Source organism: Schistocerca cancellata, chromosome 7 (assembly GCF_023864275.1).
Source record: "Schistocerca cancellata isolate TAMUIC-IGC-003103 chromosome 7, iqSchCanc2.1, whole genome shotgun sequence".
NCBI classification, from domain to species: Eukaryota; Metazoa; Arthropoda; class Insecta; order Orthoptera; family Acrididae; genus Schistocerca; species Schistocerca cancellata.
This window is the reverse complement of record NC_064632.1, coordinates 359,965,198-360,037,286: the sequence shown is the minus strand read 5'-3', so window position 1 is coordinate 360,037,286 and position 72,089 is coordinate 359,965,198. Positions and strand designations below refer to the sequence as shown.

Genomic DNA, 72,089 nt, shown 5'->3' with positions numbered 1-72,089 from the left:
TCAGCAGAATGGTGCTCCACCCCATTTCCGTCGTGAAGTTCGTGGGTACCTGAACACGGAGCTGCCGCATCGATGGATCGGCCGTGCTGCAGAAGGGGACAGCTGTTTCATGAAATGGCCTCCCCGAACACCAGATCTCACTCCGTGTGACTTTTTCTGTGGGGACACAGTAAAGATCTGGTATGTGTACCACCTCTACCACGTGATGTAGCAGAGCTCCGGGAGAGAATACGAGAAGCGACTGCCACAGTCGACGAATCCATGCTGGGACGGGTATGGCAAGAATTCGATTACGGTATTGACGTCTGCCGAGTTACTCGTGGTTCACACAACGAATATTTGAAAAAAAAAGAGAGAAAAAAACTTTCAGAATTTTTCTTAAAAATGCAATATGTATGACATCTGTACAATGTTTAGTTCTTGTGTAATAAATAATTGAAAGTGTTCCCAGACTTTATGTACAACCTGTATTTGAAAAGTACATGTATCATGCAACTGATTTAAAAGCTGTAATAACAACAAACTCGAACAATTTTGAGAACTTCATACTTTGTTTTGTGAGAACCACGACCGGTTTCGACTTTAAGATTAAAGCACTTTTCTAGTGGAAACTGAAACTCATGTTGTAAATGCAACCAAAAATTGTACACAACGAAGCTCCTACATTCCTGTCAAGTAAATAATGTAAATATTCGTTGTATCACTACGTACAACATTTACAGTGCCAGTTTCAGACACGGGCGCCGACTCCATGGGGCCTGAGGGGGCCCGAGCCCCCTCAAAAATTCGTTTGGGGGGGGGGGAGGAGCAGAGACCCCCCCCAATAATTTAAGAAAATTATTAGTTATATTATGCATTGTAAAATCACAAAATTATGTTGAAATTTTTTATTTAACTTGTTTGGCGATAGTTACCTTTTAAAATACATTCAGTAATAAGTTAAAACAAATAATTATTATGTTAGTAAGCAGGTTAACTGAAAACGAGTGGTGTGAATCACAAGTGTTGCGGTGCTGTAGGCACACTTAGAATTTGTCCCGGTGCGCGAACCTTCAGGTAAAGTCTGGCGCCGGCAGGCCAGCGCTTCGGCCGCGGCGACATCAAAAGGACTGGAGCAGAAGCGCCTGCCACCCTCCGCCTTGAATTGCCTTGACGCTTCGAGACATTACGACGCCGCGGCTGTATAAAAGCCCACCCTGCTGCTGCAGTCATTCAGTGTGGATAGTTTCATTCAGCGCAAGCTGCAGACGTATTTGGTGTTCCCACTTTAATGTCTAGTGCACTATTTTATGTGACTAAATTTTATTTGTTTACTTTAGTCTCAGTGTATTGTGAATTAAGTTTGCAAAGGATAAATTTATGTCCAAAAAGGTGCGCTTGGAAGTTGATGATTGCAAGTCAACCTCTAACAATTATTGTGTCGTCAATTGCTTCGTCGTCTTCAGGCGATAACCATGCACAGCCGAAACTTGGACAATCCGTTAAGGGAAGATCATTTCAGAAGTATTGGTTGATCAAACATACATGGCTATAATGTGAAGCATCTACCGAAAAAGTTTTTTGCAAAACTTCCAAAGAAGCAGATGCCAAAAATTTTATTACAATTTTCTTCAAAAAAGGCAGATGCATTTACTTCTGTAGAACCAACAATCGCAAGAGAGGTATTTAGTATACATATTTTCTCCTATGACTCCCTACATTATTGCAAAGGTATTACAAAAGTACCGTATATAGAGTATAATTTGGGAATTACTGTAGTGAAGAGTTTTCAAATTTTCCATAAATTATCCAAGCGGACCCAAAAAAGTCGCCAGTCCCAAACAAGAGTTTTAGTCGCTGTTGTGCTTGTCAAATACCCCATACTTTTAGCACACTAGATTCGCATTCGGGACGACGACGGTTCAAATCCGCGTCTAGCCATCATGATTTAGGTTTTCCGTGTTTTCCCTAAAATCGCTTCAGGCAAATGCCGGGCTGGTTCCTTTGAAAGGGCACGGCCGACTTCCTTCCCCATCCTTCCCTAATCCGATGGGACCTATGACTTCGCTGTTTCGTCCAATTCCCCCCCCCCCTTCCCAGATCAACCAACCAACCATCTAAATTTACGAATAAACGATCGAGTGTTAATTTTTCTCATTTGCTGCTAATACCACTCGAGGACCCCGAGAAACACCCTTAAGACAACGACGGCAACAATAACATAAAATGTCTGACAGGTATAGTACAAATGATCTACGGAACATGTAACTAACTGCAGGGTCCTACGCCGCTACATGTTGCGCAGGAACATCCACTGTACTCATCTTCTGTGACTGTGAGGCGTGGTTTCACAACCGCCGCGTTGGCTGTCCTCGCGATCTAGGGCGCCCTGACACGGTCCGCGCGGGTCGCCCCGTCGGAAGTTGAGTCCTCCCTCGGGCATAGGTGCGTGTGTGTGTGTTGTTCTTAGTGTAAGTTAGTTTAAGTTAGATTAAGTGGTGTGTAAGCCTAGGGACCGATGACCTCAGCAGTTTGGTCCCATAGCAACTTACCACCACCAGTCATTTCACAACCTTCTTCATCCTCGCTCCGTTTTTCTTCAAGGAGATGACACCTCATGCGCATGTTAGATGCACAGTGACATTTGCACGTTATAATAACCTCCTTCTGCAACACATGATTCCAGCTTTAAAAAAAAACGCAACTGAGTCCACAGCACGATTTTCATCCTTCAAGATGGAATGACAGCACATGTCGTTTGCCACGTGAAAGGTTTGCTTCGAGAAACATTCGGTAATGACCACGTCATTCTGGGCAATTTCAAGATGTGTGGCCTTCCAGATTCCCCATCCTGAATCCATGTGACGTCCAGCTGTCGGGATATCTGAAAGATCGCGTCTATCTGGGATGTATATGGTTCTTCCTCATATGAAGGATAGCATACAACATCATATCGCTCCGATTACACCGGATAAGCTACGAGCATCTGTCGACCGTGCCGTGTTACGGAAGCAGAATGTTGCTGAGTCGGGAGACCATGTTAAATACAAAATTAGAAAGAACAGACACCATATCCATATAAGTATATAGTATATGTTAAATACATATTGTAACTTCTGACTATGTCCCAGCTAAAGTGTGACATTCATTTGTTATCGTGTCTTTGATCGTTCCGCCCCTTTTCCTGCACCCACACCGCATCTTGACTGCTTACAGCGCCATATTTTCACCTAGTTGCACAATGTAGAACTTTTATTCTTTCAATATAGTCCGTGAGCACACCGATGAATGAACACACCTACGATATTTCAGCGTCCTGCCATGTATACAGCTCACGCTGCAGCACTTGGAACACCATCAGTTTAACTATAACCACCCGGTATTTCCCCAGGATATTCTATGGATTATTGTGCTACGAGACCCTTCTGGGATTCAGTTATTTAGGAATTGGTGGATACAGATTTGACGGAAGATCTTATTAATCTTAATTAAATGGCAGCTTTCGTTTGGATAAGGTGTGGGACCAGGTGATTTCTTTAATATCTACAGGACGAAAACATTTTATGACTAGTGGCATGTCCAGCGACAATTAATTGTATCAATTTGGCATCTGAATTTTAACTCCGCTAGCCCACATTCAGACAGACAACGCGCATGTAGTATCACCATTTACGCAAGCGCCTGCGCGCCATAGTAGGAGCAGCATTCGAAGAGGGCGCGAAACTCTACAAAGGTCGCTCATGTAGCGGCTGCCTTCACGCAGGCGTCCCCGCGCCAATTTTTTGTATAAAGTTAGTGTTATGAACTAGCACTCCCCAGCGCAAAACACTCATCCGACATGCCGTGGCGAAAAGTCGACGCCGTCCTGCTGCTACTTCGTGGAATTGAATCGTTAATACTTTCACATATATTAATTTCAGAGTTTCACACCTAATTTTGGAGTATCGAAAATGGCAAGGAATTGTAGAATATTACAAGCTGTGTTGAACAAAGAATACTGATCAAAGATTGCCTGAGCGTTAGACCACGTGGATGGGCTTGTGAGTGACCGGGTGCAGATAATATTCCAGCCACGTGAAGGCAGCCATTCACAGGCTAATCGCAACGTCCTTAGAAAAAGATCTGACAGTATCTTTTTGTCACCACTAAATCCGAGACCTTTCGCGAGTTCACTGCAAGGACCGCCAAACAGGAGTAAGTTTGGTAAGACAAAGAATTTCCGGTAAAAAGCATAGTGAGACGCAAACGGAATCCAATGAAACGAACAGCATTCTCATCACTTAAACATTCGCGTAGGTGTAGTCGGCAGACCTGTGTTCACAACCGTGGTACTAAGTGCAATACAGATATTGGTGAGTTGAGTGCACACTCCGATTTTTTATCATGTAAACTATGTAACTGACGAATAAGCGCTCCAGCTGCTTAAAAGATTTTTACTTTAATTCACAACCGGTTGCGGCTTTTATATTCAAGTCATTTTCTAATGGAATCTGAAACCAGGGGCGCCGACTTATAAAAAATATTGGGTGGTGGGGGGTCATATTGAGGGTCTTGCCCCGTGAAATTTTCTAAATTTTAGATGAAAAATAGTGAGTTTTAAATTTTATTAAACATTTTAGAGTCATATGATCAACATTAGAACCCCGAAAGCTGAACTCTCGATAACTCGACACTCCGGGAAACTCGACAAACCTGACACATGTTTTGGCTTTGAAAACAAAAAATCACACAAACAAACACGCACGGTGTTTTCGTAAAAGGCTAATTTAATTTACAGTAATAATCATGCTTATAGACTATTGATGATGATGAAGTCCTATACTCCTTGACAGAGCGTAGGGGAACGATGCGGGAGACCCGCACCGCCGTACTAGGTAAGGTTCAGACCGTAATGGGGTTGAATGATGATGATGAAGACGACACAACACCACCCAGTCATCTCGATGAAGGTGAAAATCCCTGACCTCACCGGGAATCGAACCCGGGACCCCGTGCTCGGGAAACGAGAACGCTACCGCGAGAGACTATTACAAAGCAGTGAATATATAGCTCTGAAACTACTGAAATAAACTTTAAATGAATCCTGAACTATCATTAAAAGAATAAAACATTAAATATTGCTGTGGCACAGTAACAGCATTTTGATTAATAAGTGAAATAGCTAATTTAAGCTTACTTTCAATAAGGCTCAGGGTTCATTAAGTAAAAACAATACCTCAAAGTTAATGCTTTAAAACAGTTAATAAAGTTAATACAGTATGCCTAATACTTTCAGCCAAAACATATGTAAATAGCGAGTTTTAATTGGGTCTTACACCCTAAAAATATTTAAATATTTGAAAATAACTAATACAGTACTATAGTAATATAGCAATACAGTACTAAACGAGTACTTATATTTCGAACCTGAGAATTTGACATTATGTATGTATTTAATTCTCTATTTTATAAAGATTTTTAATATTGCTCTAAATGCCGTTATTAGGGCTAGAGTGTCTTTAGAAAGGTGCAAGTGTCGACCGTATGACTAGATTACTGAATATGAAGTCGTTGATGACTGATCGGATATCCAATTCATCCAATACATCTCGGTGGGCATGAAGAACAGCCAAGTTGTTCAGTCGCTTCCTGTCCCATTGCTGATCGGAGATATGACTTCAGACGTCTAAGGGCGCTAAATGACCGTTCTGCTGTTGCTGTCGTGATTGGGACTACTTGAAGAAGCTTAATGCACATCACTACTGCACATAATATTTCTCCAACTACAGGCTCTTGTGTAATGTACTTTCTTACATCACGCATGTTTTTTAAGACCAGTTGTTTTTTATAAGCGATATCGGCTAACATATTCAAGTGTAAGCGCAGGCTCTAAATGTCTAGGTCATTTTTGAAAAACTAAGTTGATTTTTCCAAATTTGTTTCACCTCTGTTTACTAAAAGCAAGCACTCTTGTTCAACTGCAATGACCAGTGGAGTCCAGTTTAAGCAAACCGCTCAGTAATGCAAGATTGCACCGTTTCACAAACTTCAATGTAAATAGCTTTGTAGTTTTCCTTTGGGGGTTTTGAAAGTGTGCGGTGAGCTGGCTTCGTTGTTTTCATACTCCTTGGGTATATCTCGATACCGAGGAAGCGAAGGATCATCAACTTGTGAAGGTTTTTCTTTTAAACACAATTTCCAAAAGTGTTTAGATCTATCACGCCTTCCATTCAATATACAAATCAAGCCCTCACATATTTTTTTCCAGATCAGCAACACTTAGATGAGGGCGCTGAATTTTTTCATTGACATCCTTCACTGGGTTCATTGCATGGCAATAAAGACGTAACAAGAAATAAATCTTGCATTAGAACATTGACTCAAGGTAGACCGCACATTTGTAACCTGCCTCTGTTTTGTCCTCTGCAGAAAATGTTTCAAAAAACTCTAGAAGTTGCAGTCAATAAAATTCTTCTGGGTTTGAGGCCCCATTGTCATCTATAAAATCCGACGTTTCGGCGACTGGTGCAAGGCGCCTTCCTCAGGTGTAGCAATACACCTGAGGAAGGCGGCTTGCAACAGTCGCCGAAACGTCGGAAATTTATACATGACAACAATACACCTGAGGAAGCTATCTTGCAACAGTCGCCGAAACGCCGGAATTTTATAGATGACAATGCAGCCTCAAACCCAGAAGAATTATTGACTGTGACAACGGCCGCGGAAACCTACGTTTACAACTCTAGAAGTTCTTCAAAGTTTTTCAGTATTCTCAAGACACTAGAAGCTCGCATAGCCCATCAAGTCGGGCAAAGGGGTCGTAGACCAGCTTGGTCGTTAGCGCACTCATAGTGTATGCTTCTGAAAAATCCCATCCTTTTGCCAGATTCCCTTTTGGTGTTTATTAAGTCCTTGGCTAAAGCCATACAATCTCTCATAGACGTAAGATGGCGCAGACTGTCTACAACTGCCAAGTCTAAACTGTGAGCAGTGCAGTTCACATAATGTGCTTTTGGTTGTATATCCGAAACTAACTTTTTTTAGTCTTTTGAACTTACGTCTCATATTCGAGGTACCATCATAGCACTGTCCTCTTAAGTTATCCATTGACAAATCAAGACGAGCAAAAACAACCTTTAAAATACTAAAAAGAGTTTGTGATTCAGTGTTGATGGTCTCACATAAGCCAAGAAGTCTTCGTTGATGATTAAGGAATCATTGACAGCACGAATACAAAATGACACTTGTTCGTGAATCGAAGAATCACTTGTTTCGTCAACCATAATAGAAAAATGTTCAGTCTTCTTGATTGAAGCCAATACCTTTCTCAACACAGATTTTCGTAGTAGATCAATTATCTCGTTTTGAATATCGTGCGACGTCCACTTCTACCCCGGATGCACTAACCAATCTGTAAACTCAGGTGTGTAAATCTTTTGGAATTCCAACAATTAAAAAAAAATTGAGTTTACATGTTCGTGCCCTCTAATTGCTAGTCCTTGTCGGCATAGAAATTGCACGGAAGTAAAAATTGTCTCAAGACCTAAACGCCCTTTCTTCATATCATCATCTAAATGTTCATTCAATTGCGCAGAAAGAAATTGTTTTCCATTGTAAGACCGGAGTAAGTCTTATTTCAGCGTATTCCCAGAGCTAGCACTCATCTGACATACCAATAATAATTAGTAAGAGCTTTGTTGAGCAAATGAACATGATTGCTTCCTGTATTGCACCACTTACGAAGCAAGAGCAGCTTGCGCTGTGAACTCCTTTTCTATAGTCCAAAAAACAAAACAAGTCATAACAACGAATCTCGCAGAATGCTACACAGTTCGCTTGCAGTGTTGAGATGAGTCATGTTCACTTCAGTGTTTGATTCCAAGTGTGTTCGAGTGCAAAATTGTGAATTTTGCTGGTTTTTTTTACGATGGGATCTAATCCTAAATATGAAAAACATATTGGACAGGTTTAGGGGTCCCATCCTCAATTTAAAGGGTGGTTACGTTCTGCTGAAAATGACATTACAATAGCTTACTGTATTTACTGCACGTGTGAAATTTATGCAAAATGTACAATTGACAGACGTTAAAAAGCATGTTAAAACACAGCAAATTTTCGCATCCTTTCGAAAGTTCTCGACAACGGAAGCTTTCATTTAAAAGCGAGACTAAAAAAAAATTCAATAAATTATCGGAAGCAGGAATCTGCACGTTCATTGCTCAAAACGGTTCGTTTCTTTCATGTGGTCACTTGTCAGAATTATGTAAAAAATTATTTTCAGACAGCAAATGTGCGAGAGAACTCCAGTTACACAGAACTAAGTGCAGAGAAGTTTGTCGTAAACTTGCTAGCTCCACACTTTTCGGAAACATTGCGTCAAGATATTGATGAAAATGGATTCAGCTTAATTTTAAATGATTCAACAGATATATCTTCAACAAAATTACTCAGCGTTTGTATACGCTGCATCAGCTCCTCGATACAAAAGTAGTGTGCACGTTCTTGGATTTGTTGGAATTAGAGTCTGGCACAGCTGAAGCCATTGTTAATTCAATAAAAGGGTCATTCCACGTCAAATCAACAAATGAAACCATCGTTTTCAACCTCACCCTCTTGGATTAAATGAAATTAAGTATGCCTATAGTGTTCATAAATAGCACCACAAATTAATTTTTTCACATTTTTCTGATAAAAAGTTACCGAGTAATGGACTTTCAAAAATTGAAAAAATGACAAATTTTTGACTTGCAGAACACTGTTGTTTCCTTTATAACTCGTGTTCTAATTAAGCTAGAACAATAAAATTTACTTCATTGGAAGGCTCTTTTAAAGAGCTTTTATATGATACCAAAAATCATTAGTTTATATATATATATATATATATATATATATATATATATATATATATATATATATATATATATATATATATATATGGGATCTCTATCAAAAGCAATTTTATGTTTACCACGATTCTCCAAACTCACAGTCAGATAGATGAATTTCTATTATTTTGCTACACATGAAAATATTACAGTGTTAGATTTTGTTACATGGTCCACAAATTGTACTTTTGAAATGAATAACTGCTTATTAAACTTTAGTGCTAACTATTTATTAACAGCTGTAAAACCACGGGGGAAAAAAAGAAAAACAATGGAGCTATCTCTCATTTTAAAGATTATATATAAAATGATTCTTTGGTGTTAATATCTGCAATCTATTCAGTATTTTATCTCTGGTTAATATTGTCAGCAATTTTCACCTATTGTTGAAAGTGACCCACACATTCTTTTGTTGTGATGCAGCTGTAGTGAAATTAGGTGATTAACTCTGAAATGTGTTTTGAATCTAGCTTAAAGGTACTTTTGTACAAACCTCACAAGAGTGTGTAAGTTTGTATGCCTACAACCAGTTAATGTTTGCATACTATTAACATAATGAAATATATTTTTACAGGAAGTGAAAGAATAGAGAAGTAATATTGTGTAGTACTGAATAGAGAAAGCTGGGACATTCAACTTCAAAAACATTTTTTTAAATTAGTTTGTTCACTTGAGAAATATAAAATGCCTAAAATTTCAGCTTTGTGCTGTAATCCATTTAATGAAAAGGGCCACAATAACCACAAGAAAAACTTACAGCCTGTTTCACAATGGATGATAGCAAGTAAACCTTCCTTAACTTTAAATAAAAAAGTGTGTAACAACTGCCATAAAAAAATTGCATGAGTAGAAATTTGTGATACGTCTAGCACAGAAAATGATGATGATCTACTGTATTCTTTGGTGAAACAAGAAAGTGAAAAGGTTTTATGCGATAGTGGCGTACAAGACATTGCAGCAAGTGAGGCCTTAGAAAGGTTGAATGCTTCTTTGCAGTCCGTTAGTGAATCGCCAATTAAGAACAAACGATTTTGTGAAGCAAAATATCCTAAGGAAAAACTAATTAAATTAACTTCAACAATTCAAACAAAGGTATTATTGCTTCCTTCCGAAAAGGAAGAAGAGATATATGATCATGCAGAATCTGAGACGATCAGTCAGCTAAAAGATAAATTTCGTACATGTACATCTCGAAGTAAACAGATGGAAATTCTTACCATTTTACCTAAAAACTGGAGTGTTGAGAAGCTTCAAGATGAATTTAACGTAACAAATTACACGGCTCGAAGAGTAAAAGACTTGGTGAAGGCCAAGGGAATTTTGTCTTCACCAAACCCAAAACCTGGCAAGACTCTTGATCAAACAGCTGCTGATTTTGTTAGAAACTTTTATTGTTCTGATGAGATAAGCAGGGCAATGCCTGGGAAAAAAGATTTTGTGCTTGTGAGACATAACAGAGAAAAACTGTAAGTACAAAAACGGCTAGTTTTAAGTAATTTGAAAGAAATTTAGCGAACTTTAAAGACGACCATCCAGAGCTCGACATTGGATTTTCGAAGTTTGCAGACCTACGTCCCAAAAATTGTGTTTTAGCTGGAAGTAGTAGTACACATAGTGTCTGTGTGTGTACTACCCATCAAAACTTCATACTCATGCTGACTGGATGTAACATTCCTCAGCTGACAAAGGATGAAGATAATCCAATAAAAACAAAGACTGCTTTGCAAGAGTTGTATGTAATCCGTCATTACCTGCTTGTCATTTTTGTGAATGTAAATTCTGCCCTGGCCCAGAAACTTTCAAGACATATTTACAAGATTTGTTGAATGGTAATATATAGATAATATAACTTATCAGCAATGAGTTTCTGTTGATCACACATCTCAAGAAACAATCATAAAATCATCTGACAACTTTAGTGATTGTTTTTTGATAAATTAAAATCACTTACACGAAATTCATTTGTTGATAGTCAACAATCAACCTTCCAAAAGAGACTGAGAAATGAACTTAAAGAAGGCGAGGTCTTAGCGATCTGTGACTTTTCTGAGAATTACTCCTTTGTCATCCAGGACGAAGTTCAAGGCTATCACTGGACAAACATGCAAGCAACAATTCATCCCATTGTTGCATATTACAAGGATGGGAACAAACTGGAGCACACAAGTCTTGTTATCATATCAGAATGCCTAACACATGACACTGTTGCTGTACATTTGTTCCAATCGTACTTGATGGACTTCCTGACTGTTAAATTCGGTAGAAAACCGAGAAAAATATATTATTTCTCTGATGGAGCGGCAACTCATTATAAAAATAGGAAGAACTTTATCAACCTGTGCCATCATGAAGAAGATTTCTAAACTGAAGCTGAATGGCATTTTTCAGCCACCTCGCATGGGAAGGGAGCTAGTGATGGTGTTGGTGGAACAGTTAAACGACTTGCAGCTCAAGCAAGTCTGCAAAAGTGATCAAATAATGACACCAAAACAACTTTATATGTTTGCCAAGGATAACATTGAAGGAATGAACTTCAAGTTCAAAGAAGATCACAAAAATGAAGAAATGAAACTTATGGAGAGATTTGAGAAATGCTGCAAAATTATAGGGACACAAAAACTTCACACTTTTATTCCTTTTAGCAAGGACAAAATAATAACAAAAGTGTATTAAAACTCTGATGATAGTAAAATTGAACTGGTGACAGTTTCTGACACTGATACAATACTGTTCAAAGACATAAAAGGATATGTTGCTTGTGATTATAATGGACACTGGTGGTTAACCTGTGTACTTGAAAAAAATCAGGAGAAGGATGAAATCACAGTTAGTTTCTTACATCCACATGGACCGTCACTATTTTTTACATTTCCGAGTCATCCAGACATTCTTTCCATAAGCAGTAGGGAAGTAGTGGCAATCGTAAACCCTCAAACTGCTACAGGGCGAACATATAAGTTATCCAGTGCAGAAATGTTGATGTGCAACAGACTGATTAGTTCAAAGTATGAAGAAGTGCACTAATAGGACGCCTATTTGTAAATAATAGTAATTACTAACTGAATTTAGGTTTGATCTCAGATATTTATCTTTCTGTGTTTATTTATTTATTTAAGTTTTCATTTTGTATTTATTAATTACAGAAGCATAAAACATATGTTCTTTTGTCAATTATAAGTTATTTTTAATTTCCACATTTTACAACAAGATACAGCTGGTAAGAAGTAGGCCTAATATCTAAAATAAATTAGTTTTTACGAATTTTTAAAGCACCACCCTTAACGTAAAATTGCTTTTGATAGTGATCCCATGTTCATCCCAAGTTGAAACTTTCAGAATATGTAGCTGTAAAGTGTGTCTTTCACATATATTTTTTTGAGAATTTTAAAAATACAGTTCTTCAAAATTCGGTAAATTCAACAATTTTTTTGTAACAATTTGTGTATATATATTAAACTAATGATGTTTGGTATCACATAAAAGCTCTTTAAAAGAGCTTTGCAATGAAGTAAATTTTATTGTTCTAGCTTAATTAGAACACGAGTTATAAAGAAAACAACATTGTTCTACGAGTCAAAAATTTGTCATGTTTTCAATTTTTGAAGGTCCATTACTCGGTAACTTTTCGTCAGAAAAATGAAAAATTTAATTTGTGTCATGATTTATGAGTAATATATGCATACTTAATTTCAAAAAAATCTGAGAGGGTCAGGTTGTAGCACTTGTTGATTTGACATGAAATTGCCCAAAAGCTTTGTTGGGGTGTCATAAATCTAACCCAGAAAATATGATTGAAATCGGGCTTGACAATGCTTCCCTAAACACAGGAATAAAAAAATTATGAATATGAGAGGCTGAAAAGAGATTTAATTATTTAAACTTACCACACCTCATTATGATGCGTTGTGTTTGTCATTCACTGCAGTTATCAATCCCTCAAATTCTTGATAACTTTTAAGATTTATGTTTGCTAGGATAGTACTGTGACAATGCGTAGTGAGCCTTTGAGTTAGAAATCACTTCAATAGTTTCATCACAATTATCAATATTTGGGGACGGGAGTTCAGTCATCCACTGTCAGGCACACTGTAATACATTTGTTGGTTTATTTCCCTAGAGAAACTTCCTGTGCCACCATGGAAGCTATATAATTTCAAATGTTTGCACAAATGTGCAAGCAACGAAAGAAACATTGCCAAGAAATATCGACTTTTCGGTTCGAGAAACCTACAATTGGCTGGCTGGCGCCAAGCAATGTACAGGGACATTTATAAAACTTTAAATGAAGGGGAGGAACCTTTGAAAATTTCAGCTGTATGTGAGACGCGATTGCTTTCTATTGGGCCGGTTGTTACAATAATATTATCACACTGGAAAGAAATGAAACTTCATTTCAGACTGTCAGATCTAAAGAAAATTACCACACAGCAGAAATGCTGTACAACATCTATTGCGAACCTGTGAATAAGTTGTATTTGTGTTGTTTAAAGCCAATAGTACAGTAAGTCCAAAAGACAACCAAAGCTTTTGAAAGCGAGAACGTTGTCCATGCGAATTTATTTCAGGATTTGACGAATCTCATCAAACCAGTGAGTAGGAGAATTATAATACCTACAGCGAAAGTAGATATCCTGACAAGTGATATTGCTTCGTATGTAGATCCTAAACCGTATATGGAACATGAATTTGAGAAAACTATTTCAGTAATTAATCTCACAAGGAGAGGACGCCTACTCGTCATCGCCGAATTCGTTCAAATTCATAGTACATGTAGAGCGTGGTGAGACATGAAAGTGCTCCAAGTGGGAATTTCAGATGGCCAAGCGCTTAGGAAATAAAAGGAATTTTGATACGGATATATCACCATGTGCACCTTATCAATTGTCCCTGTGACAGTATGTTTAGGAAGTGGTGTTTGGCTCAGCTGTAAGAGAACGGATTTGTAATGGGCCGCGGGTTTGACTCCATCCAGTGGCAAGTATTTTTGTGCTCCTTGGCAAATATAAGACGAACTGTTCCAAGATGAAGACGGGTTGCCAACGTGCAGTATCAAAGTAATTCACCCCAAATTTACGCCACTAGTGCAACCCTGCCATGTATATTTTTATCGTCAGGTAAAAACCTAGTAAAAAAAGGTCAAAACTGTACTTACCTGATCGAGAAAGAAGAAGAAATGACTTCCCGAGAAGCTTGCATAAAACTGCATTCCATTATACGAGGGCTGTTCAATAAAGAATGGTCATAATTTTTTATGGTCATTATTTCTCGTGCTAAAATTAATCTTATGATATTACATTAGCTTAATGTGCAACAAACACTTCGAAGTAATTTCGTTGTTGGGATCTTGGTTCCTGCCTGTGAGAGGCAGGCAAGGTCAGATGTGTTCAGTATCGCCCACCGCTGCAATGGAGATAACACGGGAAGAACAATATTCGGCTTTGAAATTCTGCTTTCGTCTTAACTAATCTTTAGCTGAGGCCTGTACGGTGTTACAGGAGGCCTATGGAGAGTCTGTTCTTCACTACAGCACAGCTCGAAGGTGGTTTAAAATGTTTAAAGAGGAGAGAGAATCAATTTCAAAGAAAGTTGGACCCAGTTCTCCAGCTACTGCTCTTACGGAAGAAAACATCGACACTGCTGCTGTCATTATGAGAGAGGATCGACGAATTACCTTCAGATCACTTTCTGAAATACTGAACATTTCATTGTGTTCCACCCACACGCTGGTGACAGAAAAATTACACATGACACGTGTTTGTGCGCGATGGGTTCCAAGACTTGATTCCCGAACAAAACAACATTCGCAGGTCTACATGCAGTTAAAGTTGATGTTAGAGGAAGATCCGGAGTTTCTTTCAAATGTAATCACTGCTAATGAAATTTGGCTACATCATTTTGACCCTGAGAGCAAACAGCAGCCGGCCGGGGTGGCCGAGCGGTTCTAGGCGCTACAGTCTGGAACCGCGCGCCGCTACGGTCGCAGGTTCGAATCCTGCCTCGGGCATGATGTTTGAGATGTCCTTAGGTTATTTAGGTTTAAGTAGTTCTAAGTTCTATGGGACTGATGACCTCAGAAGTTAAGTCCCATAGTGCTCAGAGCCACTTGAACCATTTTTGAGCAAACAGCAAAGCTTAGTATGGAAATTCCTTCCTCACCAACCACCAAAAAAGCAAAATTGGCTGCTTCTGCTGGGAAAACTATGGTCATCTAATTCTTTGATATTGATGGAACGGTTTATCAGTATGTTGTACCCGCACACACATCAGTAACTGGACAATACTACAGGGATGTCCCGAGAACAATGCAAGTCCGTAATAGGCGCAAAAGACCACATTTTCGTGAAGCACGCTAGATACTGCACTACGATAATGCGCGGCCGCATATTACCAAAGTTGTTGCTGAATATTTTGCAAAAATCAACGTGAAGTGCATCCCTCACCCTCGCTATAGTCCGGATTTGGCCCCATGAGACCTTTTCCTATTCCCTAACATGAAGAAACTCCTTCGTGGGAGGTATTGTCAATCATCAGAAGCAGTGGTGAAGGCTGCGGAAGAGATTTTGAAGGTCCTCTCAAAAAATGGTTTCCAGCATGTATCTGATGACTTGCAGCAACGCTAGGACAGGTGCATCGCATTCATGGGATACTACTTTGAGAAGGACCATCAAAATTATGAGGATGAGTAAAGGTATGTTATCTAAAAAAAATTGTAATCATTCTTTATTGAACAGCCCTCGTACATCACCAGCTATCCTCACACGTATTCAGCGACATGCTACGTTACGCGTGGTTTGCTGCTGGACTGTGCGATGAAAGACGCTGTTTCCAGAATGTCAATCAAGTTTGTTTTTCTATGAAGACATTAAAAAAACTACGTTACTGCAAAAAGGTGGCGTTTATAGCGTGTGCGAGATACGGTCAAAATTATTGCTTCCTCTGTTTCTTTGATGAATATCACCCCGGCACAGGTAATTGATCAATTTCAAAAGAATGGAAGCATCGATTTACCTACACAACGATTCCGTATACGCGTTAATTACAATCCCTTTTTAAATATTTGCAGTCCCACATTTCATCATATGCCTATACCTTTTGTGCTTATATAAATTAATAAAGTAACCTATATGATGTCGCGGTTAATTCTGATGTCAGTAGTGTACACACTGTCAAGGAACACAAAAATATTTACCACCGGGTGGAGTTGAACCTGTGACCCTTTCAATTCGAATCTGTTCTCTTACCGCTTTTTTTTTTAATTCCACAAAAACAGTAACAAAAACGCCAAACACCGCTTCCTAAACACATTGTAAGATGGGCAATAGATAAGATGCACATTGTGATACATCCGTATCAAAATTCCTTTTATTTCCTAAACGCTTGGCTATCTGGAGTTTCCACTTGGGGCACTTTCTTGTCGCGCCACGCCCTACATATACCATAAGTTTGGACGAATTCGTCGATGACGAGTAGACTTCTTCTCCTTGTCAGTCGTGAAACCGGAAATCTTTGTAGACGAAGCATAGAGTTCACAATAAAACTCACTAAAGAACTAAGAAATACGCTTCCTAATAACATTCATCTGAAAAAAATAACGTATTCTCCATGAATAAGGTTCTCGAATCCCTTAAAGAACCGATTACTGAATTAACTGAAATATTTGGTTATACCAGGCCGGAAATAATTGAATTCATCATTAGTCAGTGCCAGAATATCAGTTTCATAAAATGGCGCAACGCTAGTAATAGGATGAATATCAATACTCAGAACTCGATTCTCACATTAAAGCCTAGTTTACACGACGACACTAGGTTGCATGCAACTGCGCTACCGGCCGCTACGCATGCGCGCCGCGAAACTAGTTGGTGACTTCTCACGTGTTCCAACTTTGGCGACAATAGTTGCAAGAATTTTGAGGTTATGTGTGTTCGTAGAGTGTAGACAAACTGAAATATGAAGTGGGGAATGGAGAATAATGTTCGCTTTTTGGATAGCTATGCTTTGTTTAGGTGTTTGTGAGACTTCAGTGATTCTAATTACAAAAATAAGTAACATATTGCTGCCGCTGAGACCGTCATGTGCGATCATAACATAGATGGTTTGACAATATTTAAGCTGCAGGGCAGAATTTATTGAGTTAGCAGCACATATGCAACTGAATTAAGAAAAATACAAGCAAGTGAATTCTAGCTGTGGCAATGCTCTCGTCTGCAAGACTAAAATCCCAACGTTCGAGTTGGCCAACTCTTTGTTAAGGAATACTGTTCACAGGAGGGGAGGCTATATAGATACAAGAAGCTGCATTCTTTATTCAATATTCATATGTTTAAAACGTTGCTACGGGGCTCCCCATTCACATATGTTAGAATTTTGAAATTTCGTTTGCAAACCATTCTCATTTTAATGCGGTCTGCTTCGAATAATTGGCCTGCTTCGAATAATTATTGTTGCTAATGTTCAATAATTATTAACATTAACAGCAATAATTATTTTGTTAGTGAAATAGCGTCATCACCAACAGTTTGCAAACCGTTCTCTTCTTAATGCGACCTGCTTCGAATAATTATTGTTGCTAATGTTCAATAATTATTAACATTAACAATAATAATTATTGTGTTAGTGAAATAGCGCCATCACCAACTAAAACCGTATCTTATAGCATGCCGAGTGTTCTCGATTGTAAAGATCGCAATATGATGTGTAATTTCAGTTCTGGTGACAGTGATTCATGCATTAAGTACCTTTATTCCTTATCGCATAATTATCTCTATTTAGAAGAAACTTGAACGGTTCTGGTGACATTCTAAGATAATTTAAACAACTTCTTGGATCTTCCGTTATAAATTATTTCAGCAAAGATGCTGAGCAACAGAGCTGACGTCTTTCCTTCATCCAGTCACGAATCGAAACACGTCTCCCATTTTTTTCTCGTGCAGCGATTCCACGCAACAAGCTTTAACTCCATCACAACTCGTGTGACGTGCAGTTGCCAAAACTTTCATTTCAGACACGACTCAGGAACCCACAAAACGACGAAACTGAAATGTGTACTGGTTTCGCCGTGTCTACAGTCAAGTACGCAACGAGTGGCGCAACTCAATGTCGTCGGGTAAACTAGGCTTTAATGTAAATGTACATTTTAAAGAACGCTTTATTTTAGGTAGTATCTGATTATCATCATCATCAATTTCGCCTAAACATGATAAATTTTAAGGGAAATTTGATATTTTATTTCTTACTATATATGTTTTAAATTTAGGATCTTTTGATCAAAAACGGTGAATTTTTAAATGGCTCTTGGGAACTTTCAGTATCACCGAGTTGGTAACACCGGCTCTGGAGCGACCTATCACTCTCGACTCACCAGACCAAATTCAAGAAAATTTTGTGGAAGAGAGGACTCGATTTACTAATCCAAAGAACCGAATTCGCGAAAATTTTTCGGGAAGATTGTGGCTGTCGCGCTTTCGTCAAATGTATCAATTGTGACTTTTATCCGTAGGCGGATCTAAAGGGATGGTGCAGCCAATACAAATAAATTAAAAACACTGTACGCAATATTTGTCATTGCGATTTGAAAACTAAAGCCACATTGTGTTGAAGCAAGATAGGAACAGTTTATTTACTATAACATCAGATATATACCGTGTAAAAGAGTTTAAGTTTATTTGGTTGTTTATTCATTAGAAATTTGTGTAACGGCCATCCACCGTACATGGCAATAATTGCACTGATTTCTCATGCGCTAACCTTGAATGCTTGTCACCGTGGAAACAAACTGAGTAAACAACTACCTCGTGCAGTTTGCGTTCAACAGATAATTATATACTAGTTTTGTGTTTAATGGCTGACATATGCAAGAAGGAAATTAATGTCAAAGAACTAGAAGCTGAGTTACAGAAAGAAATCGACGATGATGCCCGATACTGGAGGGAAAATGATGCGAAGTTCCGAGCTATTGATCAGAAGGTGGCTACATACGATGATTTTAGGTTGGTGTTGACCAAAGTAATAGCATTATTAGATAATTTTCCAACGGTTTTTATAATGACCGTTGTTTACGGTATTATAATTTCGTTGGAAAATGACACTTCACTGTCATAACTTGCTAGCGGTATTTTTTCTCTCTTTCTCTTTTACTGCTAAGCACGCACACAGAAGTCAAGGTTTACTCGGAAAAACTTTTCAAATAAAATTCCAGTTGGTTTTAGTCGTTCAACATCGTGATGCTTCGATATTTTGTCACTAAATAATGAGGCAAATGCTACGCCACGCTATGAACTGAACGAAGAGCTTAAAGATCGAATTAAGTTCTGCCACTGTTACCTTGTGATTCTGCGACAGTTAATACACTCCATTCCATTCACTTGAATCATTTATATTAATGAATCACTGAAGGCTGACAATGTTCGTGAAAGTATGTGATAGCTTAAGTAGATTGCACTGCAGAATCTCTGCAGTTGAAATATATGAAAGCACAAAAAACTATCGCTGTGAGAATGAGAGCTTCAAATAGGCATGCTGCTGCAACAAGTGCAAACATAGCGCGGTCCAAAGAACACGTAAGTCAAAACTCATCGTATACAGAGAAAATAAAAAACATAATAGAAAATGCCAAAGATAGTGTTTCTTACAGTAAGCAGCATAATTAATATAGTTAAAATAGTTGTCTTATATGATAATTACATTCTGTCAAACATTATTCCTGAAATATGTAGCCAATAGTTCAAGAATTTCTCAACACTCCAGCCAATCACTGTCTTAAATGTGGGAGAAGAGAGAAATAAGGCCTATGCTCCCATGATCATTAGACAGCTTTTCCAGTTACTAGCTAACATTTTAAGAGCTCTAGTAGGCATTATTTTGTATTAGTTCCAGTATGTTAAAGTTGTTCTACTAGGATATTGACAAAGCATGTGGCCTTCCTTAATTTGCGCCTTCCCATTGCTCTGTTTAGATCTGTGCTAAAGGGATAAGAGGTATTAATAATTTCTTCTTCTTCATCCTTAATTAATTTATAATTTAGTTTTAAGGTTTTCTTACTGGTAACAGGCTGTGAACTCTCAGAAGTACTAATTAATGTATTTCTAAATCCACCATTGTAGCACACCATTCAGCACGTTTTTCAACACAGTTTTCAACCAACTTTTAGGGCCTGGAACTTAATACCAATTTTTGTATCTGATCACTCCCGCTTTATTAGTTTACAGTAGCATGTTGTATCCATTTACATCCTATCTGTTCAAATTAAGAGATCTCCAAGTGATGTTACCAGTGTAATATTTCTGAAAATGGCCCCCATTGGACAGTGGCTGGAACAGTAAATGATGAAATTATTCAGACTTTTAAATCATGTCTCCAACACACAAACTGTAGGTTTGTGTGTAATGTAGACAATTAGTTCCAAGTACAGTTTGTTCAGAAGTAAAGTGGCAACAGCATTTCCTTGGAAATACTTGTATCTTCTCAAAACAGATATATAAGGCCCACAGTAAAGGATCCACCAACAACCCATAGAGCACCAGTGGTATAAAGACTTTATGCAAAAGAAAGTGAGACGTGTGTACTGCATCAAAAAATTCAGACAACTCTGTCTACAGACTCATTTCCTAATGTAACTGAAAACTAGAGAAAACATATTGTAATCATTGCTTGAGACTTTAACCATTCAACAATCATTTGGAAAAATTAGTTTGGTTTTTGGTGAGCATGACAGAGCATCTTGTGAAACATTACTGAATGCCTTCTCTGAATACTACCTAGAACAGATAGTATGGAAAAGCACTCATGGTGGAAATATATGGGATCTAATGACAACAAATAGATCTGACCTCTTTAAGGATGTCCACATCAAAACTGGTATCAGTGACCATGACATAGCTGTGGAACAACGATTACCAAAGTACAAAGGATAGGTAAAACAAGCAGGAAGATTTATATGTGCACAGGGCAGGCACTTGTAGAGGACCTATTGCCCCTGTGTAAAGGGTCATGCACTAATTAGGTATGTACCCAGTAAAACAGTTCATAATTGGTGGGATCCTCCATCATATACAGTCACTGTAAAGAAACTTCTAAAAAAAGGAAGAAGAAGACTACTGCATCATAGGTATAAAACAAAACATAGAGCTGCAGATAGTGACACTGAATGAAAGTGTTTGGCTGCCAAGAAAGCAATGCATGAAGCATTCGATGACTTCTGTAGCAGAATATTGTCAAACGATCTTTCACAAAACCCAAAGAAATTCTGGTCATATGTAGAGGCTATTAACGGCACCAAAGTTAGTGTCCAGGCTCTTATGAACAATAGAGGAATTGATATGAGTGAAATAAATGTTAGTGTCAATGGTACTTCCTGGCAGATTAATACTGTGTGCCGGACCAAGACTTGAACTTGGGACCTTTGCCTTTTGCGGGCAAGTGCACTGCCATCTGAGCTATCCAAACACAACTCACGACCCGTCCTCACAGCTTCAGTTCTACCAGTACCTCGTCTCCTACCTTCCAAACTTCATAGAAGTTTCGCAGGAGAGCTTCTGTGAAGTTTGGAAGGTAGGAGACGAGGTACTGGTAGAACTGAAGCTGTGAGGACGGGTCATGAGTTGTGTTTGGATAGCTCAGATGGCAGAGCACTTGCCCGCAAAAGGCAAAGGTCCCGAGCTGGAGTCTCAGTGCGGCACACAGCTTAAATCTTCCAGGAAGTTTCATATCAGCACACACACTGCTGCAGAGTGAAAATTTCATTCAGTGTCAATGGTGTTGAGAAACAGCTGAAATCATTAAAATTGAACTAAGCTCCAGTGCCCGATGGAATCCCTATCAGATTCTGTGTTGAATTTGTAGCAGAGTTGACCTTTCTTCTAATTATAATCTATCATAGATCCCGTAACAGAAAACTGTACCCAGTAGTTGAAAGAAAGAAAAGATCACAGCTGTCTACAAGAAAGGTAATAGAAGTGATACACAAAATTATCATCCAATATCCTTGACATTGATTTGTTGCAGAATCTTAGAACATATTCATAATGAGGTATCTCAAATAGAATGACCTCCACCATGGATTCTGAAAACGTTGATCATGTGGAATCCGATTTACACTTTTCTCAAGTGACATACTGAAGGCTTTGGATCAAGGCACTCAGGTAGATGCAGTATTCATTGATTTCTGAAAAGCATTTTAATCGGTACCACATCTAAGCTTATTGTCAAAAGTACGATCATCTGGGGTATCAAGTGAAATTTGTGACTGGGCTGAGGATTCTTTTGTATGGAGGACACAGCATGCTACCTTGGATGGAAAGTCATTATCAGCAGTAGAAGTAATTTTAGGTATGCCCCAGGAAAGTGTGTTGCAACACTTGCTGTTCGTGTTAAGATCTTGTGGACAATGTCAATACTAACCTCAGTTTGCAGGTGACTCAGTTACGTGTAATGAAATACTATCTGAAAGAAACTCCATAAATATTGTAAGATATTGATAAGATTTCAAAGTGGTGCAAAGAACAGCAACTTGATTTAAATGTTCAGAAATGTAAAATTGTGTCCTTCACAAACCGAAAAAACATAGTATCTTATGACTACAATATCATTGATATACCTGGGTGTAATAGTTTGTAGGGATATGAAATGGAATGATCAGATAGGCTCAGGTAGAGGGAATGGCAGACTTTGGTTTATTGGTAGAATACAAGAGAAATTCAATCTGATTGCAAAGGTGATAGCTCACTCGTTCAACCCATCATAAGATTTGCTCAACTGTGTGGGACCCATGCCAAATAGAACTAAGAGGGGATATTGAATGCATACAGAGAAGAGCAGCACAAGTGGTCACAAGTTTGCTTTGGGCCATGGGAGAGTGTCACAGAGATGCAGAAACACTGAAATGGCAGACACTTGAAGATAGAGGCCCACTTACGGTTACTTACAAAGTTCAACAGCCAGCTTTAAATGAGGAATATACTGCAGCGCCTTTGTATCACTCCCCCAAGGATCAGAAGGATAAGTCAGGACAAGACCTGAGTAACTGTAATTCGGCAACTTATGTACATGCAAACCGAGGTTTTCTCTAAAGTTTTTAGTTACATTTGGGGGGTGAATCTTGTGGTTGATAGAAGGATCCAATGATAAGTTTATGCCTACCTCTGATACTGAGTCTTGCCCAAATGATTTCATATGCAGCCTCAATTTCTATCTCATTAGATTTGAGTTTCTGGTCTTCTATGACAAATATATCACATCTATTCTCATTAGCCTTTCAAGCACTTGTTATTGTAACAACAGGCACATGTTGTGAAAGATGGAAAATGAACTTTTGAAATATTACTATTCTCCTATATACTGAACCATCAATGGCCATGCCAAGATGGATACACTAGTTTCATCAGATCACCGAACTTAAGCACTGTTGGGGATGACCCAGTACTTGGATGGGTGACTGTAAACTGCGTGCTGTTGACAATTTTTCCTTTGCCCTTATGGCGGAGGGGACAGGAGAGGTGGTGGAGTAAAGCTCCTGATTACCAGTCTTTGCACCAATGTTTGGATTCAGTTCAGGTTCTCTCCACAGTGTCTCAAGAAGTGAGAGCACGTGCAGCTCATGATGGTGATCCATTCATCAGATGGGAATGTTAAGCTCTGTGGCCTCCTTGGTGCACTTCAAAAGAAGTAGGCTGTGTGCCCACACCAGATTCCACCTTCTTCCTTCTCTCGTAATCTCCAACATGAACACAACACAACACTACACACATGCCATTACAGCCATCTACAGTTAACAGATGCAACCCTCATCCTAAGTGACACAAAGATGCCTGTGGGTGTGGAGAATGTAGTGCAAATGAAAAACTTCTATCTTTGTCATCATCTTTGCTGTTTTAAAATGAAGAGCTTTATCAAAATAACTACAAATCATATCTTAGATCAAAATCTTGTCCATGACAAAGATAATATATATATATATTGGTTTGGTGCATAAGTTTGTAGCATATTTGTAGCTCAGTAATCACAACAGATACTCACAACACATAACAAAAGTCATCAGTAACATATTCCTCTTCACCATTTACAACAATCTGCTGATGCTGGGGTAACTTTTTGATTTTGTGACTGGAGAAATCACATAGCTGTGAGACGAAGAACTCATCGAACCATGTTCAAAGCACATTTTCATCCATAAAGGAAGTTCCTCAAATGTTGTTTGGCAGAGAGCAGAAAAAGTGAAAATCCGAGGGTGCAAGATTGGCTGAATAAAGAGCGTGCAGAATGACTTCCCAGCTCAACTTCTTATAGTGTTTCTGGTTAGTCTAGCAGGAAGTGGGTGGGTATTATCATGGAGCAGCATCACTTCATGCAGTCATCGTGGATATTGTTCTTGGATTGCATCCACAATACGTCTTAGTTGTTGACAATACATGTCAGCGCTGATGGTTACATCTCAGGGAAGCAATTCATAGTACTGTTCCACTGGACGCATAATGTTATCTTCATGGATGTGCACAGGGCTTTGTATGGGTAGTTGCTGCTTTGGGCTCAACCATCCCTGTCTTTTCCATATCTTAGCATAAAGACACCACTTCTTGTCACCAGGAATGATACAGGGTAGGAATGGTCAGTGTTGTTTGTGTGCCAATTGATGATGAGTCAGCGGAGATACACATATGGCCACCTGCTGATTTTTGTGAGTTTTGCTTAGCTTATACGGTACCCCATACACCCAATTTTTGAACCATCCTCATGGCATGCAGTCCATCGCATTTACCATTTAACGAGTACAATGATGTGGATCATTGTGGATTAATGCATTTAAATGATCTTCATCAAAGCCCAAAGGTCTTCCTGAGTGTGGAGAGTCACTAATGTCAAAATAATTCTTCTTAAAACATGCCTGTCCAGTGGCATTATCCCAATACATGGTGCAAATATTTCTGGTTGCCTTTACTGTTGTCACCACTCTGTTGAAATTGAACAGAAGAATATGTCAGAAATGTTCCAATTTCTCAACTTGGCACTCCATTTTCTAGTGTCCGCACCTCTGCTCACTATCTCCAAATGACAAAATGATAATATGTGTACTCAAATAGCAATGGTGAATTAAAAATTACAATCAGTAAATAAACCCATAGCAACCGGAATACCGGCAAAAATGCTACAAACTTATGCAACAACCTAATATGTAGATAATAAGAGTGAATAGAATTATTTTACATCCACCTGTTAGTTTATTTGTTTAAATTTATGTTTCCATGTGTACTGTAATAGTGTATCTCACTCTTGTGCTGTTACAAAAACTTTCTTTTTGAGCTGAATTTCCATATGTTTCTAGGTGAGGGTTATTTCCATATTATATCTATGTACAATAATTTCATTCTCTCTGAACATCTTTCTTTGCCTCAAAAATGATTAGTTTTTCTCGCTTCAGTATTTTATTTATTTGTGAATACAGGGACATGGTAAAAGCAGCTCATCTGCAGCCTGTGAAGAAGAGTGAGGTCCAACACAATCCTGACAAGGCTAGGAAAAGAGTCTGGAATACTGTTGCTCCAAAACAAAAGGAAATTTCTCAGGAAAATCACTGTCAGCATGAACTGTATAGATTGGGCAAAGTATGTATTGTACTACATTCATTACATTTATTCATTCTAGAGTCCGAGGCAGATAAAAAATTAAACAATTGCTTGGGTACCATTTGAATACCTTGACTCATAAATAAGAACAAATATTTATTTACTTCCACTCTTCTTCACACAGTCATCTGGCGCAATCGTTCCCACAACACTTCCACAGTTTTGCCAGGAATGGAGAAGACTCCCCAAGACGGAACGCCTCAGCTTTCTTAAGACAGTAGGATCATTCTCATTGGCCAAGGTGTTACAGTCAGAGCTGCCAGCTGTTGAATTTGGAGAAATTATTATTGCCCTTTCAGAGTACAGTACTGAAGATGCCCCATTTGTTGTCAATCTGCTGAAAGTATTTGCATCTGCTAAACGGTATGGTGTCATGTTCTGCATTTTCTGTTACATACCTTATGATCATTGATCGACATATTTAGTCTGCATTGAAGATGCTCAATTTGTTGTTAGTCTGTCAAAATATTTTCATCAATTAAACAGTATGATGTCATGTTCTTGTTACATAAATTATAATTATCCATCCATATATTTGGTCAGTGGTGACAGCTGGGTAATGTCTCTTGCACTAAAGATTACATCAAGAGAAATACACAAGGGACTTAAATGTACTCATCCACTAAGTCTAAAAACTACACCTTTAATAATGAACCTGATGGTAAGGCACTGCTGTTGATAAAGAGCTTCAAAACGCAGCTTTAGTATACAAAAATTTCCCATTAATCTCCAGTCTCTTTTCAGTTAGTCAACAATAGGTAGAATCACAGCCATGGAAGAGGTTTGCATTCAGTAATGTGCATGGTCCTGCAGTTTCAGTGTAAAGATATACGGCAATATAAGCCCATTGTTTAGCTATTGACTCATAGTGTCCCATTGAGTAAAAGCTCATTAAATATTGTTTCAAGTTTCTGATCTCATAGACTGAGGGACACTAACTTGGCTTAATTGACTTGATAAACACAACTAGAGGCCTGATAAAAGAATCTTTATGGATTTTAGTTGCATTTGTCAATATAGTGCACAAAAACCTAAATTAGACTGGCCACACAAGATTTTTATCCTTGTTGGTCCAATATGAGACCTGAATTCAACCAACGGCTGTACTTCACTTGATCTCTCTAGTCAATAGTTTCATTCTTATGTGTTACCATTTACATTCAAATATAAGAATTTAACTTACTTACCAAAATGCTGATTGGCAAAGCGCTATTGAACAGAAAACATGTCAAAAAATTTATAAATTAGCTAACAATACCTGACTTCTTTACTTAAATATCATCTATACATGTTTTTCGAAGAGCATTGCAAAAATAGGTAATGATCATTATTCCACAGCTTCTTTACAAACGATTTTGTTTAGAGTGTTATATGGTACACAGATGAATAAAATTTTAGCAACACTGATGCAAGAGAGAGCATTATAGAGCTGACTGCATGAAAAATGCTGGTATATACATCCACACCTACAATTTATAAAGCTATCCCTGCACTTTATTAACTGCCTTGGATATAAGACTTTTGTATTAAATTTTATGCATTTAAAATGGAACAGATGAGATGGCAGAATCTGGAAACTGAAGTTTTGACCACCTTCACTATGTACTGTTAATTACCTCTGCATCTTTTATGTTCCACTCTGAATCCAGTGACTTTATATAATTTTAGATGGTTCATATTATGCAGCATAATAATTATCATTCTGACATTGAAGTTTATTTTACAGCATGTAAGCATAATAATTTAAAATTTCAACTTGGTAATTGACCAACAAAAACCTCAAATAACTGCTACACATTCAGAAGAGCACAATTTCTAAACATCTATTTTTTAATAATCAAGTTAACTAGACATAGCCAAGCAACAGCCCCCAAATCTCTTCACATACCAGTATGCATTCACAAGCCTTGCCAGTTATTTATGGTAATAAATAACCTTCCAGCAAATACTCAAGTCAGTCTGGCAAGCTGTCAAAACTTTGTATGAATGAAAGTGCTTATTCCTTTTTGACAATTAGTGCATGCAAGTGAGTAAGTAATGATGTACTTCAAGGTATACAGCCAAGTTGTTGTTTTCATTTTATGCCTAAAATGGTATCAGCATCTCTAGTTGTCAACCAAAAGCACATCGTTAATCTACCAGGCCAAGAAAACCTGAGACATCATGTGACTGGGCAAAGTTTGTAAATAATGATAAGTATTCGCGTGTATAGAAATCTAGAGTGACTTACTTGTCCCTTAATGTGTAGAGTACACATATGTATCTTAAATAATCAGCATCAGTAATCTTCAGTTATACATCATTCGCCTCTGTCTTAAAAACAGATACAGTTCCATAATGAACTTCTCACTCTGCAGTGAAGTGTGCACTGATATGAAACATGGAAGGTAAAGATCCAGTTCTAATTGGCCAGGAAGTTTCAGATACAGTTTCATTTGCTGTTCTTTGAATAAACTAATTATTTTATTTCAGTTGTATCAAATTGAAATAAGCATAACTCTTTGTCCACTGCATGGTGACACTCAAACAACTTTGGCAGAAGCTCTACCAAATTCATTGGGTAATTTTTATGATATTGACTGCTTATGTGTTTATTAGCATTTGAACCTTTTATTTCATTAAATCCTTAACAGTAATGCAAATTCTTGGATGGAAAAATTTGTAAAACAAGGGAATGACAACCACTTACCTGTAGAGAATTGGTGTGTAGTGTGTGTAGCAAGTTCCATGTGTGGTGCGAGAGCTGAGCTTGTTGGGTATTGGCATGGCTGGCCCAGGAAGTGTCGGTATCACCACAGTTCCGTATAGACAGAGGATAGGAGATTGCCATTGTCATTTGGAAGAGGTAGCCACAGTAGAGAGGGCAGCTGGGATCAGCCTGTGTAAGCGGAACCAGCCAGCATGTTGGAACTCAAGCTCACAGCTGGGAGCGAGGAAGTGCTAGCTGATATTTGGTTTCCATAATGACAAGTGGAAAACAGCTTGTAGCTATCTTGTCATGCACTCCATTGAGCCTGTGCTGGTGCCGGTATAATTAACCAATCAAAGGTTTATATCGGTGAAACAGAGAGGCCATTGTTAGACCCAGGATTTATCATGCATTGCTTTATTTCAGAATGAATTTTCACTTTAGAGTAGAGTGTGCACTGATTTAAACTTCCTGGCAGATTAAAATTGTGTGCCAGATTGGGACTCAAGCCTAGGACCTTTGCCTTTCTATGGTGAGTGCTCTGTTGGCTGAACTATCCAAGTACAATTTATGACTCACTCTCACAGAATTACTACAGCGAGTACATCATCTCCTACCTTCCATACTTCACAGAAGTTCTCCTACATACCTTGCAGGGATAGCACTCCTGGAAGAAAGGATATATTGGAGACATGGCTTAGCCACAGCCAGAGATATTGTTTCTAGAAAGAATTTCCACATTCTGTTTAATTGTCTGTGTCAATCTTCCTGTTATATATGATTAAATGGCTATCATGTGCCTAACTGCTGCTTTTCATTGTGATACAGTTTATAGGTTGCTAGGTTGCTGTTCTTCCTTTTCAGTATTAGGACTAAGTAGCAAATAAGATAGTTTTAAGCATCTACTTTTAAGACTCAAATCATTAATATATGGTAAGAACGGAAGGGGTCCTTTAACCAGGCCCTGGAGCGTACAATATATGTTGATCACAAAATAGAAAGTGCAAGCAATATATGCGGCGTGACAAATGTGGATGAAAGAACATCAGAAATTGGCCAGCTGGAGTACAGAAACTAACAGATACATCTGCAGGACCTCACACATGAGTTAACAGCTCTGGAAATTGCCACTGATGACGCTTCCCAAATAAAAGAAGCGAAACGCATATGGCAGCAAACAAACTGCCTTTATTTAGTTGCATAGATGGTACATACCTCCACAAACGCATACAATATTTGTTGTTCCCTCACTTCATAATATTTGTGTGTCTGCTTTTGACTTCTGATCAGTATACGCCACTGTTACCAGTGTTCCTGATCACTGTACTAAGGAAAGAACTGATCTATGTACTTGTGCCATAATATTTAGTCTTAATAAGAAAGCTTTTCTGATAACCAATGTAAAAGCTTTTGAAAAATCTGAAGTTATCCCTGTCATTAATTGTTTATTGTCTGCAATAAAGGCACTCAAAAACTTTCAGTATTGATTGTCCCCTTCTAAATCCATGCTATGATCCAGGTAGTACGTCATTCCATCTGTCTTTTACACATAACTTACTCCATAATTTTGAAAATAGGTGTACTGGAGAAAGTACAGTTTGGCCAATACTTATTTGTGTCACCTTCTACACACTTTTCAATCACTGGAATGATTTCAATGTTTTTGAAAACTCAGAAAAAGTGAAAGTTTGTAGAGAAGATTTACATAATTGTGTTTATGATGTTGTTATGTTCTGGGCAAACTTCTTTAAAATTTTCACAGGAATGCCATTAGTACTTTTGACTAAGAGCTTCTTAGCCCTACACTACTTTTATAACCTCAGCTCTCTTAACAACACTTAAACATTGTCCTGGAACATGATTCTGTTTTAAATTTGGTAGCTGCAGGTTTCATTTTATAGTTCTGTGGCACAAATTTTCTATAATGCCAGTTAAAAAGTTATTAATCTGCTTTGCTGCGTATTATCGTTCTCTTTTATTGCAATACTTGCACAAGTGTTACTTTTTCCCCGTTTGCCTTTTCTATAACATTCTACAGAGTTTTTACTTCATTTGTTGAGGCTATAAATGCAATCACTGAGGTTCATTCCTTTAGCAGGTCTTATTACTTTATTTACTAAGTCATGTGAACAGGGTGAAGAGAAATTGTAAAACAAGTGTTAATGTAGTATATTGCTAATTTGGAGTATTTCATCATATTCTCTTCATATTTTGAGTGATTATAAAGTAATGAATGAGACTCATCATAGTTTGTGTGAGTTGAAATAGAATATACCAGTAAACCGAGCTTCCTTAAAGTATCAAACTCCTATGTATAAAGCAGCTTCAAACATCTGAATACAGATGAATTAACAAGTTAAACAGAGACTTTAAGCATATAAGAGAGAAAAAAATTTGGAAATGTTTGAAATTATTGTTAAAGTCTTTTGGAAGTCGCTAAGTGCTCTAATTATGGAACACTGGATGAAGACAGTCCAGGTGATTTTCACTCAATTTTAAGTAAAAGCTAGTGTTTCACACATCTCGATGTTTGATGTCACTTCTCCTGAACTATGTGATGTACAGTGTTGCCTGTGAGTCGGTTGTAATGAGTAATAAATTAAAACATCATGCCTAATGCTGAAGTTTGACTGCATGAACAATGAAAATGTAGTAAGCGATAAATGTTTTTCCTTTGACCATTTTGTGGGGGGTTGCCAGTGAGAAAAAGTTTTGTAAAGGTTTGAAATTATGAGTGAAGTTTGTTGGAGGTCACTAAAGGCTTCCATTCTCAGTTATGCTGCCTCAAGATAAACACAGTTTCTAATTTAATCATTATCTTATTGTGATAACTTTTAACATAAGACTGTACCTCATAAGGAGTAGATTATTACAGCATTTTAAATTTGGTCAGTAACTATGCGAAACATTGAAAAGCAAATTGTTGTTGTCCCTGGAAGCTGTTAGACAGATTGCCTGCAACTGGTACCTGTTTCCACGATAGCAGTCTAGTAACATAGATAGGACAGAAGACCCACATTAACATTTTGCTTCCCTGGAGTATACCAAGGAGTTTGTTGCTATGTTGTTGCTGTTGTTTGGATTGGGTTTGTGAAGTGCAGTGAATTATAAATTCATTAAGAAGCTATTTAGAAAATATATTAATACAAATAAAAGAAAATATTAAAACCTGAAAATTTCATAATAAAGGCAACAAAAGTATTTAGTGGCACCACTTGGCATTATTTTGGAAACTGAATAGCTGATGCACCATTACTATCAAAAGTAGTGGCGCCACTATTCAAATGGCACTGACCCTCAGGCACACCCTCTGGGATGGGATAACGTCAGAGTCTAGCACATAAGTCAGTACAGAGCCTGTATGAAGCCCTCTTCCCTTTGTATGTTGATGCAAGTAGTGGAATATACATGGCGAGCACAATTTTCTTTGGCTAAGGTGTTATTCTGGTGGACTCTATTTGTAATATACAGAACTCTTACATGGCTTGGACTGGATTTGCATGGGAATATGGACTTACGATGGCTTGCACTGTCCCTAGTAGCGTCAGGCATATACACACATCAAAAAAAGGTTTGCATCACCCCTGTCCCCAAAACTCCTGAAGATTCACATTGACTGTGGATATTGTATCACAGACACAGTCCCTTTGACTGTTCATAGATGTCACTAAACCCGCTGTAAACAACCATGCATGAGCAGCGCCTATTAGACAGAGGGGGTCCGACAGCCGATCAGTTCCAGTCATTCCACCAGGAAGGAGGTACATGGCTCGTCTTGTCTGTAGTTCAACCATGCCTAGATGGTAAATACCGTGATTCAATTGCGTCTGCATTGTTACTTTGTGCCAAGAAGGGCTCTCAACAAGGGAACTGTCCAGGAGTCTCGGAGTGAACCAAAGCAATGTTGTTTGGACATGGAGCAGATACAGAAGGACAAGAACTGTCGATGACATGTCTCACTCAGACTGCCCAAGCGCTACTACTGCAGTGGGTGACCACTTCCTACGAATTATGGCTTGAAGGAACCCTAACAGCAAAGCCACCTTGTTGAATAATGCTTTTTGTGCAGCCACAGAACATCGTTGAGCCGTGTATCGACTCGTGCTACACCTTGTATTTAGATTGCGTTGGTTTTCCTTTTCTTCTCCTGACGTGTTTGTTTGATATGTTGTCTGTCATTAAGTGGCTGCTTGGTTGTCTTTTCCCTCTGCTATCAATATCTGCATTTGCTTCCGGGAAACTGCTATGGAGGAAGTGAGGTCTTTGACCGGTTGTAACTTTGTGTGGTGGTGCGGAAGTAGGGGAGTGCTCTCAGAGAGTCTGGTGGAGACGGGAGGGCAGTGTGGCTTGCCAGCGCAGGCCAGGCGTGGTCGGTTGTACCGAGTCGCCATGTGATGTATGTCGGTTGTGTGTAACGAGCGAGTGGAGTTGACAGAAGAGCTCCCCGCAGGTTGGTTGTATACAGAATCACCCCACGAGTAGTTGCTGTTCATTTCACCTTGGTGGGACGTTAACAAGCTTCTTCAAGTCCTCTGTTTCAACACTGGAGTTTAAAAAGGAGACACCTAACATGAAGGAGCGGTCACTACCCGTCAACATTGCAGAGAAGACGTCAACTCCGGTGACAGAGCGTGTTGTCGCATGACAGTGGTGTGTTGGGTACACTGGCAACGCGTGCGCGGTTGGATGTTTGGATCCTTGCCATCGAAGGTCATATACTGCCTGTTCGAGCATAATTGCAAATCAAGTTAGTGGAAGGTTTAATCATTAAGTAATAAGTTTGCGTAACCAGTGCCTCTTCTGCCTTGTGGCCTCTGGTGATCGGGTTTCCTGTCCCTGGCACCGGTGTAATTGAAGACAGTGATCCTTCCTCCTCTTCTCGTTACTGCCTGATGGGAGGTGTAGTTTTGGCAGTTAATTTTTTCGCTATTCTGTTGTGTGTTATGAGTAAATTCATGCTTCTTGTTGGTTGATCATGTGGTCGCTCATTCAGGACTGTGTCATGTAATGTTTCTTTGCATGAGGTTAGCTCTAATTCTGTCGGCAAGTTAAGCCATCTTATTACAAGTTTTCACTGGCTAAAAGTCAGTGCAGTGACCAGCCTGAGAGTGGCAATTGTGTTTACGGGCGTATTTAAATTGATTAATATTCTGCCTAGCCTGAGCATTCCTGAGTGGGTGATTTGTGGCCGCCTTACACGGGTCCGTCATATCTGTTATGTTCTAATGATATTCCAGGACACTTTTGTTTAAAAACTTTTTTAAATTCCTCCTTTCCTTTATTGCCATTGATCGTGTGTTTGCTGAGACCTTTGATTTTTTTTTTTAATGGCAGTGTTGGTAGCTTCACTACCTCACCATACTTTATTAACAAAGTTCTGTATTTACTTTAGTAGCCTGTTTACTAATGTTCTTTAAATTTTTTAAACTGTTGTATTGCTATAAATTACTTCATTGCCATTAGCGGCGTGTTTTGATAGGCTGTTATTGCCGTACTGCTAGCTTCTTTCTGTGTTTTTTTAAAAAGGAAATTTTTTAAAATTGTGGTATTGCTATAAATTACTTGATTGCCATTAGTGGCGTGTTTTGAAAGGCTGTTATTGCTGTAATGTTAGATGTTAGCTTCTGTTTTTCTTTTATTTAACTGTTGTATTGCTATAAATGACTTGATTGCTGTTTTTAAAAGAAATTTTAAAATTGTTGTATTGCTATAAATTACTTGATTGCTGTTAGCAGCGTGTTTAAAAGGCTGTTTATGGCCATACTGCTAGTTTCTGTAAGATATGAATAAAACATTTGTATGTAAAAATCTCAACTCGACAGTAAACTACTTGAAATTTGGCCCCATTTCCCGCCTTGTGGTGTGGCTTGTAGTAACCGTAACCACTGAGTGTGTCAATCGTGTTACAAAAACTGTGTGCAATAGGCTGCACGATGCACAAATTCCTCCTGACGTCCATGGCAAGGTCCATTTTTGCAACCACAACACCATGCAGCGCAGTACAGAGGGGCCAAACAACATGCCAAATGGACCGCTCAGGATTGGCATCATGTTCTCTTCACCAATGAGTGTCGCCTATGCCTTCAACCAGACAATTGTCGGAGACATGTTTGGAGGCAGCCCAATCAGACTGAACGCCTTAGACACACTGTCCACTGAGTGCAGTAAGATGGAGGTTCTCTGCTGTTTTGGGGTGGCGTTATGTGGGGTCAACGTACGCCACTGGAGGTCATGGAAGGCACCGTAACGGCTGTATGATACATGAGTGCCATCCTCCAACTGATAGTGCAACCATATCGGCAGCATATTGGCGAGGCGTGCATCTTCATGGGCGACAATTTGTGCCCCCATCGTGCACATCTTTTGAATGACTTCCCTCGGGATAACGACACTGCTCGACTAGAGTGGCCAGCATGTTCTCCAGACGTGAACCCTATCGAACATGCCTGGGATAGTTTGAAAAGGGCTGTTTATGTAAGACATGACCCACCAAGCACTCTGAGGGACCTACACTGAATCACCTTGATGAACTTGTGGATAGTATGCCACGACGAATACAGGCAATGCTACTGGGTATTAGAGGTACCGGTGTGTACAATCTGGACCACCACCTCTGAAGATCTTGCTGTATGGTGATACAACATGCAACGTGTGGCTTTCATGAATAATTAAAAGGGCAGAAATGATGTTTATGTTGATCTCTATTCCAATTTTCTGTACAGGTTTTGGAACTCTCAGAACCGAGGTGATGCAAAACTTTTTTTGATGTGTGTATATCTCTTTTGAATAAACTCCATAAGTAATGTATGTAGATCTCCTTCCTACAAGAAAGTTCATACAGAGATAAAAATATAGCAATTATGGGAGTTTTTCTATTAGAAACAGACTGAATAAAACAAACTAAGTATGTCTTTCCACAGGTTGTTACAAGATATACGAAAAATTTAAGACACTTGATGCTATTTGTTTCATTGCCCAACGTAGGCATCAAGCCCCCACCTACATCATGGCCCGCTCAGAGATGTGTATAATGAACACATTTTTCCAAAATGTGGCCTACAGATGTTTCTCCTCCACATGCCTCAAATGCTGGTGGGTCTTCTCACCACAAAAGAAATACATAGGGCCTATAGATATTTGTACTTCACAAGCTGCAAATGAAAAGGAATACATTCTTCAAAGGATAGTGCACAATCCTGAGGCAAGTTAGAAGTACTACATTTTATCTCTGAGGTTGAAATGGCTTATGGCATGACCATATAGTTATCTTTACCAACCACAGGTTGTTATAATCCCTCACTTCCAGCCACTCCTCTTCCCAAAGATGCAAGGCCTGTAGCTTAACAGTAAGGTCACTGCATGCTGGCTTCAGCTGCAGGAGACTGTTGTCGTTAGTTTTCTCTTTTAACAGGGATGTATATGGAGTGCTTGTATTCAGTATTTATATTTATATTTTTGAGTTTGTTATGTGAGATTAGGGAAACAATAGATTTACAGCACAACTTGACAGAAAGAAGGGTTTGACTAATAGTACACATTCTGAGACATCAAGCAATTGTCAGTTTGGTAATGGAGGCAGTGTATGGGGGGGGGGGGGGGGGGGGGGGGGAGTTGTTAAAGAGCCCAAGATTTGACTGCAATAAGCAGGTGCTTGTGGATGTAGGTCACTGCAGTTATGCAGAGATAAAGAATCTTACACAGGAGAGACTAGCATGAGAACTACATCGAACCAGTTTTTGGAATGAAAAATCACAACAAAAACACAATTGAAAAAATAAGTTCCAAGTAGCTTCAGTGAATTACATACCACCATTTTTTAACAGATATCTACTTGCTGTTAATCGCTACAGTTCTTAAAGGAAATATCTTATCCTTGCTGCATAACAGAGCCGGAAATTAAAAGAAAATCAGCAAACTTAATTTAAAGTTATCTGGTCACTGTTATGTAAAACATTGCTCCAGCCATAATGCAGCCCCACTCTGAATGCTATTCTCGGGTATGGCTTGAGTTGGTTGCTGATCTATTGCAGCTGCAACTCACCCTGACTACTGTTAATGTGATTGAAAGTTGCAACAAATACATTTATCGGGAGAGATACTGAGAGACATGTAACAGATATGCTGAAGATATCTCAAGTACTATCCTCTCCTGCAGATACTGTCTCCTCTATAGCAAGTACAGGATCAATCACTGGTCATCCATATGAGTTGCATGTCAGTGGTAGTTCTAGGGGCTCTATACTCTGTGGAGACAGGAACAAGAGAGAAGTTGAAGTACTGTACAGCTTTGCTGCTAGAGGAGGCTCCAGCTTAACCTTTGAAGAAAGATTCAGTCCTGCCTAGCACCTGTTCTAAAAAAAACATTTAAGAACAGTTTTCATTTTGTCCAACATTTGACAGCTTGTAGTAGCTAATATTTTTTAGTTATTCTGCCACATGCTGTTTTGATATTTTGAGCTAACCAAATTTACACTACTGTGTTTTTGAGATAATTTTTATTATGAAAAAGTGATTTCACAAAAGTTTAATCAGCACAATATTTATCATTGTACAATCGAAAGCAGCTATAAAGGTTTTTTTCTGGAAAACCTGGGACAACTATGCATCACTGACAAAGAGCATCAAAGTAGCTCCACATTATTTTCAGTACTTTGTTTTAGACCTGAGTCACCTTGGCATGAATCTTATTATCTTGTCCATGAATTCTCCTAAGAGCTGTTATAGTATGGTACAAGGGTAAATGAAAGTTATGACCTTGCCAGTATGCAAATTACAGCACTGAAGATTTGTAAGAACGCCTGGAGTCCATAATAAATGGAACATTTGCTTGAAATGTCACAAAATGCTTCTAAATCAGTGCCAGGTAGTAGTAAACAACATAAGAAGAGAAAAATCCAGACAATGTTTGATTATTCTAGTGATGAAGAGTTATTAGAAAAAAAATTCTTGTGGAAGTTCAGGCAAAGATTGGGAATTGTACAAGAGAAATCGAATGGAAGTGTTAGTAGCATCTACAGAGAATGAAAAGCCTCTATCAAAAGTCGCAGGAAGAACTGGAACCAATCAACAAGCAGATCGATGTTTGTAGTTATACGTGATAAAAATAAACATTAGCCTGCTGTTGTTGAAGGTTTTAACAAAATGGTGCAGCTGTAAATACCATGATGCCATCTCTTGATAAGTGGGAATAGCATGTAAATAAAGATTTAATTTTTCACAAATGGGAGGCTGCAGTTGAAGGTATAACCGCTTAAAAAGTTTAAAAGCAAACGAGGCATTTTTTCAGAGTCAGAGCTGGTTCATGGTGATGAATTTGTCCAAAATATTTTCCTGGTGTAATCACTGACATTTTGACACACAACATACCTAATGAAACTTTGGCTTTTCTTTTATAACAAAACAAGACAAAATTTTCATTTTGTTACTCCTTTAAGTCTAATGGCAAAAAGTTGCACTAGCCAGAATTTTTATTATTTTTGTCCCTTTAATACCAAAAAGTACATAAATGTTGGTTAGCTATGGTCCTAAATGGTAATACTATAAATTTTGAAAAGGGTAACATTGCCCCAAGCTATTATCCTGTCATAAAATAAAGTTTATATTAAGTGAAGCAATTTTTATTATTTTTGTCCCTTTAATACCAAAAAGTACATAAATATTGGTTTACTGTGGTCATATATGGTAACACTATAAATTTTAAAAGGGGTAGCACTGCCCCAAGCTATTGTCCTGTCTCAAAGTATTGTTCTTTTTTTTTTTTTTTTTTTTTTTTTTTTTTTTTAAGTAAAGCAATTTCTATTATTATGTCCTATTATTTGTTTCATAGAATTTAAAGCTCATGGCCCATAATTCAATATCCCAAAGTAGTGTGACACAAATCTAAAAAAAAAGAAAAAAATCATCTTCAAAAAGTAGATTTCTGAGCACTGGTAGCTGAGTATGTAGCGTTAGAATCTTGTAATCATGAAATCACTGGTTCAGATCTCACAAGACAAATTTGCTCCAGGGACTACTTTTCTCCAATTAATAAAATTTATAAAATTTCAAACATATATCTTGGATGTCAAAAGTCATTTTACAAAACTACTATGCACTGCATCATTTTGCTTTAAAGATTGTCCAGAATTGGAGTGGAGTAACTCTGATTTAGTCGCTGTGTCCCATGTGAAGAGCAGATGAAAATAAAAGGGTAGATGTCTACTATTCACTGGCAGTTCAAACTTATGGCAAATAATTATACCCCATAGGAAAATGGCAGCAAGGCATAAAGGAAGATCACCTTGTGTGATCACAACAGAACCCATTGGACTTGGTCCTATTTGGTTTGCTTCATAGAATTTAAAGCTCATGGCTCATACTACAGTATCCTACAGTAGTGTGACACAAATTTAAAAATAAAAAGAAAAAAATCATCTTAAAAAATTAGAAGATTTCTGAGCACTGGTAGCCGAGTATGAAGCATTGGAACCTTATAATCATAAAATGACTGGTTCAGATTTCCCTAAGAATTTCAACTTTATGCTTCGTCTGGGTTGATGACTGGAAACATGTTGCCTGGTCGGATGAGTGTCGTTTCAAATTGTATTGAGCAGATAGACATATACAGGTATGGAGACAACCTCATAAATCCATGGTCCCTGCATGTCAGCAGGGGGCTGTTTACGGTGTTGGAAGCTCTGTAATGGTGTGGGGCATGTGCAGTTGGAGTAATATGGGGCCCCTGATACATTTAGAAATGACTCTAGCAGGTGACACGTACATAAGCATCCTGTCTGATCACCTGCAGCCATCATGTTCTTTGTGCATTCCAATAGACTTGAGCAATTCCAGCAGGACAGAATTGCTACTGAGTGGCTCCAGGAACACTCTTCTAAGTTTAAACACTTCCGCTGGCACCAAACTAACAAGACATGAACATTATTGAGCATGTACGGGATGCCTTGCAACATGCTGTTCAGATCTCCACCTTCCTTGTACTCTTATGGATTTGTGGACAGCCCTGCAGATTTCATGGTGTCAATTCCTTCCAGCACTACTTCAGATATTAGTCGAGTCTATGCTACATCGTGTTGTGGCACTTCTGCATACTCATGGGGGCCCTACACGATATTAGGCAGGTGTACCAATTTCTTTGGCTCTTCAGTGTAAAACTGTAGTGGTTAACTGCTGAAGCATTCACAACAAAGTGCCAGTGTTTGCAGCTCTCTTAAAGTGCAATGAAGCTCACATAACACTCAGTACAGAAAGCTGGTTAAAACTCAAAATACAGGGAAATGAAATATTTTGGATAAATCTAAATGTATATCAAAAGAATAGACTAATGGGAAAGGGAGGTGGTGTATTTGTCACTGTGGACAACCAACTCAAAGCTGCATACAAGAGAATTTGGGCAAGACTCAGTATTGAGGGTTGACATAAACTTGCAATTGGATCAGTCTATCAGCCATCAGACTCACTCCCAGGTGTAACAGAGAACTTTACAGAAAACATCAGTTGACTGGGTATGTTCCCCAGTTGTGATCATTGGAGGTTCCCTCAGTTGTGATCATTGGAGGAGACTTGAATCATTCAACAGCTGACTGGAATAATTAGAGTTTTGTAAGTGGTGGGTGTAACAACACACCTTTTCTAACAATAAATAATGCATTCTGTACAAATTACCTAGAACAGATAGTTTGGGAGCTGTCTTCAGCCACATGGTGGTTGTACTGGCAGTCATTACCAAAATTCAAATGGCATCTCAAACAAGTAGAAAGATTTACATGTTCAACAAATAAGATAAATCGCTAGTGGTTTCATATTTCAGTAAGGAAAGTGAAACAGTCAGTTCTAGTCAAGAACATGTAAATGAACTGTTGAGCAAGCACTGTATACATATGTGTCTAGTAGAACAGTTCACTGGGGAAGGGACCCTCAGTGATGTACAGTATTAGTGAAGGAATTACTAAAGAAACAGCAAATACTGTATAACAGATATAAAACAAAGCATAGCACTACATGTAGAGAAATGCTAAATGAAACACATTTTTCTATCAGGAAAGTGATGTGTGAATTCTGTAACTTCTACCATAGCAGAATCTTAACGAAAAACCTCTCACAAAACCCAAAAAAATTCTAGTCATATTTAAAGGCTCACAATGGCACCAAAGTTGGTGTCCAAACACTCACAAATGATATGGGACCTGAAATGGTGAGTAACAAAGTAAAAGCAGAAATGCTGAACTCTTTATCAAATGTTCCTTTCCAATGGAAATTTTGGATGTTCTGCTCCAGTTTAATTCTCCCACCACTGCAAAGATGAGTATTGAGAAACAACTGAAATTGCTAAAATTGAACCAATTGTCAGAGCTTGATGGAATCACTATCAGATTCTACATAGAATTTGTGACTGAGTTAGTGCCCCTTTCAACCACAACATAATGTATATCCCTTGAACAAAAAAAAAAAAAAAAAAAAAAAAAAAAAAAAAAAAAAAAAAAAAAAAAAAAAAAAATTTGTGCCAAGTATTTGGGAGAAAGGGCAATTCATATGTCTACAAGATAGGTGGCTGAAGTGGTTCCCAAAACTACTGTCATTGACATCCATCTGATGTAAAATCTTAGACTATAATCAGAACTCAAACATAATAAGGAATCTCAAACAGAAAGACCTCCTTCATGCCACCTAGCATGGATTCCGAGTACATCAGTCATTTGAAAATCAGCTCTCACCTTTCTCACATGACCCAATACTACACTCATACGAGATGTGAAACAAGATTTGTGACTTAAGATTTCTTGGAAGGGAGGACATAGCATCTTGATGGAGAATCATCAACAAATTTATAAGTAATTTTAGGAGTGTCCCAGAGAAGTCTGTTGGGGCCATTGCTCTTCACATTGGATATTAATGACCTGGCAGAAAATATTAATAGTAACCTCAATTATTTGTAATGAAGTACTGCCTGAAAAAATGCCACACAAATGTTCTATAGCAGCAGTGGCCAGCACCAGTCACTTCTGCCATACCCACACTGATCACAGTAAATAGCTGGTGCAGCATTTCATGATACAGCTGGTCTGAGAACATTGATATGACCACCCGGTTGGCAATCAGTAGACCCGTGCACTTCTGTGACAGCAGAGCTACTTGATTCCTGGGACATCTGCATGTCAGCATGACAAACTATGGAGTATTTTAAGTACTGGCTACCCAACCAGCAAAAGACATCAAACTGGCAACCAGTGTGGAATGGGCAATCACCATGTGACCCAGAGAAGCACTGGCACTCTACTGCCTTTTGCTGGCACAGTCACTAACTTCTGTTATTGTATGGGACCATCCACCATAAAGTCCAGAATCAGCTCCAATGGCAGAGGGTCAAACTAGAACTCTTCCAGTCACTGATCTACTTAGCAACTGCTGTCACTAGGCAGCACCAGCCAGACATCAGGGGCTGTAGTTCACTACCTGCATGACACCGCCCTTTTTACAACCTGCTGCTGTGCCAGCCAGCAATGTAACACAGTCACCACTAGGCCGTAGGGCAGGACTGCTTGGCCAACACTGAATCAGCTGTGTTGAGTCCCTCTCTAGAGAGCACAACCATCAAGAACTGTGGGTTCTGTGCCTACCTCCTGCCTGCTGGACTTGGACACTGATTCACCAATATTTGCAGAACTGGAAAAATAAATCAGTTTGTTCCAACGTGATTGTAAATGGATTTTCTCTTGCTCCAACTAGAAAACCTGCTTGCCTGGGGTGAGAGGTCTTACCAGCCTGCCATGACAAGTCTACTCCTGATCCAACCACCCTCCAGACGGGTCAACACTATCCAGTTCTGTCAACACCAAAACAAATCAATCGGAGCTTGCTAACATTTCAAAGTGGTGCAAAGTGTTAAATGTTCAGAAATGCAAATTTGTGCTCTTCCTGAAACAAAACAAAAAGTGGTAATCTATGAATACAATATAATGAATCACACTCAGTCATTCAATTCGTACAAGTACCTGGGTAGAACAGTATGTAGGAGCATAAAATGGAATGATTAAATATGCTTAGTCATTGCTTACAAAACAGCTACCTATCCTGAAATACTGCTCAAGTGGGAGATACACATACCAAATAGAACTGTCAGGGGATATTGAATATGTACAAAGTAAGCCAGTGTGTATGGTTACAGGTTTCTTTGAGCCATAGGAGAGCATCACAATGTAATGGTATGTGTTGCTATAAAGCATAGCAATATGTACCACTTTTCATTAATTAGACCTATGAAAGAAGTGTGTGTAAAAACCATGGCTTTAATTAGTAATAGCATAAAGAACACCAACTGTACCTGGGTTTGTTGCAATTTATGACCAGATATGAGGGAGAAATATGGAGGCTGGTGCAGAAAGTGATGGCAAATGTGTAATTTGGATTGGCCAGTGAGGGGTCACTTGCACTTTGCAGCTGTATCTTGGCGGGTGTGTGGACTCCAAATGGTCGAGCACTAAAGAAGAATGAATGTTGCTGTATAGACTCTTTGCCATGCAATCTTGAATTAAGTATGAACTTATGGTTTTGGTCAAGTGCTAAAGCATCATGTATGAACATGTTTGAAAAGCTTTGTTAATTATCAGTTGTGAGTTGAGAACGTATGTGAATGTAGAAAAATTATGGAAACCATGTTTTGTTATTTCATAGTGAGTTATTTAGATGTAGAAGCTCTCTCATAACCCTCATCCCTCTGCAATTGGAAAAGAAATTGGTGGTCAAATATGTGGCACTACACAGCAGGAACACAAGATCAAGAGAGAATAAGACAGTGATGGGGAAATTTGGAAAGGAAGGTAACTGTTATTACAGGGAATGTATAAAGACTTTGCATTTCACAATATATCGATCACTTAAAATCAGCCCACAACAAGAAAAACACCTCAACAGGGGTGATACTGTAAATCTTGAGCTAGCAGACACTTGAAGATATGTTCCAACTATCTTGCACAAGTGTGTAACAATCATTCAGTGAAGGATCTCAGAATAACTTCAACTCCCTATGTATTGCTTTTGTAGAGACCATGAAGCCAAGATTAGACTAATTACACACTGAGGCATTTGTGCAATCATTCTTCTCATGCTACATAACTGAATGGAATGTGAAGCAGCTGTAATGATACATACAGTACGAAGTCTTGTAATTCAGTCATTTGCAGAGTGTAGATATATTTTTAGCTGTTCCTCCACAAGATCGTGATTTGTACAAATCTTTAATTGCATTGTAGCATATGTGTAATTTAAAAAAAAACATTGTCCACATTGGTGTGATCAGTCAGATGGAATGCTGGTAGAGGAAGACAGAGATTGGAATGCATCCAACAAATAATTAAGGATGTAGGTTGCAAGCACTTCTCTAAAATGAAGAGGTTAGCACAGGAGATGAATCTGTGGTGGGCTGCATGAAACCAGTCAGAAGACTGTGTGGCAGATAGTGCCAGTGACTTTCAGATGTAAAAGTCTCACTGATTTGTACACTTGGCACCCATAATCCTCCCATGACTGCTCAATGTAGTTTACTGTTTCTGCTCTCCAAGATTTGTCACTGTGGTGCTTTAAAATATTAAGTGTCTCATGGGAACTTGCTTGAGATTCCTCACATGATGTAACCAGCAGAACTACTTGCCAAATACAACACCCATAACCCTCACTAAATCATCTACCTTCAGAAAAGTTTTTCTCGTGACTATTCTTCATGGAACTAAATGCATGCTGAACAACATAAATAGATACATATAGTTTTCTACAGTGAAAGTTATTCTTGTACCCACCAGCCACTTCTCCAGCCAGTTGGCTGTTCCTCCACAAGATCGTGATTTGTACAAATCTTTAATTGCATTGTAGCATATGTGAACTACAACTTCTGTGTTGCTATTCTGCTTGGAGGAGAAGCAAGACATCATAAAATCTGCAAATAAGAAAGCTTAATCTGTACTACTCATTGTGGACATGGCAACAGCAAAGGTGGCAACACTTAGAGTGATCGTGAGGAAAGCCATTCTCTTGCTCAAACCAATCTGATAAGTCTTTTCAGACTCAGTTTCAGAAGTAGTCATGCTATTGGAAGGTTTGTGAAAAATGAGATGTCACTGAAAGCTACATTAACATAGCTCTCCAACCTGCAGATTGTGTTGTAGGTATTCTCAAATTTAAAAAAGTTTTCTACTAGATGATGCTCGCATAGGAAAGCCTGTCCTATATCTATCTCCATCAATGTCAGATTACTGATGATAGGATGACATTTTCTGAACTAATACTAAAAGTAAATAAGAAGCTACTTGGATTCAAGAACCTAGACAAAAAAGTTGTTTTAATTTCCTGCTTGTAACATTTATTATTACAGGTATTTTCACAAAGGTTACTTGCACAAAAATGTTATATATTTGTATAATTTTTGCAGTGTTCCAGGACATAACTGAACAATTAGTGAGGACAACCTTAGGATAACCACTTACACACATATGGTCCTTCATTGGCTGGAGGAGAGGTATTAACATCACATCACTCCAAGAGTCAGTGAAGACTACTGTGTCAAACATGGCTGAATAAGATGAAGAGTATTCATTTTGTATTACTGATCATGGTGTATTGCACATTATCATGGCCAGGGAAAGGAAACATCCAGTTTTATGTGGAAATGAAACTTCATACAACTTAAAATGCCCACAGTTCCGAAAATTTAAGTTATTGCTGCAATTCACAGTGATGAACTGGCATATTATGCTCTAAGGCAACAATTCATAATCTAAATATACAGCAACAGTACAAATCTTAAAATTTGGGGCTGGATCGCAAGATGATGCATCATGCATGCATGTTCAGTGTTGCTGAACCTTTCAGAGAAAAATACTATATGACAGGCACTGAGTGTGTGACATTTAAGGTAGTCACACATGACCAGTTGTTTGAAGGAGCTGTGCTTATACCTTGTCCTAGTCATTTGTACCAAAAGTGTATCACTTGGGTCTCATTGCAGGAAAACCTACTTTACATAACAAGAATCACCACCCGAGCTTTACGTTAACCTAGCTATGCAAGCTTTCTTCTAGCACAATTTTCTCAAATTTTTCTTGTGAAAGGCAGTATGCTGGGGTGGGGCTGCACAGTAGGGATGTGATTAGTAATACAGTAATTATGGGATGAAAGTTATCTTTTTAAAATTGCATTGTGATACCCAGAGCACAACCCTGGATTGTTACTTCGTTATGGTCTAGGTGCTGACAGACAGACCATTAGTTCAGACACATTTACAGTTATGAATAATCAGATTTACAGCCATTATCGGCTTTCTTTGTGAAATATCAATTATTCTTTTACTTTTAGTTCTGAACACAAACCAATAATCAAAACACTAAAAGAAAACTAGTATATTCAGAGACATTCCTGGCTTTGCAGGGAGCGATCGATTCCCCATTTGTTGTCACAATAATATTTAACAACAAAGTTATCATTAATGGCATTTGGCAGCTAAAATATTGGCCAAACAGTTTGTTTGTAGTGAGTGTTTAAAGAAAAACTGTTGTAAAAAAATTAAAGTTTTATGTCAAAAATTTTGTTATGATGTTTTTTATGATTTCCATAATACATTAATTCAGCAACAGTGCGTCAGCTCACTTTGTTCAACTTTTTCCAGTCAGTCACTTGCAGAAAAGACTATTTAAAATTGGTTTCCAGAAACTGATCATGGCCATTCTTTTTCAGTTATGAATTCCATGAAGGCTGCCCAAAATTTGTACTATGCACAACATTATTGAAGAGGAGTGGTATCTCGCTTACTGTTAGACAGAGGCATCCTTAGGTGTATTTAAGACTGCAGTAAAATGGAGTGTGCATTAACATTTATCTGTGAAAAAGATTTGTCCCCAGTTAATTCCATGAAATTTGATTTAAGTTCAAAATGAGGCTTGTGTCAATTGATGTAATGAAATGTTCAAAAAATGTGGCCAAGGGGATGAAAAATCTGTATACAACTTCTTAACAGGAGACTAAACTTGGAATATATTCATACCAGCCAGAAGCTAAGCAGTAATCAACTGACTGGCAGTTCCAAGATGAACTGAAAGCAACAAAAATGGTTTGTTCGCTAAGCTCTCCCAAGAAAATAATTGCTTAATTCTTTGGTTACACTGGACTTGTTGCAATCGTTGATCCATACATGAGCCCCGTGAATTTTTCTGCAGTTTTCACAGTGCTCTGTAGAAAAACTGTTTTCTGTGATATTTAATCTTATATTTCAATTTTTACAACACTTAACTTTTATGGAAATAAAAGACAAAGAACTGTAACCACTTATGTGTCACAGCCATTGGTTGCATTTTAGCAAACAGATACAGTAGTCAGCAATGATAAAAATTCATATTTTTATCACTGTGTTTGGGCAATATGTTGCCTCTACTTTTGTCATTCAAATGTAAAATTATAAAAAATTTAAAAACTTTTTATATAACTTAAAACTTTCACAATTTTCTGTATGCCTCAACCACATTTGACATTAATTTTCTTTTTTACACAGTAATGTCCAGTTTCATTAGCTTAACTATCATCTTCAGATCACATGTGCTTGCAGTGTACAAGACTTTTGCTTCTTCCATAATATTCTTATTTTAAACCTCAGGAAAAATGTTCTATGTACAGCCACATTATCTGCGACAGCAATTGAAACGAGAAGCCCGTACAGTACTGCAAAAAATTTTTATACATTGAAGCGTCCGTGTAATTATTTCTGTTACAGTCAGTAACTGCAAATAGAGATTTGCCATGTAAGCTGTATTTGAAGTCAATAGTAAAACATAAAATGTGTATACATTATCACACTGGGTAACTTGTCCAAACAGTAAAGATATATGCAAATGGGTTGATACTTGAGTATTGCTGTAACTATGAGTATGTGGAAGTCATATCTCACCCAGTCTACAGATATCTTTACTGTTTGGACAAGGTATCCAAATCTGATAATGTTGCACACATCTGTGTGTGTGTGTGTGTGTGTGTGTGTGTGTGTTTGTATTTTATGTTTTATTGACTTCAAGTACAGCCTTACATGGCAAATCTGTGCTTGCAGTTACCGACTATAACGGAAATAATTACATACAGGCTTTTTGTTCAATTGATGTCATAGATAATGTGGCTGTGCATAGCACATTTTTCCTGGAAATTTAAAATAACAATGCTATGGATGATGCAATAATATTGTAAACTGTGACTGCTTTTCTAATACTACACATGAGCTGGAGGTGGTAGTTGAGCTACCAAAACTACTCATCACTTCACAGAAATTTTTTAATGTTAAATGTGCTGTATCCTGTTATTAGTTATTGGTGCAATCAGTCTGGTGTCACTGCACATGAGTGTTTGAAACGGCTGCCAGCTGTATCAGTGTGGGTCAGCCGCTGGAGGCCCCCTGTGGGAGATGCGCACATGCACGATCTCTGCTACGCCATCTACCAGTGACTCATGTGTGTATATTCACAGAGCAGCACTGACTCTCTCCCTGTATGTTATTCTAGTTTGTATTGCTCACATCAATGTGCTGTGTCTTGTGGAGTGCTGAGAGGCTATTTTCATTATAGTTGAGGGTTTATAAATAAAGCCATATTTGTACAACTTGGATTGGTTTTGACTATCACTTAGTTACCACTCAGTTGATGACGAGTTTAGTTTCTGTGTGTGCAGTTTTTAAGTCCAGTTTTGTCAGGTTTATTCATTATGGATGCCATGCTACTGGCCCTAATTGAACAGCTTACTTCAGCTGTGACCACTTGTCAGCTTCCATTAACAGACAGGACACTATACCACTGGTCCATCCATCCACTTTTCTTCTGCATGATGATTCATCTGAGGATTGGGAAGTTTACGAAAAAAGACTCAGACAGCACAGTGCAACAGTCTCGAATTTGTGGAAAGCCTTCTTCCTCTTGTGGATTCCATCCAAGGTTCATCAATTACTGTGTCAGCTTGCCTCTTTACAAGAACCAGCAGCTCTTACTTTTATTACATGTGCAGTTTATTGTCTATCTACTACTACAAACAAATGCATGTCATAGCAGTGTGAGTTGGATTCTACAGATGCCACAAGAAACCAAACCAGTTGTACAGGACCTGGGCAGCTAAACTTTGTGGCCTTAGCCATGAGTGTCAATTCATTATTGATGCCCATTATGACTCTTATGCAGACTCTACGGTGCACAGCACAATTATCTGTTTAGCTCTGGACAAGGAAGTGCACCAGAAGGCTTTACTCTGTGAAAAACCCCTGTTGGCAGAAGTTTTGTGAGTAGCATGCTCTTTTGAAGTTTTTCGGGCAGCAGGTGACCAAATTGAAGTGTGGGGTGATGTGGCACAAGTGTCCACCAGGATGATAAACAACTTGCTCAAGGAAGCAGCAGTGGTGGCTGCAAACATACGGGCCCAGTGCCAGCCTGACAAATGCTGACCCATGCAGCCACAACCACCACAGCACCAGCGTTGGCATTCCCTGTTCCTGTCCTGCCCTTTCTGTTTTGTCCAGCATGAACATTCGGCATGCCTTAAGTGCTGTGCTACTTTTAATGCTTGCCAGAAGAAAGGCCACATCACCTCCAAGTGTTGTTCACTGAAGGCTACTCAGCATATCGAAATGGATGTAAACTGTGTTATCCAATGTTGTTTATTGAGGTAAGTGTTTTTTGCCAAGTGCTTCAGCTACAGGTTGACAAAGGTGCTGCAGTGATGGTATTGAATTCTCAAACGTTTGTGAGTTTAGGCTTTCCGCTGTCGACACTGGTAATGTGGAGGCTGGTCAGTTATAGCAAACAGAACATCACACTGTTGGTACAATTTATGGCATCTGCCTCTTACAAGTCAGTGGTTTGTTCCATTACATTTCTGGTGCTTGCTGATGCTGAGAACTTGTTTGAGATGGATGTATTTCAGGCATTTGGATTTTGTAACACCAACACATTTCTCCATGTGTCCAATCACGTAATGTATTTTCAATTGGAAAGGCTGTGTGAAGTGTTTTTGGAAGGTTTAGGGTATGCTACGAATTTTTCTGCTCATATTTCTTTGAAATCCAAGGTCCCGCCTCATTTTATTGTGCACATTCTATTCCTGTAATCCTGAAATATCAAGTGAAAGCAGAATTTGACAGACTTCAATCTCTAGGGGTGGGGCATCTTGCATAGTCAGTGAATGGTTGTCTCTGCTGGTTGTAGTTTGGAAGCCGTCGGAGAAAATTCACCTCTGTGGCGACTTCAGTACTATTGTCAATGTACAGTCGATTGTTGATACATATCCTCTCCCATGCCAGGAGGAATTGTTGGCAAAAATATCAGGTGGCCAGTACTTTTCTAAAACTGATTTGTCTGAAGTGTATCTAATGGTTCCTGTGTGTCTCGGAGAGTTCTGGTTTTGAATACTCCTTTTGGTCTCTGTCAATATTTGTGATTAGTCAATATTTGTGACTAGTGCCCCTGCTATTTTCCAATGATTTTTAGAGCAGCTGACTATGCTCGTCCTAGGTTGCATTAATTATCTGGATGATACTGTTGTCATGGGCACCTCCACGGCTGATCACTTGAAAAATTTGCACACCTTGTTTTCTGTCTTAGATTCTGTTGGCTTATGACGTAACCTCACAAAATCTCAGTTTTTTTCAACTTTCTATTGTTTTTTGGGGTTTGAGGTCTCACAGGATGTGGTTTGCCCTCTGCCAGACCACATCTCTGCTGTTACTTCCATGCCTCGCCCCTCCTCAACGAAGGACCTTCAGGCCTTCCTAGGGAAGCTAGCCTACTACCATAAATTTGTGACAGGCTAGCCTACTACCATAAATTTGTGACAGGGTTGGTCACATTAGTTCATCTGTTGCATGCTTTGTTACAAGAATGTACCTTTTTGCTGGAGCCGGGATTGTGGGCCTGGTTTCAAATGTTGACCTTAAAACTCCTCTCAGATCCTCGTGTAACTACGTTCTCTCCAGACCAGCACACAGTTTTAGTGACTGATGCCTCACAGTATGGTCTCAGCATAGTCCTAGTGCACCGATGTGCCGACAGCTCTGAACACTCTGTTGTTTTCACCTCGAAATCTCTCACTCCTGCCCAGCAGTGTTACTCTCAGGCAGAAAAAGAGGCTCTTGCCATCATCTGTGCTCTCTGGAAATTTCATGTCCTTTTTTTTGTATGGTTCCAAGTTTCACCTTATTACTGACCGTAAACCATTAGTTTCCTTGTTTCATCCTCACATTTCCTTGCATGACAAGGCAGCACACCACCTACAATGCTGGACACTGTTCTTGTCTCGCTACAATTATGAAATCCATTTTCGACCTACATCTAAATGTACCAATGTGGACATCACATCCCACTTTCCTGCAGGTCCTGATCCCAACTTCGATCATCAAGAATTGCATTGCTTCCATCTTGATAGTGAAATGCAGGCCACAGTTTAAGGTTTCCCAATTACAGGCTCATGCATAGCAGCTGCCATTGTGACCAACCTGGTTCTCCGCCAGGTGGTTTGGCTCGTTCAACAGAGTTAGCCAGATAAACTGCTGGGTCAGTCTTTAGAATCCCAGTGCAACTATTTTTCCTTACAGCATCATCTCTCTGTTTCTGATGGTGTTTTGCTGTTATCCACAGAATACCTCTCTGCCAAAGTAGGCATTCTTGCTGCAGAACAGCACAAGGTTCTACACCTTCTCCACCAGGGCCATTGTTAGTTTCATGCACTAAACTGTTAGTTAGGAGACATGTTTTTTGGCCAGATATTGATGGCAAATGTCAAAATCGTCCATTTTGCCGTGGCTTGTGAGCAATGTGCCCGACAACAGGCAGCTCCCAGGGCATCTCTGTCTCCTTGGCCAACTCATCTCCAGCCATGGGAATACTTTCATGTAGACTTCTCAGGTCCCTGCTTGAATTCCTATTGGCTCTTGGTTGTGGATGCATTTTCCTAGTTCCTAACATTGTCTGATGTGCATTGGTGTTGGCTGAGGTCACAGTTTGTATGCTTTTGAGGGTTTTTCCTATTGAGGGATTGCCTTGTCCCTTACTTTCTGATAAAGGGCCACAGCTCATTTCTCTGACCTTTCAATTGTTTTGTTCCCTTCACAGCATTCATCATATTATGGCTCCACCATTCCACCCTCAATCGAATGGTGCATAAGTTCAGGTCCCACATGAAAAAGTTTGTTGTGGAATCTTCACCAGACAACCCCCTTCTCCATTTTCTGGGCACCTATTATTTCACGCCTCACTGAGTCACTTAACAGCTGGCAGCCGTGCGTGCTCCTCCACCTTCTGTACCTGCACTGCACCTTGCCTTGCTCGGGTTCATCCAGCCACTTCATGCTGGTATCGCCGGTGTGGCCACTAGGTCTTGGTTGCCTTCCCCAGTGGATACCAGCTACTGTTGTCCACCACTAGGGACGCCATCTTTGTGATGACCTTATGGCCGATAAGCTGGTGGCACACCATTTTGATCGGTTGCCCCCCCCCCCCCCCCTACTCACCACCGGAAGCTGCCAGTTCATGGGTGTGGCTTCTGTCACTGCAGCCTGCCCAGTGACCCTCTGCATTGAGCCCATCATTGCCCACTGTGGGGACACCTCCATTCCATTGGCTGCCTCTTCCACATGCAATGCCCTGGGGTTCCAGCTTCCAGGCACTGGGTACCAGTCTATCTCTGGCCTCAGCCTGCTGTTCTGATCTGGCTGCCTCTACCGGCCCCCTTGCCATCATCCCCTCGGCTGGTGTGTCCAGTCCTGTCTCCTCCATGTTGGGACATTCTTCCTGATAACAACTCAGAGATAGTGATGGGACCCTCCTCTCTGGTGCTGTTGTCGGGAGCCATGCATGCCTACCACCCTTGAACATGCTGGCATCCCCATGCCTTATAGCCCCATGCTCCAGTGCTCGCCCAGCACATTGTCCTGCCCCTTCCCCCCCCCTCCCCCCCCCCCCATTGGAAGCAGCTGCTGCCACTCAGGATCTGATGGATGTGTCTCTTGTCAGGCAGCCAATGTCTCCACCATCAGCTGATCACCTGGGTGCCCAATTCGCATGAGGAAGAAGTATGTTGTATTCTGCTACTAGTGCATGTCAGTGTGAGTGCACCAAGAGAGATGTTGCCACGTGCACATGTTTCAATCAGCTGCCACCTGTATCAGTACAGGCCAGCCACTGGACGGCACCTGTGGGAGGCGTGTGTGCAGCACACTCTCTGTCGCACCATCTCCTGGTCACTCGCACATATGTATATGCGCAGTGTGGCATTGGATGTCTCCCTCTACATCATTTTAGTTTGTATCGATCACATCAATGTGCTGTATCTTGGGGACTTCTGAGAGGCTAGTTTCTATATAGTCCAGAGTCATGAATAAAGCCATATTTGTGCAACTTGGATCAATTTTGTGTATTACTTGGTTACCACAAAAATATTGAGATAATATATGGAAAACTTTGAAAGTTTTAAAAAGTTTTATAGAAAGTTCTTAAAGTTTCATAATTTTACATTTGATTATCTGCTTACAATCACTTTCTCCTATTCTAACAATGTTAGATAAATTCACTTTTGCCAATGTTTAATTTCTGGTGTATGGAGAACTACCAGCAGCTTTTGGATATATCCACCTAAAAGCTCTGGTTCAGTGAACCCATTCCAGAAATCCAGTGGGATCTCCAGTCACTCCTCAAATCCGTAGGTCGATACCATAACCTCCCCCCCATCCCCTTACCCAAGTCAATCTCTCTCTTCATCCCCACATTCTTACCTTCTACATGCTTTCTAAAGTACATAATCCCAATTACCCAGGATGCCCCATTGTGGTTGGTACTGTGCCTCCACAGATCTTTGCCCTTGTGAACCAACACCTTCGGCCTGTTACCTGTAACCTGCCCTCCTGTATACAAGACACCAACTATTTCCTCTTCCGACCCCTGCAGTTCCTATTTCCTTACAATCGGGTGACCTGCTCCTCACTGTCAATGCCACCTCCCTCTATACAAACATCCTCAATGCCCACAGCCTTGCCTGTACTGAATGCTGTCTATCTCAGAGCCCAAATGGCTCCAAACTTACAACCTCTTTCCTGGTCACGTAACAAATTACATCCTCACCCATTACTTTTCTTTTGAAGACATCACCTACAAAGAAATCCATGATACAGCAGTGGGCATGCATGAGGCGCCATCCTATGTTGACCTATTCTTGGGTCTTATAGAGGAATTCTCCCTAACCCGTCAGACTCACTCACTCTTCACTTTGTTCAGATTTATTGATGACATCTTCATAATCTGGACTGAGTGTGAGAATATGCTGTCCACATTCCTCCAAAACATCAACAACTTCTACAGAACCTCAACACCTTTTACATAACCTCAACACGTTCTCCTCCATTTGCTTCACCTGATGCTCCTCATTCCAACAACCTATCTTCGTCAATGTTGACCTTCATCTTAAATGACGGCTACAATAGTAACTCCATCCACATCACAACTATCAACCAGCAACAATACCTCCACCTCAACAGCTGCCACTCATTCCACACCAAGAAGTCCTTCCATACAGCTTAGCCACACATGATAATCACATCTTTAGTGATGAGGAGTCCTCTTCAAATACGCCAAGAGTCTCACTGAGCCCTTCACTAACTGAAATTACCCTCCAGACTTTGTCCAAAAGCACCTCTCTCATGCCTTATCTCCCTACTCACCTACCATCCCCTACAACTTCACTGTCTGCCCGCCTTGGAGAACCCCTCTCATGACTCAGTACTACCCAGGACAGCAGCAGCTGAATCCCATTCTCTGTCAGATTTCTTACTACCTCTTGTGATGCCTTGAAACCAGAAATATCTTCACCACTGTCCTTCCCACCCCTCCAACAATGGTTTTCCATCATCCATCCAACATATGGAATATCCGTGTCTGTTCCTATTCCACCCATGCTCCCAACTCCTTGTCTCACGGCTTGTATCTTTCATACAGACCTAGATGCAAGACCCGTCCCATACATCCTCCTGCTACCACATATTCCAGTCCTGCCACAGGCATCTCCTACCCCATGATAAGCCGGGCCACCTGTAAAAGCAGTCATGTGATCTACAAATTTAGCTGCAACTACTGTGTGCATTCTGTGTGGGTATGGCAACTAACAAGCTGACTGTCTACATGAATGGGCACTGCCACACTTTCACCAAGAGACAGTTGGACCGCACAGCATGCTGCCCAATACAATCTGCCTGACTTCAACAACTGCTTCATAACCTGTGTTATCTGGATTCTTCCCACCAACACCAACTTTTGTGTATTGTTCAGGTGAGAACTTCCTCTGCAATGTACTCTCCTTTCCCATAATCTCCCTGGCCATGAGATGAAAGTGGCCATGTATGTGTAAGTCGTAAATTTGCATGTGCTTTTGTGTTGTCTATGTCTGATGAAAGACTAAATCTGATAGGTAAATAATATCTATCAGTCTTCAATGTGCCTGTCTCCCTCTCACCACTTCCTCTATGTGGTGGGCTGTAGTATATTCCTAGATTACTCACTTAATATTGTTTTTTATACAGTTTCTGCCACTGTATGTTTATAACCCACACAGTTTTAATCCAAAAGTTTCATATTTAGAAATTTGTGTTAACAATAAGTTATGGACTATAGATGTAAACTAGTGTATACAACTGTTCACTGTGTTCTACATAGAGCTCATGAACTCTAAGATCAGATGTTTATTTCCATAGATTCTACATATTCAGTTTTATATGCTTATTAAAAATTGTATAGGTGTAATAAATAAGTTTGCAGAATGTATGTCAACATTCTTTCTTATGTGTGATCCAAAACAAATCTTTCATATTTTACCAATTTAAGAATTTGTGAGGGTTCATTTATATTTTAAGTTACTTTCCTGTGATATTCAGTTCAGAGTAGTCTGCAAACCCCCAACTTGTTAAATATTCTTCTTATCTGTAGCATAACTTAATTTTTACTAAAAACCAGGACTTGGCATTTCTGACCTTTTAAGGCTTTTATTGTACCTTTAAATACAACACATATTAGACAATAAGTACCTTTTTGAAGGAGACCATCGTGTAACGAATAACAAGTCTTATATTTCTTTTTCCCCAATACATACATATATACATTATTCATATAAACTTCTGGTCACTGGTATTCTTTGACAGCTTGGCTGTCGTACAAGACTCATTCCATGTTTTACTACTTTACCCATCAAGACTCCAAATATGTCTTCAACTCTCTTGTAATGGCACGGAGCCCTGGCAGAATACCTCATTCAAATAATAAAATATACAATGCAGAACTTGTCCCCTATTAAATCGTCTTACATACAAATTAAAACTTTACATTCTGAACAATTGTTCATTTATTTTCAAAACTAGTATGAGATTTCACTTCCACTCAACAAAATTATGTATTTCCAAACTTTGGCTACAAAATATCCAGAAAATCTTGTATCCTCAGATTCTACTTTCAATTGTCCTCCAAATCAGCAAATTTCATTGGGAGATATCTTCTCATATGATAAAGATTTTTTTTCGAGAATTTCTCTGTAAGCTTCAGTTCTTTTAGTATTATTATTGTGTTGTTTTTTTTTTAGTTTTTTTTTTTTTTTTAGTTTCAACATATCCAGAGAAGGACAGGTGATTTATTCAAAAGAAAATATCTCAGTTTCAGATTGGCCGTTCAGTTCCTGAGTGATGAGCAACAAAAGTCATGTGAGGCACTGTTCCACAAGCTGTTATCCGAATCAGCTTCACATCTTGGAATTAATATGCAAACACTTGAAGATTTAAGAAAACTTTATGTTATGGAAGATGTATAACTCACAAGAATATTAGTGTTACACTGCTTTTGTACTAGTAAGAGATTTGTGTCCTTTGCTAACTAAACAGTGGAAACACTGAAAATAAATTGTATTGGAGCACAAGTACTAAATTAATATTTTGCTGTAATATACATTTTTATTTTATTTGTTTATTTCATCTACTTGATTACATCAGCAGCGCAAATTAAATGCGATATTAGTCTACTTGATTACATCAGCAGCACAAATTAAATGCGATATTACAGAATACGGTACACTAAGTAAAAATACATTTACATACTCAACAGCATACATCTGGGTTTTAAAGTCCTTGGAAGTAGCACAATACAATGAAAGAATATTTCATTTTAAATATTAAAAAGTTTTCAGTGATTTACAATTCTGACTGAAACTTGATTACAATATAACTTTAAGATTGTTTACCTCTTAATAAACAAGAATATCTACACAGTTCAGTCACATTAATGTGACCACCTGTCACAAGCCTGAATAACCCATTTTTGTAGTGTGGATATGCAGGAATAGAGTGAACAAGGTTCTGAAAGGTATCAATAGTATACAGAACCATGCTGACTCTGATATTGTGGCCAGATGTGCTAGATTTCTCAATGGAGGATCCATGGTCCGAACAGCCCAGCTGAGGTGGTACCATAATTTTTGACTGGGTTTAACTTCAGGGAGTAAGGTGGCCAGTGGAGTACAGTAAAGTCATCCTGATGCTCTTCAAACCACGCATGTACACTGTGAATTGTGTGACTTGTGTATTGCTTAGCTGGTAAATGACATCAGGTTGAGGCAAGAACAGGCTGCATGTATGGATGGACACAGTCCCCAAAGATAGAGGTGTACTTGTGTTGATCCATTATGCCAAGATCACCAAGGGAATGCCACAAAAACAGACCATAATTGTCCCTCCTATGGCCTAGACCCTTCTGCTACTTAACCATAAATACCAATAGCCATATGTTCAGTGGAGCAAAAAATGTGATTCATCTTCAAAAGGCACCTGTCACCGTTCAATGGATGTCCAATTAACAGCATTCAGCAAGGGTGCATGAACCAGGTGCCTGCTGCACAGGCTCATTCGGAGCAATGTTCACTGAACGACCACTGAGAAGATGCTGTTGGTAGCCCCTTGGTATATCTGGGTTGTCAGTTGCCTGTACCGATCTCCGCACCCCTGTCATCTATGGCCCATTGTGCACCACAGGGCCTCAGCACCAGTTTTGAATAGCACCTTTTTGCCATGCACTGTATACTTTAACCACAGTGGCACATGAACAGTTTACAAGTATATGTGACTGTAAGCTTAGCCATTTTGGAAATACTTCCACCCTTGGCTGAAAAACCAGTGATATGCCTTTTTGGACATTAGAAAAATCACTATGCTTCTGCTTAAAACAAGAACTGCACTGTTTTCTGCATCCCGCTGACACACTTTATATACCCTCCACTGCTAGTACTGCCACCTGTTAGTGATTATTGCACATCGACATAAAAAATAGGCAATGGTCAGATTAATGGAACTGGACTGTGTATAAGCTATAATACATAATTCATATAGTCTTTAATAGAATATACCCTAACTGACATCAGTAAGTGCTCTTAATATGTACAAGTAATTTACTAAGCAGCTTAATTCTCATGTGGAAAGTTCCTTTCTGGCATAGTGTCTGTCTAATGATGGTAATATTGTAGGGTTTCATGTGGATATATATATATATATATATACACAAAAATCAAGCTTTCGCAACCAACGGTTGCCTCGTCAGGAAAGAGGGAAGGAGAAGGAAAGACAAAAGGATATGGGTTTTAAGGGAGAGGGTAAGGAGTCATTCCAATCCCGGGAGCGGAAAGACCCGCTCCCGGGATTGGAATGACTCCTTACCCTCTCCCTTAAAACCCATATCCTTTTGTCTTTCCTTCTCCTTCCCTCTTTCCTGACGAGGCAACCGTTGGTTGCGAAAGCTTGATTTTTGTGTGTATGTTTGTGTTTGTTTGTGTGTCTATCGACCTGCCAGCGCTTTTGTTTGGTAAGTCTCATCATCTTTCTTTTTAAATATATTTTTCCCACGTGGAATGTTTCCCTCTATTATATATATATATATATATATATATATATATATATATATATATATATATATATATATATATATATATATATAAAGGCAAACATTCCACGTGGGAAAAATACACTCCTGGAAATTGAAATAAGAACACCGTGAATTCATTGTCCCAGGAAGGGGAAACTTTATTGACACATTCCTGCAGTCAGATACATCACATGATCACACTGACAGAACCACAGGCACATAGACACAGGCAACAGAGCATGCACAATGTCGGCACTAGTACAGTGTATATCCACCTTTCGCAGCAATGCAGGCTGCTATTCTCCCATGGAGATGATCGTAGAGATGCTGGATGTAGTCCTGTGGAACGGCTTGCCATGCCATTTCCACCTGGCGCCTCAGTTGGACCAGCGTTCGTGCTGGACGTGCAGACCGCATGAGACGACGCTTCATCCAGTCCCAAACATGCTCAATGGGGGACAGATCCGGAGATCTTGCTGGCCAGGGTAGTTGACTTACACCTTCTAGAGCACGTTGGGTGGCACGGGATACATGCGGACGTGCATTGTCCTGTTGGAACAGCAAGTTCCCTTGCCGGTCTAGGAATGGTAGAACGATGGGTTCGATGACGGTTTGGATGTACCGTGCACTATTCAGTGTCCCCTCGACGATCACCAGTGGTGTACGGCCAGTGTAGGAGATCGCTCCCCACACCATGATGCCGGGTGTTGGCCCTGTGTGCCTCGGTCGTATGCAGTCCTGATTGTGGCGCTCACCTGCACGGCGCCAAACACACATACGACCATCATTGGCACCAAGGCAGAAGCGACTCTCATCGCTGGAGACGACACGTCTCCATTCGTCCCTCCATTCACACCTGTCGCGACACCACTGGAGGCGGGCTGCACGATGTTGAGGCGTGAGCGGAAGACGGCCTAACGGTGTGCGGGACCGTAGCCCAGCTTCATGGAGACGGTTGCGAATGGTCCTCGCCGATACCCCAGGAGCAACAGTGTCCCTAATTTGCTGGGAAGTGGCGGTGCGGTCCCCTACGGCACTGCGTAGGATCCTACGGTCTTGGCGTGCATCCGTGCGTCGCTGCGGTCCGGTCCCAGGTCGACGGGCACGTGCACCTTCCGCCGACCACTGGCGACAACATCGATGTACTTTGGAGACCTCACGCCCCACGTGTTGAGCAATTCGGCGGTACGTCCACCCGGCCTCCCGCATGCCCACTATACGCCCTCGCTCAAAGTCCGTCAACTGCACATACGGTTCACGTCCACGCTGTCGCGGCATGCTACCAGTGTTAAAGACTGCGATGGAGCTCCGTATGCCACGGCAAACTGGCTGACACTGACGGCGGCGGTGCACAAATGCTGCGCAGCTAGCGCCATTCGACGGCCAACACCGCGGTTCCTGGTGTGTCCGCTGTGCCGTGCGTGTGATCATTGCTTGTACAGCCCTCTCGCAGTGTCCGGAGCAAGTATGGTGGGTCTGACACACCGGTGTCAATGTGTTCTTTTTTCCATTTCCAGGAGTGTATATCTAAAAACAAAGATGATGTAACTTACCAAATGAAAGCGCAGGCATGTCGATAGACACACAAACATACACACAAAATTCAAGCTTTCGCAACCAACAGTTGCTTCGTCAGGAAAGAGGGAAGGAGAGGGAAAGATGAAAGGATGTGGGTTTTAAAGGAGAGGGTAAGGAGTCATTCCAATCCCAAGAGCGGAAAGACTTACCTTAGGGGGAAAAAAGGACAGGTATACATTCGCACACACACACACACACACATATCCATCTGTACATACACAGACGCAAGCAGACATTTGTAAAGGTAAAGAGTCTGGGCAGAGATGTCAGTCGAGGCGGAAGTACAAAGGCAAAGATGTTGTTGAATGACAGGTGAGGTATGAGCGGCGGCAACTTGAAATTAGTGGAGTTTGAGGCCTGGCGCGTAACGAGAAGAGAGGATATACTGAAGGGCAAGTTCCCATCTCCGGAGTTCTGACAGGTTGGTGTTAGTGGGAAGTATCCAGATAACCCGGACAGTGTAACACTGTGCCAAGATGTGCTGGCCGTGCACCAAGGCATGTTTAGCCACAGGGTGATCCTCATTACCAACAAACACTGTCTGCCTGTGTCCATTCATGCGAATGGACAGTTTGTTGCTGGTCATTCCCACATAGAAAGCTTCACAGTGTAGGCAGGTCAGTTGGTAAACCACGTGGGTGCTTTCACACGTGGCTCTGCCTTTGATCGTGTACACCTTCCGGGTTACAGGACTGGAGTAGGTGGTGGTGGGAGGGTGCATGGGACAGGTTTTACACCGGGGGCGGTTACAAGGGTAGGAGCCAGAGGGTAGGGAAGGTGGTCTGGGGATTTCATAGGGATGAACTAAGAGGTTACGAAGGTTTGGTGGACGGCGGAAAGACACTCTTGGTGGAGTGAGGAGGATTTCATGAAGGATGGATCTCATTTCAGGGCAGGATTTGAGGAAGTCGTATCCCTGCTGGAGAGCCACATTCAGAGTCTGATCCAGTCCCGGAAAGTATCCTGTCACAAGTGGGGCACTTTTGGGGTTCTTCTGTGGGAGGTTCTGGGTTTGAGGGGATGAGGAATGGCTCTGGTTATTTGCTTCTGTACCAGGTCGGGAGGGTAGTTGCGGGATGCGAAAACTGTTTTTAGGTTGTTGGTGTACTGGTTAAGGGATTCCAGACTGGAGCAGATTCGTTTGCCACGAAGACCTAGGCTGTAGGGAAGGGGCAGTTTGATGTGGAATGGGTGGCAGCTGTCATGATGGAGGTACTGTTGTTTGTTGGTGGGTTTGATGTGGACAGACGTGTGAAGCTGGCCAGCTTTTTTTTTTTTTTTTTTTTTTTCCGCTTTCAACACTACCGCTGCTATAAAATCGACTGTTTCCAGTTCACCAACAGTTCCTTTCACCTATTAAACAACCATTTCAGCTAATTGTAATAACTTTCGCTTTATTTCCAATACCTTTTTTTCCCCACATCACTGATCATTTTTAGCCGCTTCCCACAGGTTTTAATGTCATTGTATCTTCGTCAGACAATTGTTAGCCTCATTTTCATAATCTGCCACCACAAAACCACTCCTTTTAATACATTTGCACGCAGTTTTTTCGATATTTTTCCTAATTTCTCCACCCTTTAACGTGTTTTGAAGGCAACACAACCACCTAACCTTTGTGCACATCGTTGTTTACCAACCCAAGTTCACCACAGGATCAACATAGCTCAGCTTTTACCAACACTTTTTCGCCTTTTTTCACACAAGAACACCAGTTGCTTTCCAGTTCACCTTTATCTCTCCCCATATATTTTTATTTTCCTTTTCATTTCAGCCTCATGTCACACTTTCCAGCTTCTAATACCATGTCACCCTCACAGTATCCCCACAATAACCCCATTAAGTTTTATTTACATTCCCTCCGCAAACATGCCTTCACCCTAGCCAGATTACGCTCCCATATTTTATTTTCCCAGGCCTGTCTGACATTTGGCATTACCCCCAAAGGCCTCACACTTAAAGTTCCCATCTCTGGCTGTAACCCTTCTTTCCATCAGTCCCTATACCAGTTCCAAACTGAACAATCCACTGCCCTCACCCACCTAATCCTTCACCTACACATCAACTCAATCAATGAACACACCCGTCAACTCCTATCCTTAATAAAAGTCCCCAATCTTTCCTCTCCCACATCCACACCGGCTGTTCAGAGCATCCTCCTACAGGCCAACCGCAAATTGGAACAGCATGCCACCCTCCACCTCAAAAAACTATCCAATCTCCTGGTTTCCCACCTCCGGAAAGGCAACTCACTCACCCTTCACAACCTTTCCAGCAAACCTCAACCTCCTCTCATTGCACACAGACCCAGTCTCTCCCATCTACTCAATCTCCCACTTCCAGCTCCACTCCCCCCAAAACCTCAAAATTCGAATCAGCACAATCTGGAACCATAACACCCTAATTCAGTAGTTAACCTTTCCTCCAAACCTCTCTCCCAATGCGAAACCTCTGTCCTATCCAAAGGCCTCACCTTCAGCCCCACTCCCAGATTCAACCAAACAGCCCTCGTCAAAGATTTACTGTCCTACACTCGTACTCTCTGCTGGAAATATCACTTTGCCATGAAGAAAAATGATCCTAATCCTACTCCTGATGATCCAACTCCCCAAGACATTATCCAAATTGAACCCTGCCTGGAACAGTTCCGTCCTCCGTCACAGCGGGACCCACCTCCCCTTCCTCAAAATCGCCCTCTCCAAACCTTCCAGGAATTTCTCACTTCCAGCCTTGCCTCTCAATCCTTCTTAAAAAAACCTTAATTCTACTCCCAACATCACCACTGCTGAAGTCCAGGCTATCCGCAATCTGAAGGCTGACCGATCCATCGTCATTCTTCCGGTGGACAAGGGTTCCACGACCGTGGTACTTGATCGTCAGGAGTATGTGGCTGAGGGGCTGCGTCAGCTTTCAGACAACACTACATACAAAGTTTACCAAGGTAACCCCATTCCTGATGTCCAGGCGGAGCTTCAAGGAATCCTCAGAACCTTAGGCCCCCTACAAAACCTTTCACCTGACTCCATTAACCTCCTGACCCCACCGACACCCTGCACCCCTACCTTCTACCTTCTCCCTAAAATTCGCAAACCCAATCATCCCGGCTGCCCCATTGTATCTGGTTACCAAGCCCCCACAGAACGTATCTCTGCCTACATAGATCAACACCTTCAACCCATTACATGCAGTCTCCCATCCTTCATCGAAGACACCAACCACTTTCTCAAACGCCTGGAATCCTTACCCAATCTGTTACCCCCGGAAACCATCCTTGTAACCATTGATGCCACTTCCTTATACACAAATATTCCGCACATCCAGGGCCTCGCTGCAGTGGAGCACTTCCTTTCATGCCGATCACCTGCCACCCTACCTCAAACCTTTTTCCTCATTACCTTAGTCAGCTTCATCCTGACCCACAACTTCTTCGCTTTCAAAGCCCAGACATACCAACAATTAAAGGGAACAGCCATGGGTACCAGGATGGCCCCCTCGTATGCCTACCTATTTATGGGTCACTTAGAGGAAGCCTTCTTGGTTACCCAGGCCTGCAAACCCAAAGTTTGTTACAGATGTATTGATGACATCTTCATGATCTGAACTCACAGTGAAGAAGAACTCCAAAATTTCCTCTCCAACCTCAACTCCTTTGGTTCCATTAGATTCACCTGGTCCTACTCCAAATCCAATGCCACTTTCCTTGACGTAGACCTCCATCTGTCCAATGGCCAGTTTCACATGTCCGTCCACATCAAACCCACCAAAAAACAACAGTACCTCCATTATGACAGCTGCCACCCATTCCACATGAAACGGTCCCTTCCCTACAGCCTAGGTCTTCGTGGCAAACGAATCTGCTCCAGTCCGGAATCCCTGAACCAGGACACCAACAACCTGAAAACAGCTTTCGCATCCCGCAACTACCCTCTCGACCTGGTACAGAAGCAAATAACCAGAGCCACTTCCTCATCCCCTCAAACCCAGAACATCCCACAGAAGAACCCCAAAAGTGCCTCACTTGTGACAGGATACTTTCCGGGACTGGATCAGACTCTGAATGTGGCTCTCCAGCAGGGATACGACTTCCTCAAATCCTGCCCTGAAATGAGATCCATCCTTCATGAAATCCTCCCCACTCCACCAAGAGTGTCTTTCCGCTGTCCACCTAACCTTCGTAAGCTCTTAGTTCATCCATATGAAATCCCCAAACCACCTCCCCTACCCTCTGGCTCCTACCCTTGAACCGCCCCCGGCATAAAACCTGTCCCATGCACCCTCCCACCACCACCTACTCCAGTCCTGTAACTCGGAAGGTGTACACGATCAAAGGCAGAGCCACGTGTGAAAGCACCCACGTGGTTTACCAACTGACCTGCCTACACTGTGAAGCTTTCTATGTGGGAATGACCAGCAACAAATTGTCCATTCGCAGGAATGGACACAGGCAGACAGTGTTTGTTGGTAATGAGGATCACCCTGTGGCTAAACATGCCTTGGTGCACGGCCAGCACATCTTGGCACAGTGTTACATCGTCCGGGTTATCTGGATACTTCCCACTAACACCAACCTGTCAGAACTCCGGAGATGGGAACTTACCCTTCAGTATATCTTCTCTTCTCATTATCCGCCAGGCCTCAACCTCCGCTAATTTCAAGTTGTCGCCACTCATACCTCACCTGTCATTCAACAACATCTTTGCCTTTGTACTTCCACCTCGACTGACATCTCTGCCCAGACTCTTTGCCTTTACAAATGTCTGCTTGCGTCTGTGTATGTGCGGATGGATATATGTGTGTGTGCGAATGTATACCTGTCATTTTTTCCCCCTAAGGTAAGTCTTTCCGCGATGCACAAAACTTTACTGACTCAAAGAGAACTTTGTACAGAAAAGGAAGAAAAGGACAACGTCCCACTGATGAGAAGTAGTTGAGCATGAATTCTTCTGGAATCACATCTGTCTGCTCCCATATGAATATCCACATAACACAAGCAAGATTTCTGCTTACTTTTAAGATGCAGGATAAATACTGGGCTATATTTGTTTCCTCCCACCTCCTTAAAAATAAAATTTTACTCCTGTGGCACAAATAGCTGTTGGGCCAAGATTTTGCATTGAATATCTAGAGTAAATGAAAAACTTGCTTCTGTTTTTCATCAGGAGAACAAAGATTAGGGAAAGAAAGGAAGGAAGATAGGTTTTACCATACTATTTAGAATGTGATCACTAGAGACAGAGAACAGGCTTAAAATGGAGAAAGGACATGAGCCATGCCCTTTTCGTTCCCAACATCATCTTGAGAGATTTAGAGAATCTACAGAAAACCTTAACTTGATTTGAGCTGTGCTCCTCCCAAAAGCAAGTCCAATGTGTTAATCACTGCACCACAACACATAATGGTGGAGGAATGGGTGATTAACACAGCTTTGTTATTCGATTCTGATGCATGATGGCTTCAAGGGCCAATGTATTAAGGAATGTTTGACTTATAGCAATAAGTGTTCTCTTTCCTAGATGGTAAGAGCTCCGTAACAGTATTTGATATTGCATTTGTTTCTAACTGTGACCATATGCACTAACAAATACAATCAAGTTTAAATATTTATTCAACTTTACATACTGTTAAAGTTCCGAGAGTGTACATTCATAGAAAACTCAACAAATATGTTGCTTCCTCCTACATGTATCTTGTGGAAAGACCAGGAAGATAAAATAACAGTGATTCGAGTCCAGACAGAGGCTTACCAGCAATTGTTCTTCCCATGAACCATTCGCGACTGAAGCAGGGCGGAAGGGGGGGTGGGGCGTTGCAGGGGGGGGGGGGGGGGGGTGACAGTGGTACACAAAGTACCCACTGCCACATACTGCAAAATGGCTTGAGGAGTATACACTGATGGGCCAAAACATTATGACTATGTGTTTAATAGCATGTTGTCCCACGTTTCAAACAAAGTACAACAGAGATTCTGCTTGGCATGGATTCTACAAGTCCTTGACAGGATTCGAGAAGTATGTGGCACCAGATGTCAATGCACAGGCCAATTCCCACAAATTAAGGGATGGTGGTTTATGGACAAGCAGCTGGTGCCGGATATGTGTTCCAATGGGTACAGATCATTTAATGCCCCTCAAACCACTCTAGCACCATGGACAGTTATCCTGCTGGAAGATGTCATCACCCTAGGGGGAGACTTCAAACGTAAAGTGATGCAGGTGGTCCACAATAATGTTCACATTGTTCACTGCTGTCATGATGCCTTAGATTACCACCACAGATCCCATGGAAACCCAACTCACTGTACCCCCCAATGTAATTCCTTCCTCACTGACCTGCACCTGTGGCGTGTTGCACGTTTCATGCAGCCATTCATCTGGATGACGGTATGTAAAGACCCAATCATCAACCTGATGAGACAATAAATGCCATTCATTTGACAGGTGACACATTTCTATTGATCAGCATTGAAAACTCAGTGGTGCTGTGCCCATTGCAGTCATAGATTGCCCATTTGTCTCTCTTCTGCTTACATTTTTTCCTTACTGTGTCACATGCCTGCAGCACCACCAGGAGGCATTCAACCTCACTGTCGGCAGTTGTCATACTGATGTAGGTCATCAGTGTAGATCAAGATACTGTTAGTAAGATGAAAACTTCAAATAAGAATTGACATGAGATTATTATTTCTCTCAAGTTAATTGGTGTGGTTCAGTATTTTGAATAAATCACTTGAAAATGCAAAATTTTTATAAAATATCCTAAGCTTGCTCAACAGTCACTTTATTCCCACTGTGGGCACACACCTTGGTGGAAGTTTTAATTAAATTCAACAAACTCAATCTATCTGTAATAACTTGCAATACTTCAAACTCTTGACATATTTTATGCCAATGGGAATGAAAAACTTCACCAAAAATAAATCTTTATGAAGATACAATTTTATTCCAAGTCTCTCCAGTATAGCAGTCTTATTACACAAAATTGCTATGTAGGCTATTCTCCACCCACGTACCTTTCTTTCTCAACTCAAACTGTTATTTTGCACCAGGACCTTATCCACAATCATATGAATAAATGGGGTATGTTCAAAATGGGCAAGACCACCTATTAGAAGCAAAAGTCAATTTTTCTGATCTTTTATTGTAAATGGCCTGTATGTCAGAAATATTAGAAACACTGTGTGTCTTCAAAAATTTTATGCAAGGTAATGATGTAAATGAAATTTTGTGGAATTACAGGGTGAAGATGTTCTGTTATAGCGTCAAGTTGAACAAATATATTTCAAGTACAACACAATACATGTAAGTCAGAGATCAAGTAAACAAAGTAAGACATGTGTACACTGTAACAGTCAAATCAGCACTGATTCCAAGTCTAGCAGCCGCTGTCTGCCAGCCATGCAGCAGCCGCGCCACCTAACTAAGCGGCCAGCCAGCCAGCGGCTGCTAGACTTGGAATCAGTGCTGATTTGACTGTTACAGTGCACTCATGTCTTACTTTGTTTATTTGATCTCTGACTTACATGTATTGTGTTGTACTTGAAATATATTTGTTCAACTTGACGCTATAACAGAACATCTTCACCCTGTAATTCCACAAAATTTCATTTACATCATTACCTTGCATGAAATTTTTGAAGACACACAGTGTTTCTAATATTTCTGACATACTGGCCATTTACAATAAAAGATCAGAAAAATTGACTTTTGCTTCTAATAGGTGGTCTTGCCCATTTTGAACATACCCCATTTATTCATATGATTGTGGATAAGGTCCTGGTGCAAAATAACAGTTTGAGTTGAGAAAGAAAGGTGCGTGGGTGGAGAATAGCCTACATAGCAATTTTGTGTAATAAGACTGCTATACTGGAGAGACTTGGAATAAAATTGTATCTTCATAAAGATTTATTTTTGGTGAAGTTTTTCATTCCCATTGGCATAAAATATGTCAAGAGTTTGAAGTATTGCAAGTTATTACAGATAGATTGAGTTTGTTGAATTTAATTAAAACTTCCACCAAGGTGTGTGCCCACAGTGGGAATAAAGTGACTGTTGAGCAAGCTTAGGATATTTTATAAAAATTTTGCATTTTCAAGTGATTTATTCAAAATACTGAACCACACCAATTAACTTGAGAGAAATAATGATCTCATGTCAATTCTTATTTGAAGTTTTCATCTTACTAACAGTATCTTGATCTACACTGATGACCTACATCAGTATGACAACTGCCGACAGTGAGGTTGAATGCCTCCTGGTGGTGCTGCAGGCATGTGACACAGTAAGGAAAAAATGTAAGCAGAAGAGAGGACGCATGTAACTGTGCGGCGGCACTTTGAAAGATCGGCGAGTCACAACACTTTTCCCCCTTTGAATTTTTTGCACTGGTCTTGATGGAGGTGGCCTGTAGATTGCTAACATCCATAGGTGTTGTTTGACTGGCCGTAAAGTCTCGAGGAGGAGGCTTGCCATATGGACGGAAGTGTCCCCGATGATAACAGGTCGAGATGACAGGAGACGTGGGGGTCGAATCTGCTGGGGCCCCGTGCCCCAATCTGCCCGTTGCAGCAAGTCCGGTTGTTATAACAGGAGACACGGGCGATGTGTCGGCATCCGTAGGAGGAGGAGGCGAGTAGAGTTGCTCCGACAGATGATGGTCATCTGGTTCCTGCATGGGCACGTCTCCTGGTGGCATCAGTTCTTGTGCTGGCACCGAGATGATGGTGAGAGGCCTGCGTTGTGAGTAATGAGAGATTCCAAGACCCCGAGCATCAGGTAGAGCTGAAGGTGGTGTAGCGACATTCGGAACAGGCGTTGCCGGTACATGAGGCCGAAGCTGGTCCGAATGACACATTGCAACACCCGTGTCCGTCTGGATTTCATACAGGCGTCGTCCACGGTGTCGTAAGATGCAGCCAGGACTCCATTTTGGCCGCCTGCCATATCCCAGTACCCATACAAGGTTGCTGGCAGTGAACCGGCCAAGCGAAGGCACCCGCAGCCATGAGGTGGAAGGCCGCAGAAGATGAAGTAGCATGTGGGCTGTCGGCCATGTAAGAGCTCAGCCGGGCTGTGGTCGCCCATGGGGGTGAAACGGTAAGAAGCCAGAAATTGGAGAAGCACATCATCAGCAGCAGAAGAAGTCAGGAGTTTCCTCATCTAAGCCTCAAATGTGCGGACCAGTCGTTCAGCCTCACCGTTTGACTGTGGATGGAACGGAGGGGCCGTGAAATACATGACGCCGTGACGGGCACAAAAATCCGCAAAATCAGAAGAGGCAAACTGCAGACCATTATCAGTAACAAGAGTAGAGGGAAGGCCTTCCAAAGAGATAATGTGAGCTAGATCATTGGTGGCTGCCGCGGTGGTAGGCGACATGCAACAGACAATGAAAGGAAAGTTAGAGTAGACATCAATAACGAGAAACCAATTATTACCTAAAAAAGGTCCCACGAAGTCAGCATGAATACGCTCCCAGGGCTTCTCAGGCAAAGGCCACGGTTACAGAGATGTCTTCGGGGCGGCAGCCTGTGACGCACAAGGGCCGCAGGCAGCGACCATGTGTACGATTTCAGAGTCAATGCGGGGCCAGTACACATGACGGCATGCCAGAGATTTTGTGCGAGAGACACCCCAGTGCTCTTGGTGAAGGAGGTGCAAGACCAAAGCACGCAAAGACACAGGTACCACAACACGCGGTGAAGCATTGTCGGTGGAAAGGAGGATAACACCACCCCTAGTCGTGAGGCGGTAACGCAAAGCGTAGTAGTTCCACAACAGATCAGAAGTCTTAGTGGACGGATGATCTGGCCAACCCTCCTGAATACAGTGTAAAACCTGGGAGAGGGTAGGATCAGAACCCGTAGCAGCCGCCAGCCGGTCCCTGGTGATGGGGAACCCGTCCACAAACCGCTGCTTGGCAACATCCAGGTGGAAACACAAAAGTTCATCCCTATCGAATGCCAGATCAGGACCCATGGGAAGGCGAGACAGTGCATCAGCATTCGCATGTTGAGCTGTTGGCCGGAAATGAATCTCATAATTGAAATGAGACAAGTAAAGAGCCCAACGCTGTAGGCGGTGTGCAGCCTTGTCGGGAAGCGACATTGATGGATGAAACAAGGAAACAAATTTGGATCCATAGAGAAAAACACCAAACTTATGAAGAGCATAAATAATGGCCAAAGCTTCTTTTTCAATTTGAGAATATTGTCATTGGGCATCCATGAGCATTTTGGAGGCATAAGCAATGGGTTGTTCAAAACCATCAGAAAAATGGTGCGCAAGGACTGCACCAACCCCATATTGAGAGGCGTCCATGGCAAGAACAAGATGTTGGCCATATCGATAAGTAGTCAGGCGAGGGCCTGTTTCAGCATAGTCTTCAATTTCTGAAAAGCCACATCGCATGACGCGGACCAGTGAAAGGGCACGTTTTTATGCAACAGGCGATGCAACGGCTGAGCCACCGAAGCTGCAGACGGTAAACACCTGTGATAGTATGCTATTTTCCCCAAGAAGGCCTGCAGTTCCTTAACAGATGTAGGGCGAGGAAGGGCATCGATCGCAGTGACAGTTTGCTGAAGCAGACGAATACCATCCCGAGAGAGTTGAAACCCCAAGTACATGATAGACGCCTGAAAAAATTTTGATTTCTGAAGATTACACTTAAGACCGGCAGTCTGTAAGACATGAAAAAGTGTGCGGAGATTCTGAAGATGTTCTTCAGTGGTGGAGCCAGTGACAACAACGTCATCCATGTAATTTATACACCCAGGGACAGGGAGCAATAATTGTTCCAAGAATCGCTGAAAGAGAGCAGGGGAGCTGGCAACCCTGAATGGCAATCGTTGGTATTGATAGAGGCCAAAATGCGTGTTAAGGACCAGGAACTGCCAGGAAGCAGCGTCGAGAGGAAGTTGATGATAAGCTTGTGACAGGTGAAGTTTAGAAAAATACTGGCCTCCAGCAAGTTTAGTGAACAATTCCTGAGGTCGGGGCATAGGGTAAGCGTTGATGAGGCATTGAGCATTTACAGTGGCTTTGAAATCGCCACAGAGACGAATAGCACCATTGGGCTTAGCAACGACAACGACAGGAGAGGACCACTCACTGGAAGTGACAGGAAGCAAGACCCCTGAAGCAGTGAGACGATCCAGCTCCCGTTTGACCCGATCACGACGGGCCACTGGAATGGGTCGAGCCCGAAAAAACTTAGGGCGAGCAGTGGGTTTGAGCGTGATATGAGCTTCAAAGTCGTTTGCACGACCTAACGCAGGAGAAAAAAGGGACGAAAATGTTGTCAACAAGGAATCCAATTGAGCATAAAGAATAGCATCAGAGATGATATTGACAGAGTCATCTACGGAAAACCCAAAAACGCGAAAGGCATCAAAACCAAAAAGATTCTCCGCATTACTATGGTCGACCACAAATAGGGGAACAATGCGAACGACAGATTTGTAAGATACCTCAGCATTAAGTTGTCCCAAGAGAGAAATCTTCTGTTTATTGTATGTCCGTAATTGCCTAGTGACAGGTGATAGGATTGGAGAACCCAACTGAAGATACAACTGAGAATTGATGATAGTGGCAGCAGAACCAGTATCCACCTGCATGCGAACATCCCGACCAAGGATTTGGACAGTTGGAATAACTTCCCTGAAAGGGCAGAAGTACCATTGACAGAGAACACAGAAGCAGAATCTGCGTCAGGTATGCGGTCGGATTTGCAAACGGATGACACATGACCCTTCTTTTTGCATTTGTGACACACGGCCCAGCGTTGGGGACAGTCCTCTCGTGAATGTTTCGTAAAACACCGCGGACATGAAGGAAGTTGCCGTGGGTTTTGTTGCAGTTTCTTAGAGGTTTGTTTACGGTTAGGCCGAGGCTGTGCGTGGGAGCGTACTGCAGACACGTCGGCCAGCAGGGACACGCCGCACACTTCGTCAGCAGCGCACAGAGGTTGTACTTCCCCGACGTTACCCCATGCCTCTATTTGCGCTCCAGCGGCGCGAGAAATTTCAAAAGACTGAGTGATGGATAGAACTTCATCTAGAGTCGGATTTGCCAACTGAAAGGCACATTGCCTAACTTCTTTGTTGGGTGCCAACCGAATAATAGCATCCCATACCATGGAATCAGCGTACGATTCTTTGTGAACGTCAGTAACAAACTGACACTTTCGACTGAGGCCATGAAATTCAGCAGCCCAAGTGCGATAGGATTGATTTGGTTGTTTTTGACAACGATAAAAGGAAACACGAGAGGCTACCACATGCATATGCTTTTGAAAATATACGGACAGAAGTGAGCATATTTCAGCAAAGGACAAAGATGAAGGATCTTTCAAAGGAGCCAATTGCGACAACAACTGATACATTTGAGGTGAAATCCATGAAAGGAACAGAGACTTACATGTTTGGTCG

The 72,089-nt window shown here is 40.6% G+C and overlaps 1 protein-coding gene across 1 annotated transcript; it reads left to right on the top strand.

Annotated features, from left to right (window-relative positions):
• Positions 1-18,631: 18,631 nt before the first annotated feature.
• On the top strand, positions 18,632-56,033 carry LOC126092528 (coiled-coil domain-containing protein 103). The gene is made up of 4 exons (XM_049908156.1): positions 18,632-18,832; positions 25,279-25,438; positions 25,584-25,822; positions 55,835-56,033. Exons 1-4 carry the CDS (start codon positions 18,684-18,686, stop codon positions 55,986-55,988), a joined length of 702 nt encoding a protein of 233 aa, XP_049764113.1. The 5' UTR covers positions 18,632-18,683; the 3' UTR covers positions 55,989-56,033.
• Positions 56,034-72,089: the final 16,056 nt, after the last annotated feature.

What these genes read in the sequence shown, in the direction of transcription:
- LOC126092528 (XM_049908156.1), top strand. Translation starts at nt 18,684, where the DNA reads ATGGCTGACATATGCAAGAAGGAAATTAATGTCAAAGAACTAGAAGCT. An exon ending in AACTGTATAGATTGGGCAAA is followed by an intron (nt 25,439 to 25,583) that starts GTATGTATTGTA and finishes TTCTTCACACAG; the next exon opens with TCATCTGGCGCAATCGTTCC. An exon ending in GTATTTGCATCTGCTAAACG is followed by an intron (nt 25,823 to 55,834) that starts GTATGGTGTCAT and finishes AAAATATCTCAG; the next exon opens with TTTCAGATTGGCCGTTCAGT.